This window comes from Schistocerca gregaria, chromosome 5 (assembly GCF_023897955.1).
Source record: "Schistocerca gregaria isolate iqSchGreg1 chromosome 5, iqSchGreg1.2, whole genome shotgun sequence".
Lineage (NCBI taxonomy): Eukaryota > Metazoa > Arthropoda > Insecta > Orthoptera > Acrididae > Schistocerca > Schistocerca gregaria.
Genome location: NC_064924.1, coordinates 24,043,208 through 24,115,296, shown reverse-complemented (window position 1 = coordinate 24,115,296; position 72,089 = coordinate 24,043,208).

Genomic DNA, 72,089 nt, shown 5'->3' with positions numbered 1-72,089 from the left:
TCCCTGGAAGACCAGTAGTAGTTTCCGATGCACATCTGGAGGCGTTCTGTAATCTGTGGACTATCAGAGTGTTGTTGAATCACAGAAATTGCATCGGGATTGAATACAACAGTCACCATGCGCACTTTCCTCCATGGGAGTAATGTCTCAAATAGTATACGATTTGATCGTTCCTTGGAAGACCAGTAGTAGACTCCGTTGCACATTGGGATTCATTCTGTAATCTGTGGACTATCAGAGTGTTGTTGAAACACAGAAATTGCATCGGAATTGAATACAACAGTCACCATGCGCACTTTCCTCCATGGGAGTAATGTCTCAAACAGTCTACGATTTGATCGTTTCCTGGAAGACCAGTAGTAGTTTCCGATTCACATCTGGAGGCATTCTGTAGTCTGTGGACTATCAGAGTGTTGTAGAGACACAGAAATTGCATCGGGATTGAAGACAACAGTCACCATGTGTACTTTCCTCCATGGGAGTAATGTCTCAAACAGTCTACGCTTTGATCATTCCCTGGAAGACCAGTAGTAGTTTCCGATGCACATCTGGAGGCATTCTGTAATCTGTGGACTATCAGAGTGTTGTGAAACACAGAAATTGCTTCTGGATTGAATACAACAGTCACCATGCGCACTTTCCACCATGGGAGTAACGTCTCAAGCAGTCTACGCTTTGGTCGTTTCCTATAAGACCTGTAGTAGCTTCCGATGCACATCTGGATGCATTCTGTAATCTGTGGACTTTCAAAGTGTTGATGAAACACAGAAATTGCATCGGGATTGAATACAAGAGCCACCATGCGCAATTTTCCTCCATGGGAGTAATGTCTCAAACGGTTTACGCTTTGATTGTTCCCTGGAAGACCAGTAGTAGTTTCCGATGAACATCTGGGGGCATTCTGTAATGTGTGGACTATCAGAGTGTTGTTGAAACAGAGAAATTGCATCGCGATTTAATACATCAGTCACCATAAGCAATTTTCCTCGATGGGAGTAATGTCTCAAACAGTCTACGCTTTGATCGTTCCCTGGCAGACCAGTAGTAGTTTCCGATGCACATCGGGTAACATTCTGTAATCTGTGGACTATCAGAGTGTTGTTGAAACACAGAAATTGCATCGGGATTGAATACAACAGTCACCATGCGCAATTTTCCTCCATGGGAGTAATGTCTCAAACAGTCTACGCTTCGATCGTTTCCTGAAAGACCAGTAGTTGTTTCCGATGCACATCTGGAGGCATTCTGTAATCTGTGGACTATCAGAGTGTTGTTGAAACACAGAAATTACATCGGGATTGAATACAACAGTCACCATTCGTACTTTCCTCATTGGGAGTAATGTCTCAAACAGTCTACGTTTTGATCGTTCCCTGGAAGACCAGTAGTAGTTTCCGATGCACATCTGGAAGCATTCTGTAGTCTAGGGACTATCAGAGTGTTGTTGAAACTTAGAAATTGACCGGGATTGAATACAACAGTCACCATTCGCACTTTCCGCCATGGGAGTAAAGTCTCAATCAGTCTACGCCTGGATCGTTTCCTGGAAAACCAGTGGTAGTTTCCTATGCACATCTGGAAGCATTCTGTAATCTGTGGACCTTCAAAGTGTTGATGAAACACAGAAATTGCATCGGGATTGAATACAACAGTCAAGATGCGCACTTTCCTCCACGGGAGTAATGTCTCAAACAGTCTACGTTTTGATCGTTTCCTGGAAGACCAGTAGTAGTTTCCGATGCACATCTGGACGCATTCTGTAATCTGTGGAGCTTCAATGTGTTGATGAAACACAGAAATTGCATCGGGATTGAATACAACAGTCACCATGCGCAATTTTCCTCCATGGGAGTAATGTCTCAAACAGTCTACGATTTGATCGTTCCCTGGCAGTCGAGTAGTAGTTTCGGATGCACATCTGGAGGCATTCTGTAATCTGTGGACCTTCAAAGTGTTGATGAAACACTTAAATTGCATAGCTATTGAATGCAACAGTCACCATGCGCACTTTCCTCCATGGGAGTAATGTCTCAAACAGTCTACGCTTTGATCGTTTCCTGGAGGACCAGTAGTAGCTTCCGATGCACATCTGGAGGCATTCTGTAATCTGTGGACCTTCAAAGTTTTGATGAAACACAGAAATTGCATCGGGATTCAATACAACAGTCACCATGCGCACTTTACTCCATGGGAGTAATGTTTCAAGCAGTCTACGACTGAATCGTTTCCTGGAAGACCAGTGGTAGTTTCCTATGCACATCTGGAAGCATTCTGTAATCTGTGGACCTTCAAAGTGTTGATGAAACACAGAAATTGCATCGGGATTGAATACAACAGTCAAGATGGGCACTTTCCTCCACGGGAGTAATGTCTCAAACAGTCTACGTTTTGATCGTTTTCTGGAAGACCAGTAGAAGTTTCCGATGCACATCTGGACGCATTCTGTAATCTGTGGAGCTTCAATGTGTTGATGAAACACAGAAATTGCATCGGGATTGAATACAACAGTCACCATGCGCAATTTTCCTCCATGGGAGTAATGTCTCAAACAGTCTACGATTTCATCGTTCCCTGGCAGACGAGTAGTAGTTTCCGTTGCACATCTGGAGGCATTCTGTAATCTGTGGACCTTCAAAGTGTTGATGAAACACATAAATTGCATAGCGATTGAATTCAACTGTCACCATGCGCATTTTACTCCATGGGAGTAATGTCTCAAACAGTCTACGATTTGATTGTTCCCTGGACGACCAGTAGTAGTTTCCGTTGCACATCTGGAGGCATTCTGTAATCTGTGGAACTTCAAAGTGTTGATGAAACACAGAAGTTGCCTCGGGATTGAATACAACAGTCACCATGCGCACTTTCCTCCTTGACATTAATATCTCAAACAGTTTAAGCTTTGATCGTTTCCTGGAAGACCAGTAGTGGTTTCCGATGCACATCTGGAGGCATTCTGTAATCTGTGGAGTATCAGAGTGTTGTTGAAACACAGAAATTGCATTTGGATTGAATACAACAGTCACCCTTCGTACTTTCCTCCATGGGAGTAATGTCTGAAACAGTCTACGATTTGATCGTTCCCTGGAAGAGCAGTATTAGTTTCGGTTGCACATCTGGAGGAATTCTGTAATCTGTGGACCTTCAAAGTGTTGATGAAACACAGAAATTGCATCGGGATTGAATACAACAGTCACCATGCGCACTTTCCTCCTTGGGAGTAATGTCTCAAACAGTCTACTCTTTGATCGTTCCCTGGAAGACCAGTAGTAGTTTCCGATGCACATCTGGATGCATTCTGTTATCTGTGGACTATCAGAGTGTTGTAGAAACACAGAAATTGCATCGGGATTGAATACAACAGTCACCATGCGCACTTTCCTCCATGGGAGTAATGTCTCAAACAGTCTACGCTTTGATCGTTCCCTGGAAGACCAGTAGTAATTTCCGATGCACATCTGGAGGCATTCTGTAATCTGTGGACCTTCAAAGTGTTGATGAAACACAGAAATTGCATTGGGATTGAATACAAGAGTCACCATGCGCTCTTTCCTCCATGGGAGTAATGTCTCAAACAGTCTACGCATTGATCGTTCCCTGGAAGATCAGTAGTAGTTTCCGATGCACATCTTTAGGCATTCTGTAAACTGTGGACTATCAGAGTGTTGTTGAAACACAGAAATTGCATTGGGATTGAATACAACAGTCACCATGCGCACTTTCCTCCATGGGAGTAATGTCTCAAACAGTCTACGCATTGATCGTTCCCTGGAAGATCAGTAGTAGTTTCCGATGCACATCTGGAGGCATTCTGTAAACTGTGGACTCTCAGAGTGTTCTTGAAACACAGAAATTGCATCGGGATTGAATACAACAGTTACCATGCGCACTTTCCTCCATGGGAGTAATGTCTCAAACAGTTTACGCTTTGATCGTTACCTGGAAGAGGAGTAGTAGTTTCCGATGAACATCTATGGGCATTCTGTAATGTGTGGACTATCAGAGCGATGTTGAAACCCAGAAAGTGCATCGGGTTTGATTACAACAGACACCATGCGCAATTATCCTCCATGGGAGTAATGTCTCAAACAGTCTACGCTTTGATCTTTCCCTGGAAGTGCAGTGGTAGATTCCGATGCACATCTGGAAGCATTCTGTATCTGTGGACTATCAGAGTGTTGTTGAAACACAGAAATTGCATCGGGATTGAATACAACAGTCACCATGTGTACTCTCTTTCATGGGAGTAATGTCTCTAACGGTCTACGCTTTAAACGTTCCCTGGAATACCAGTAGTAGTTTCCGATGCACATCTGGAGGCATTCTGTAATCTGTGGACTATCAGTGTGTTGTTGAAACACAGAAATTGCATCGGGATTGAATACAACAGTCACCATGCGCACTTTAGTCCGTGGCAGTAATGTCTCAAACAGTCTATGCTTTGATCGTTTCCTGTAAGACCAGTAGTGGTTTCCGATGCACATCTGGAGGCATTCTGTAATCTGTGGACCTTCAAAGTGTTGATGAAACACAGAAATTGAATCGGGATTGAATACAACATTCACCATGGAAACTTTCCTCCATGGGAGTAATGTCTCAAACAGTCTACGCTTTGATCGTTCCCTGGAAGAACAGTAGTAGTTTCCGATGCACATCTGGGGGCATTCTGTAATGTGTGAACTAGCAGAGTGTTGATGAAACACAAAAACTGTATCGGGATTGAGTACAACAGTCACCATGACACTTTCCTCCATGGGAGTAATGTATCAAACAGTTTACGCTTTGATCGTTCCCTGGAAGACCAGTAGTAGTTTCCGATGCACATCTGGAGGCGCTCTGTAATCTGTGGACTATCAGAGTGTTGTTGAATCACAGAAATTTGATCGGGATTGAATACAACAGTCACCATGCGCACTTTCCTCGATGGGAGTAATGTCTCAAATAGTATACGATTTGATCGTTCCCTGGAAGACCAGTAGTAGATTCCGTTGCACATCTGGATGCATTCTGTTATCTGTGGACTATCAGAGTGTTGTAGAAACACACAAATTGCATCGGGTTTGAATACAACAGTCACCATGCGCACTTTCCTCCATGGGAGTAATGTCTCAAACAGTTTACGCTTTGATCGTTTCCTGGAAGAGGAGTAGTAGTTTCCGATGAACATCTATGGGCATTCTGTAATGTGTGGACTATCAGAGCGCTGTTGAAACACAGAAATTGCATCGGGATTCATTACAACAGACACCATGCGCAATTATCCTCCATGGGAGTAATGTCTCAAACAGTCTACGCTTTGATCGTTCCCTGGAAGTCCAGTAGTAGTTTCCGATGCACATCTGGAAGCATTCTGTAAGCTGTGGACTATCAGAGTGTTGTTGAAACACAGAAATTGCATCGGGATTGAATACAACAGTCACCATGTGTACTTTCTTCCATGGGAGTAATGTCTCTAACAGTCTACGCTTTAAACGTTCCCTGGAAGACCAGTAGTAGTTTCCGATGCACATCTAGAGGCATTCTGCAATCTGTGGACTATCAGTGTTTTGTTGAAACGCAGAAATTGCATCTGGATAGAATACAACAGTCACCATGCGCACTTTAGTCCGTGGCAGTAATGTCTCAAACAGTCTATGCTATGATCGTTTCCTGGAAGACCAGTAGTAGTTTCCGATGCATATCTGGAGGCATTCTATTATGTGTGGACCTTCAAAGTGTTGATGAAACACAGAAATTGCATCGGGATTGAATACAACAGTCACCATGCGCACTTTCCTCCTTGGGAGTTATGTCTCAAACAGTCTACTCTTTGATCGTTCCCTGGAAGACCAGTAGTAGTTTCCGATGCACATCTGGAGGCATTCTGTAATCTGTGGACCTTCAAAGTTTTGATGAAACACAGAAATTGCATCGGGATTCAATACAACAGTCACCATGCGCACTTTCCTCCATGGGAGTAATGTCTCAAACAGTCTACGCATTGATCGTTCCCTGGAAGACCAGTAGTAGTTTCCGATGCACATCTGGAGGCATTCTGTAATCTGTGGACTATTAGAGTGTTGTTGAAACACAGAAATGGCATCGGGATTGAAACCAACAGTTACCATGCGCACTTTCCTCCATGAGAGTAATGTCTCAAACAGTTTACGCTTTGATCGTTTCCTGGAAGAGGAGTAGTAGTTTCAGATGAACATCTAATGGCATTCTGTAATGTGTGGAATACAGAGCATTGTTGAAACACAGAAATTGCATCGGGATTGATTACAACAGACACCATGCGCAATTATCCTCCATGGGAGTAATGTCTCAAACAGTCTACGCTTTGATCGTTCCCTGGAAGTCCAGTAGTAGTTTCCGATGCACATCTCGAAGCATTCTGTAATCTGTGGACTATCAGAGTGTTGTTGAAACACAGAAATTGCATCGGGATTTAATACAACAGTCACCATGTGTACTTTCTTCCATGGGAGTAATGTCTCTAACAGTCTACGCTTTAAACGTTCCCTGGAAGACCAGTAGTAGTTTCCGATGCACATCTGGAGGCATTCTGTAATCTGTGGACTATCGGAGTGTTGTTGAAACACGGAAATTGCATCGGGATTGAATACAACAGTCACCATGTGTACTTTCTTTCATGGGAGTAATGTCTCTAACAGTGTACGCTTTGATCGTTCCCTGGAAGGCCAGTAGTAGTTTCCGATGCACATCTGGAGGCGTTCTGTAATCTGTGGACTATCATAGTGTTGTTGAATCACAGAAATTTGATCGGGATTGAATACAACAGTCACCATGCGCACTTTCCTCCATGGGAGTAATGTCTCAAATAGTATACGATTTGATCGTTCCCTAGAAGACCAGTAGTAGATTCCTTCGCACATCGGGAGGCATTCTGTAATCTGTGGACTATCAGTGTGTTGTTGAAACACAGAAATTGCATCGGAATTGAATACAACAGTCACCATGCGCACTTTCCTCCATGGGAGTAATGTCTCAAGCAGTCTACGCCTGGATCGTTTCCTGGAAGGCCAGTAGTAGTTTCCGTTGCCAATCTGGAGGCATTCTGTAATCTGTGGACCTTCAAAGTGTTGATGAAATACAGAAATTGCATCGGGATTGAATACAACAGTCATCATGCGCATTTTATTCCATGGGAGTAATGTCTCAAACAGTTTACGCTTTGATCGTTCCCTGGATGACCAGTACTAGTTTCCGATGCACATCTGGAGGCATTCTGTAATCTGTGGACTATCAGAGTGTTGATGAAACACAGAAATATCATCGGGATTGAATACAACAGTCACCATGGGCACTTTCCTCCATGGGACTAATGTCTCAAACAGTCTACGATTTGATCGTTCCCTGGCAGACCAATAGTAGTTTCCGATGCACATCTGGTATCATTATTTAATCTGTTGACTATCAGAGTGTTGTTCAAACACAGAAATTGCATCGGGATGGAATACAACAGTCACCATGCGCAATTTTCCTCCATGGGAGTAATGTCTCAAACAGTCTACGCTTTGATCGTTCCCTGGCAGTCCAATAGTTGTTTCCGATGCACATCTGGTATCATTATTTAATCTGTTGACTATCATAGTGTTGTTCAAACACAGAAATTGCATCGGGACGGAATACAACAGTCAACATGCGCAATTTTCCTCCATGGGAGTAATGTCTCAAACAGTCTACGATTTGATCGTTCCCTGGAAGACCAGTTGTACTTTCCGATGCACATCTGGAGGAATTCTGTAGTCTGTGGACTATCAGAGTGTTGTTGAAACACAGAAATTGCATCGGCATTGAATACAACGGTCACCATGCGCACTTTCCTCCATGGGAGTAATGTCTCAAGCAGTCTACGCCTGGATCGTTTCCTGGAAGGCCAGTAGTAGTTTCCGATGCCCATCTGGAGGCATTCTGTAATCTGTGGACCTTCAAAGTGTAGATGAAATACAGAAATTGCATCGGGATTGAATACAACAGTCACCATGCGCATTTTATTCCATGGGAGTAATGTCTCAAACAGTTTACGCTTTGATCGTTCCCTGGATGACCAGTAGTAGTTTCCGATGCACATCTTGAGGCATTCTGTAATCTGTGGACTATCAGAGTGTTGATGAAACACAGAAATTTCATCGGGATTGAATACAACAGTCACCATGGGCACTTTCCTCCATGGGAGTAATGTCTCAAACAGTCTACTCTTTGATCGTTCCCTGGCATACCAATAGTAGTTTCCGATGCACATCTGGTATCATTATTTAATCTGTTGACTATCAGAGTGTTGTTCAAACACAGAAATTGCATCCGGATGGAATACAACAGTCACCATGCGCAATTTTCCTCCATGGGAGTAATGTCTCAAACAGTCTACGCTTTGATCGTTCCCTGGCAGTCCAATAGTAGTTTCCGATGCACATCTGGTATCATTATTTAATCTGTTGACTATCAGAGTGTTATTCAAACACAGAAATTTCATCGAGATTGAATACAACAGTCACCATGCGCATTTTATTCCATGGGAGTAATGTCTCAAACAGTCTACGCTTTGATCGTTTCCTGGAATACCAGTAGTAGTTTCCGATGCACATCTGGAGGCATTCTGTAATCTGTGGACTATTAGAGTGTTGTTGAAACACAGAAATTGCATCGGGATTGAAACCAACAGTTACCATGCGCACTTTCCTCCATGGGAGTAATGTCTCAAACAGTTTACGCTTTGATCGTTTCCTGGAAGAGGAGTAGTAGTTTCAGATGAACATCTATTGGCATTCTGTAATGTGTGGACTATCAGAGCGTTGTTGAAACACAGAAATTGCATCGGGATTGATTACAACAGACACCATGCGCAATTACCCTCCATGGGAGTAATGTCTCAAACAGTCTACGTTTTGATCGTTCCCTGGAAGTCCAGTAGTAGTTTCCGATGCACATCTGGAAGCATTCTGTAATCTGTGGGCTATCAGAGTGTTGTTGAAACACAGAAATTGCATCGGGATTGAATACAACAGTCACCATGTGTACTTTCTTCCATGGGAGTAATGTCTCTAACAGTCTACGCTTTTATCGTTCCCTGGACGTCCAGTAGTAGTTTCCGATGCACATCTGGAAGCGTTCTGTAATCTGTGGACTATCGGAGTGTTGTTGAAACACGGAAATTGCATCGGGATTGAATACAACAGTCACCATGTGTACTTTCTTTCATGGGAGTAATGTCTCTAACAGTCTACGCTTTGATCGTTCCCTGGAAGACCAGTAGTAGTTTCTGAAGCACATCTGGAGGCGTTCTGTAATCTGTGGACTATCAGAGTGTTGTAGAATCACAGAAATTTGATCGGGATTGAATACAACAGTCACCATGCGCACTTTCCTCCATGGGAGTAATGTCTCAAATAGTATACGATTTGATCGTTCCCTAGAAGACCAGTAGTAGATTCCGTTGCACATCGGGAGGCATTCTGTAATCTGTGGACTATCAGAGTGTTGTTGAAACATAGAAATTGCATCGGAATTGAATACAACAGTCACCATGCGCACTTTCCTCCATGGGAGTAATGTCTCAAGCAGTTTACGCCTGGATCGTTTCCTGGAAGTCCAGTAGTAGTTTCCGATGCCCATCTGGAGGCATTCTGTAATCTGTGGACCTTCAAAGTGTGATGAAATACAGAAATTGCATCGGGATTGAATACAACAGTCACCATGCGCATTTTATTCCATGGGAGTAATGTCTCAAACAGTTTACGCTTTGATCGTTCCCTGGAAGACCAGTAGTACTTTCCGATGCACATCTGGAGGCATTCTGTAGTCTGTGGACTATCAGAGTGTTGTTGAAACACAGAAATTGCATCGGCATTGAATACAACGGTCACCATGCGCACTTTCCTCCATGGGAGTAATGTCTCAAGCAGTCTACGCCTGGATCGTTTCCTGGAAGGCCAGTAGTAGTTTCCGATGCCCATCTGGAGGCATTCTGTAATCTGTGGACCTTCAAAGTGTTGATGAAATACAGAAATTGCATCGGGATTGAATACAACAGTCACCATGCGCATTTTATTCCTTGGGAGTAATGTCTCAAACAGTTTACGCTTTGATCGTTCCCTGGATGACCAGTAGTAGTTTCCGATGCACATCTGGAGGCATTCTGTAATCTGTGGACTATCAGAGTGTTGATGAAACACAGAAATTTCATCGGGATTGAATACAACAGTCACCATGGGCACTTTCCTCCATGGGAGTAATGTCTCAAACAGTCTACGCTTTGATCGATCCCTGGCAGACCAATAGTAGTTTCCGATGGACATCTGGTATCATTATTTAATCTGTTGACTATCAGAGTGTTGTTCAAACACAGAAATTGCATCCGGTTGGAATTCAACAGTCACCATGCGCAATTTTCCTCCATGGGAGTAATGTCTCAAACAGTCTACGCTTTGATCGTTCCCTGGCAGTCCAATAGTAGTTTCCGATGCACATCTGGTATCATTATTTAATCTGTTGACTATCAGAGTGTTGTTCAAACACAGAAATTTCATCGGGATTGAATACAACAGTCACCATGCGCACATTCCTCCTTGGGAGTAATGTCTCAAACAGTTTACGCTTTGATCGTTCCCTGGAAGACCAGTAGTAGTTTCCGATGCACATCTGGAGGCATTCTGCAATCTGTGGACTATCAGAGTGTTGTTGAAACAGAGAAATTGCATCGGGATTGAATACAACAGTCACCATGCGCACTTTCCTTCATGGGAGTAATGTCTCAAACAGTCTACACTTTGATCGTTTCCTGGAATACCAGTAGTAGTTTCCGATGCACATCTGGAGGCATTCTGTAATCTGTGGACCTTCAAAGAGTTGATGAAACACAGAAATTGCATCGGGTTTGAATACAAGAGTCACCATGCGCATTTTCCTCCATGGGAGCAATGTCTCAAACAGTTTACGCTTTGATCGTTCCCTGGATGACCAGTAGTAGTTTCCGATGCACATCTGGAGGCATTCTGTAATCTGTGGACTGTCAGAGTGTTGATGAAACACAGAAATTTCATCGGGATTGAATACAACAGTCACCATGGGCACTTTCCTCCATGGGAGTAATGTCTCAAACAGTCTACGATTTGATCGTTCCCTGGAAGACCAGTAGTACTTTCCGATGCACATCTGGAGGCATTCTGTAGTCTGTGGACTATCAGAGTGTTGTTGAAACACAGAAATTGCATCGGCATAGAATACAACGGTCACTATGCGCACTTGCCTCCATGGGAGTAATGTCTCAAGCAGTCTACGCTGGATCGTTTCCTTGAAGACCAGTAGTAGTTTAGTATGCACATCTGAAGGCATTCTGTAATCTGTGGACCTTCAAAGTGTTGATGAAACACAGAAATTGCGTCGGGATTGAATACAACGGTCATCATGCGCATTTTCCTCCATGGGAGTAATGTCTCAAATAGTTTACGCTTTGATCGTTGCCTGGAAGACCAATAGTACTTTCCGATGCACATCTGGAGGCATTCTGTAATCTGTGGTCTATCAGAGTGTAGATGAAACACAGAAATTTCATCGGGATTGAATACAACAGTCACCATTCGCACTTTCGTCCTTGGGAGTAATGTTTCAAACAGTTTACGCTTTGATCGTTCCCTGGAAGACCAGTAGTAGTTTCCGATGCACATCTGGAGGCATTCTGCAATCTGTGGACTATCAGAGTGTTGTTGAAACACAGAAATTGCATCGGGATTGAATACAACAGTCACCATGCGCACTTTCCTTCATGGGAGTAATGTCTCAAACAGTCTACATTTTGATCTATTCCTGGAATACCAGTAGTAGTTTCCGATGCACATCTGGAGGCATTCTGTAATCTGTGGACCTTCAAAGAGTTGATGAAACACAGAAATTGCATCGGGTTTGAATACAACAGTCACCATGCGCATTTTCCTCCATGGGAGTAATGTCTCAAACAGTTTACGCTTTGATCGTTCCCTGGATGACCAGTAGTAGTTTCCGATGCACATCTGGAGGCATTCTGTAATCGGTGGACTGTCAGAGTGTTGATGAAACACAGAAATTTCATCGGGATTGAATACAACAGTCACCATGGGCACTTTCCTCCATGGGAGTAATGTCTGAAACAGTCTACGCTTTGATCGTTCCCTGGCAGACCAATAGTAGTTTCCGATGCACATCTGGTATCATTATTTAAGCTGTTGACTATCAGAGTGTTGTTCAAACACAGAAATTGCATCGGGATGGAATACAACAGTCACCATGCGCAATTTTCCTCCATGGGAGTAATGTCTCAAGCAGTCTACGATTTGATCGTTCCCTGGAAGACCAGTAGTACTTTCCGATGCACATCTGGAGGCATTCTGTAGTCTGTGGACTATCAGAGTGTTGTTGAAACACAGAAATTGCATCGGCATAGAATACAACGGTCACCATGCGCACTTGCCTCCATGGGAGTAATGTCTCAAGCAGTCTACGCTGGATCGTTTCCTTGAAGACCAGTAGTAGTTTCCTATGCACATCTGAAGGCATTCTGTAATCTGTGGACCTTCAAAGTGTTGATGAAACACAGAAATTGCATCGGGATTGAATACAACAGTCACCATGCGCACTTTCCTCCATGGGAGTAATGCCTCATACAGTTTACGCTTTGTTTGTTCCCTGGTAGACCAGTAGTAGTTTCCGATGAACATCTGGGGGCATTCTGTAATGTGTGGACTATCAGAGTGTTGCTGAAACACACAAATTGCATCGGGATTTAATACATCAGTCACCATGGGCACTTTCCTCCATGGGAGTAATGTCTCAAACAGTCTACGCTTTGATCGTTCCCTGGCAGACCAATAGTAGTTTCCGATGCACATATAGTATCATTATTTAATCTGTTGACTATCAGAGTGTTGTTCAAACACAGAAATTGCATCGGGATGGAATACAACAGTCACCATGCGCAATTTTCCTCCATGGGAGTAATGTCTCAAACAGTCTACGATTTGATCGTTCCCTGGAAGACCAGTAGTAGTTTCCGATGCACATCTTGAGGCATTCTGTAGTCTGTGGACTATCAGAGTGTTGTAGAAACACAGAAATTGCATCGGGATTGAATACAACAGTCACCATGCGCACTTTCCTCCATAGGAGTAATGTCTCAAGCAGTCTACGCCTGGATCGTTTCCTGGAAGACCAGTTGTAGTTTCCGATGCACATCTGGAGGCATTCTGTAATCTGTGGACCTTCAAAGTGTTGATGAAACACAGAAATTGCATCGGGATTGAATACAACAGTCAGCGTGGGCACTTTTCTCCATGGGAGTAATGTCTCAAACAGTCTACGATTTGATCGTTCCCTGGAAGACCAGTAGTAGTTTCCGTTGCACATCTGGAGGCATTCTGTAATCTGTGGACCTTCAAAGTGTTGATGAAACACAGAAATTGACTCGGGATTGAATACAACAGTCACCATGCGCACTATTCTCCTTGGGATTAATGTCTCAAACAGTTTACGCTTTGATCTTTTCCTGGAGGACCTGTAGTAGTTTCCGATGCACATCTTTAGGCATTCTGTAATCTGTGGACCTTCAAAGTGTTGATGAAACACAGAAATTGCATCGGGATTGAATACAACAGTCACCATGCGCGCTTTCCTCCATGGGAGTAATGTCTCAAGCAGTCTACGCCTAGATCGTTTCCTTGAAGACCAGTAGTAGTTTCCGATGCACATCTGGAGGCATTCTGTAATCTGTGGACCTTCAAAGTGTTGATGAAACACAGAAATTGCATCGGGATTGAATACAACAGTCACCATGCGCACTTTCCTCTATGGGCGTAATGTCTGAATCAGTCTACGATTTGATCGTTCCCTGGAAGACCAGTATTAGTTTCCGTTGCACATCTAGAGGCATTCTGTAATCTGTGGACCTTCAAAGTGTTGATGAAACATAGAAATTACTTTGGGATTGAATACAACAGTCACCATGCGCACTTTCCTCCTTGGGAGTAATGTCTCAAACAGTATACTCTTTGATCTTCCCTGGAAGACCAGTAGTAGTTTTCGATGCACATCTGGATGCATTCTGTTATCTGTGGACTATCAGAGTGTTGTAGACACACAGATATTGCATCGGGATTGAATACAACAGTCACCATGCGCACTTTCCTCCACGGGAGTAATGTCTCAAACAGTTTACGCTTTGATCGTTATCTGGAAGACGAGTAGTAGTTTCCGATGAACATCTATGGGCATTCTGTAATGTGTGGACTATCACAGCGTTGTTGAAACACAGAAATTGCATCGGGATTCATTACAACAGTCACCATGCGCAATTATCCTCCGTGGGTGTAATGTCACAAACAGTCTACGGTTTGATCGTTCCCTGGAAGACCAGTAGTAGTTTCCGATGCACATCTGGAAGCATTCTGTAATCTGTGGACTATCAGAGTGTTGTTGAAACACAGAAATTGCATCGGGATTGAATACAACAGTCACCATGTGTACTTTCTTCCGTGGGAGTAGTGTCTCAAACAGTCTACGCTTTAAACGTTCCCTGGAAGACCAGTAGTAGTTTCCGTTGCACATCGGTAGGCATTCTGTAATCTTTGGACTATCAGAGTGTTGTTGAAACACAGAAATTGCATCGGAATTGAATACAACAGTCACCATGCGCACTTTCATCCATGGGAGTAATGCCTCAAGCAGTCTACGCCTGGATCGTTTCCTGGAAGACCAGTACTAGTTTCCGAAGCACATCTGGAGGCATTCTGTAATTTCTGGACCTTCAAAGTGATGATGAGACACAGAAATTGCATCGTGATTCAATACAACAGTCACCATGCGCATTTTCCTCCATGGGAGTAACGTCTCAAACTGTTTACGCTTTGATCGTTCCCTGGAAGACCAGTTGTAGTTTCCGTTGCACATCGGGAGGCATTCTGTAATCTGTGAACTATCAGAGTGTTGTTGAAACACAGAAATTGCATCGGAATTGAATACAACAGTCACCATGGGCACTTACCTCCATGGGAGTAATGTCTCAAACAGTCTACGCTTTGATTGTTCCCTGGCAGACCACTAGTAGTTTCCGATGCACATCTGGTATCATTATTTAGTCTGTGGATTATCAGAGTGTTGTTGAAACACAGAAATTGCATCGCGATGGAATACAACAGTCACCCTGCGCAATTTTCCTCCATGGGAGTAATATCTCAAACAGTCTACGATTTGATCGTTTCCTGGATGACCAGTAGTAGTTTCCTATGCACATCTGGAGGCATTCTGTAATCTGTGGACCTTCAAAGTGTTGATGAAACACAGAAATTGCATCGGGATTGAATACAACAGTCACCATGCGCATTTTCCTCCATGGGAGTAGTGTCTCAAACAGTTTACGCTTTGATCGTTCCCTGGAAGACTAGTAGTAGTTTCCGATGCACATCTGGAGGCATTCTGTAATCTGTGGACTATCAGAGTGTAGATGAAACACAGAAATTTCATCGGGATTGAATACAACAGTCACCATGCGCACTTTCCTGCTTGGGAGTAATGTCTCAAACAGTCTACGATTTGATCGTCACTAGAAGACCAGTAGTAGTTTCCGTTGCACATCTGGAAGCATTCCGCAATCTGTCGACCTTCAAAGTATTGATGAAAGACAGAAATTGCCTCGGGATTGAATACAACAGTCACCATGCGCACTTTCCTCCTTGGGACTAATGTCTCAAACAGTTTACGCATTGATCGTTCCCTGGAAGACCAGTAGTAGTTTCCGATGCACATCTGGAGGCATTCTGTAATCTGTGGACTATCAGTGCGTTGTAGAAACACAGAAATTGCATCGGGATTGATTACAACAGTCACCATGCGCAATTATCCCCCATGGGAGTAATGTCTCAAACAGTTTACGGTTTGATCGTTTCCTGGAAGACGAGTAGTAGTTTCCGATGAACATCTATGATAAATCTGTAATGTGTGGACTATCAGAGCGTTGTTGAAACACAGAAATTGCATCGGGATTGATTACAACAGTCACCATGCGCAATTATACTCCATGGGAGTAATGTCTCAAACAGTTTACGCGTTGATCGTTCCCTGGAAGACCAGTAGTAGTTTCCGATGCACATCTGGAGGAATTCTGTAATCTGTGGACCTTCAAAGTGTTGATGAAACACAGAAATTGCATCGGGATTGAATACAACAGTCACCATGCGCACTTTCCTCCTTAGGAGTAATGTCTCAAACAGTCTACTCTTTGATCGTTCCCTGGAAGACCAGTAGTAGTTTCCGATGCACATCTGGATGCATTCTGTTATCTGTGGACTATCAGAGTGTTGATGAAACACAGAAATTTCATCGGGATTGAATACAACAGTCACCATGAGCACTTTCCCCCATGGGAGTAATGTCTCAAACAGTCTACGCATTGATCGTTCCCTGGAAGATCAGTAGTAGTTTCCGATGCACATCTGGAGGCATTCTGTAAACTGTGGACTATCAGAGTGTTGTTGAAACACAGAAATTGCATCGGGATTGAATACAACAGTTACCATGCGCACTTTCCTCCATGGGAGTAATGTCTCAAACAGTTTACGCTTTGATCGTTTCCTGGAAGAGGAGTAGTAGTTTCCGATGAACATCTATGGGCATTCAGTAATGTGTGGACTATCAGAGCGTTGTTGAAACACAGAAAGTGCATCGTGTTTGATTACAACAGACACCATGCGCAATTATCCTCCATGGGAGTAATGTCTCAAACAGTCTACGCTTTGATCGTTCCCTGGAAGTCCAGTAGTAGATTCCGATGCACATCTGGAAGCATTCTGTATCTGTGGACTATCAGAGTGTTGTTGAAACACAGAAATTGCATCGGGGTTGAATACAACAGCCACCATGTGTACTCTCTTTCATGGGAGTAATGTCTCTAACAGTCTACGCTTTAAACGTTCCCTGGAATACCAGTAGTAGTGTCCGATGCACATCTGGAGGCATTCTGTAATCTGTGGACTATCAGTGTGTTGTTGAAACACAGAAATTGCATCGGGATTGAATACAACAGTCACCATGCGCACTTTAGTCCGTGGCAGTAATGTCTCAAACAGTCTATGCTTTGATCGTTTCCTGTAAGACCAGTAGTGGTTTCCGATGCACATCTGGAGACATTCTGTAATCTGTGGACCTTCAAAGTGTTGATGAAACACAGAAATTGAATCGGGATTGAATACAACAGTCACCATGCACACTTTCCTCCATGGGAGTAATGTCTCAAACAGTCTACGCTTTGATCGTTCCCTGGAAGAACAGTAGTAGTTTCCGATGCACATCTGGGGGCATTCTGTAATGTGTGAACTAGCAGAGTGTTGATGAAACACAAAAACTGTATCGGGATTGAGTACAACGGTGACCATGACACTTTCCTCCATAAGAGTAAAGTATCAAACAGTTTACGCTTTGATCGTTCCCTGGAAGACCAGTAGTAGTTTCCGATGCACATCTGGAGGCGCTCTGTAATCTGTGGACTATCAGAGTGTTGTTGAATCACAGAAATTTGATCGGGATTGAATACAACAGTCACCATGCGCACTTTCCTCGATGGGAGTAATGTCTCAAATAGTATACGATTTGATCGTTCCCTGGAAGACCAGTAGTAGATTCCGTAGCACATCTGGATGCATTCTGTTATCTGTGGACTATCAGAGTGTTGTAGAAACACACAAATTGCATCGGGATTGAATACAACAGTCACCATGCGCACTTTCCTCCATGGGGGTAATGTCTCAAACAGTCTACGCATTGATCGTTCCCTGGAAGACCAGTAGTAGTTTCCGATGCACATCTGGAGGCATTCTGTAATCTGTGGACTATCAGAGTGTTGTTGAAACACAGAAATTGCATCGGGATTGAATACAACAGTTACCATGCGCACTTTCCTCCATGGGAGTAATGTCTCAAACAGTTTACGCTTTGATCGTTTCCTGGAAGAGGAGTAGTAGTTTCCGATGAACATCTATGGGCATTCTGTAATGTGTGGACTATTAGAGCGTTGTTGAAACACAGAAATTGCATCGGGATTGATTACAACAGACACCATGCGCAATTATCCTCCATGGGAGTAATGTCTCAAACAGTCTACGCTTTGATCGTTCCCTGGAAGTCCAGTAGTAGTTTCCGATGCACATCTGGCAGCATTCTGTAAGCTGTGGGCTATCAGAGTGTTGTTGAAACACAGAAATTGCATCGGGATTGAATACAACAGTCACCATGTGTACTTTCTCCCAGGGGAGTAATGTCTCTAACAGTCTACGCTTTAAACGTTCCCTGGAAGACCAGTAGTAGTTTCCGATGCACATCTAGAGGCACTCTGCAATCTGTGGACTATCAGTGTGTTGTTGAAACGCAGAAATTGCATCGGGATAGAATGCAACAGTCACCATGTGCACTTTAGTCCGTGGCAGTAATGTCTCAAACAGTCTATGCTATGATCGTTTCCTGGAAGACCAGTAGTAGTTTCCGATGCATATCTGGAGGCATTCTGTTATGTGTGGAGTATCAGAGTGTTGATGAAACACAGCAATTTCATCGGGATTGAATACAACAGTCACCATGCGCACTTTCCTCCATGGGCGTAATGTCTGAAACAGTCTACGATTTGATCGTTCCCTGGAAGACCAGTATTAGTTTCCGTTGCACATCTGGAGGAATTCTGTAATCTGTGGACCTTCAAAGTGTTGATGAAACACAGAAATTGCATCGGGATTGAATACAACAGTCACCATGCGCACTTTCCTCCTTGGGAGTTATGTCTCAAACAGTCTACTCTTTGATCGTTCCCTGGACGACCAGTAGTAGTTTCCGATGCACATCTGGAGGCATTCTGTAATCTGTGCACCTTCAAAGTTTTGATGAAACACAGAAATTGCATCGGGATTCAATACAACAGTCACCGATGCACATCTGGAGGCATTCTGTAATCTGTGGACTATCAGTGTGTTGTTGAAACACAGAAATTGCATCGGGAATGAATACAACAGTCACCATGCGCACTTTAGTCCGTGGCAGTAATGTCTCAAACAGTCTATGCTTTTATCGTTTCCTGGAAGTCCAGTAGTAGTTTCCGATGCACATCTGGAAGCATTCTTTAATCTGTGGACTATCGGAGTGTTGTTGAAACACGGAAATTGCATCGGGATTGAATACAACAGTCACCATGTGTACTTTCTTTCATGGGAGTAATGTCTCTAACAGTCTACGCTTTGATCGTTCCCTGGAAGACCAGTAGTAGTTTCCGATGCACATCTGGAGGCGTTCTGCAATCTGTGGACTATCAGAGTGTTGTTGAATCACAGAAATTTGATCGGGATTGAATACAACAGTCACCATGCGCACTTTCCTCCATGGGAGTAATGTCTCAAATAGTATACGATTTGATCGTTCCCTAGAAGACCAGTAGTAGATTCCGTCGCACATCGGGTGGCATTCTGTAATCTGTGGACTATCAGAGTGTTGTTGAAACACAGAAATTGCATCGGAATTGAATACAACAGTCACCATGCGCACTTTCCTCCATGGGAGTAATGTCTCAAGCAGTCTACGCCTGGATCGTTTCCTGGAAGGCCAGTAGTAGTTTCCGTTGCCAATCTGGAGGCCTTCTGTAATCTGTGGACCTACAAAGTGTTGATGAAATACAGAAATTGCATCGGGATTGAATACAACAGTCACCATGCGCATTTTATTCCATGGGAGTAATGTCTCAAACAGTTTACGCTTTGATCGTTCCCTGGATGACCAGTAGTAGTTTCCGATGCACATCTGGAGGCATTCTGTAATCTGTGGACTATCAGAGTGTTGATGAAACACAGAAATTTCATCGGGATTGAATACAACAGTCACCATGGGCACTTTCCTCCATGGGAGTAATGTCTCAAACAGTCTGCGCTTTGATCGTTCCCTGGCAGACCAATAGTAGTTTCCGATGCACATCTGGTATCATTATTTAATCTGTTGACTATCAGAGTGTTGTTCAAACACAGAAATTGCATCCGGATGGAATACAACAGTCACCATGCGCAATTTTCCTCCATGGGAGTAATGTCTCAAACAATCTACGCTTTGATCGTTCCCTGGCAGTCCAATAGTTGTTTCCGATGCACATCTCGTATCATTATTTAATCTGTTGACTATCATAGTGTTGTTCAAACACAGAAATTGCATCGGGACGGAATACAACAGTCAACATGCGCAATTTTCCTCCATGGGAGTAATGTCTCAAACAGTCTACGATTTGATCGTTCCCTGGAAGACCAGTAGTACTTTCCGATGCACATCTGGAGGCATTCTGTAGTCTGTGGAATATCAGAGTGTTGTTGAAACACAGAAATTGCATCGGCATTGAATACAACGGTCACCATGCGCACTTTCCTCCATGGGAGTAATGTCTCAAGCAGTCTACGCCTGGATCGTTTCCTGGAAGGCCAGTAGTAGTTTCCGATGCCCATCTGGAGGCATTCTGTAATCTGTGGACCTTTAAAGTGTAGATGAAATACAGAAATTGCATCAGGATTGAATACAACAGTCACCATGCGCATTTTATTCCATGGGAGTAATGTCTCAAACAGTTTACGCTTTGATCGTTCCCTGGATGACCAGTAGTAGTTTCCGATGCACATCTGGAGGCATTCTGTAATCTGTGGACTATCAGAGTGTTGATGAAACACAGAAATTTCATCGGGATTGAATACAACAGTCACTATGGGCACTTTCCTCCATGGGAGTAATGTCTCAAACAGTCTACGCTTTGATCGTTCCCTGGCAGACCAATAGTAGTTTCCGATGCACATCTGGTATCATTATTTAATCTGTTGACTATCAGAGTGTTGTTCAAACACAGAAATTGCATCCGGATGGAATACAACAGTCACCATGCGCAATTTTCCTCCATGGGAGTAATGTCTCAAACAGTCTACGCTTTGATCGTTCCCTGGCAGTCCAATAGTAGTTTCCGATGCACATCTGGTATCATTATTTAATCTGTTGACTATCAGAGTGTTGTTCAAACACAGAAATTTCATCGGGATTGAATACAACAGTCACCATGCGCACTTTCCTCCTTGGGAGTAATGTCTCAATCAGTTTACGGTGTGATCGTTCCCTGGAAGACCAGTAGTAGTTTCCGATGCACATCTGGAGGCATTCTGCAATCTGTGGACTATCAGAGTGTTGTTGAAACACAGAAATTGCATCGGGATTGAATACAACAGTCACCATGTGCACATTCCTTCATGGGAGTAATGTCTCAAACAGTCTACGCTTTGATCGTTTCCTGGAATACCAGTAGTAGTTTCCGATGCACATCTGGAGGCATTCTGTAATCTGTGGACTATTAGAGTGTTGTTGAAACACAGAAATTGCATCGGGATTGAAACCAACAGTTACCATGCGCACTTTCTTCCATGGGAGTAATGTCTCAAACAGTTTACGCTTTGATCGTTTCCTGGAAGAGGAGTAGTAGTTTCAGATGAACATCTATTGGCATTCTTTAATGTGTGGACTATCAGAGCGTTGTTGAAACACAGAAATTGCATCGGGATTGATTACAACAGACACCATGCGCAATTACCCTCCATGGGAGTAATGTCTCAAACAGTCTACGCTTTGATCGTTCCCTGGAATTCCAGTAGTAGTTTCCGATGCACATCTGGAAGCATTCTGTAATCTGTGGACTATCAGAGTGTTGTTGAAACACAGAAATTGCATCGGGATTGAATACAACAGTCACCATGTGTACTTTCTTCCATGGGAGTAATGTCTCTAACAGTCTACGCTTTAAACTTTCCCTGGAAGACCAGTAGTAGTTTCCGATGCACATCTGGAGGCATTCAGTAATCTGTGGACTATCAGTGTGTTGTTGAAACACAGAAATTGCATCGGGATTGAATACAACAGTCACCATGCGCACTTTAGTCCGTGGCAGTAATGTCTCAAACAGTCTATGCTTTTATCGTTCCCTGGAAGTCCAGTAGTAGTTTCCGATGCACATCTGGAAGCGTTCTGTAATCTGTGGACTATCGGAGTGTTGTTGAAAGACGGAAATTGCATCGGGATTGAATACAACAGTCACCATGTGTACTTTCTTTCATGGGAGTAATGTCTCTAACAGTCTACGCTTTGATCGTTCCCTGGAAGACCAGTAGTAGTTTCCGATTCACATCTGGAGGCGTTCTGTAATCTGTGGACTATCAGAGTGTTGTTGAATCACAGAAATTTGATCGGGATTGAATACAACAGTCACCATGCGCACTTTCCTCCATGGGAGTAATGTCTCAAGCAGTCTACGCCTGGATCGTTTCCTGGAAGGCCAGTAGTAGTTTCCGATGACCATCAGGAGGCATTCTGTAATCTGTGGACCTTCAAAGTGTTGATGAAATACAGAAATTGCATCGGGATTGAATACAACAGTCACCATGCGCATTTTTTTCCATGGGAGTAATGTCTCAAACAGTTTACGCTTTGATCGTTCCCTGGATGACCAGTAGTAGTTTCCGATGCACATCTGGAGGCATTCTGTAATCTGTGGACTATCAGAGTGTTGATGAAACACAGAAATTTCATCGGGATTGAGTACAACAGTCACCATGGGCACTTTCCTCCATGGGAGTAATGTCTCAAACAGTCAACGCTTTGATCGTTCCCTGGCAGACCAATAGTAGTTTCCGATGCACATCTGGCATCATTATTTAATCTGTTGACTATCAGAGTGTTGTTCAAACACAGAAATTGCATCCGTATGGAATACAACAGTCACCATGCGCAATTTTCCTCCATGGGATTAATGTCTCAAACAGTCTACGCTTTGATCGTTCCCTGGCAGTCCAATAGTTGTTTCCGATGCACATCTGGTATCATTATTTAATCTGTTGACTATCATAGTGTTGTTCAAACACAGAAATTGCATCGGGACGGAATACAACAGTCAACATGCGCAATTTTCCTCCATGAGAGTAATGTCTCAAACAGTCTACGATTTGATCGTTCCCTGGAAGACCAGTAGTACTTTCCGATGCACATCTGGAGGCATTCTGTAGTCTGTGGACTATCAGAGTGTTGTTGAAACACAGAAATTGCATCGGCATTAAATACAACGGTCACCATGCGCACTTTCCTCCATGGGAGTAATGTCTCAAGCAGTCTACGCCTGGATCGTTTCCTGGAAGGCCAGTAGTAGTTTCCGATGCCCATCTGGAGGCATTCTGTAGTCTGTGGACCTTTAAAGTGTAGATGAAATACAGAAATTGCATCAGGATTGAATACAACAGTCACCATGCGCATTTTATTCCATGGGAGTAATGTCTCAAACAGTTTACGCTTTGATCTTTCCCTGGATGACCAGTAGTAGTTTCCGATGCACATCTGGAGGCATTCTGTAATCTGTGGACTATCAGAGTGTTGATGAAACACAGAAATTTCATCGGGATTGAATACAACAGTCACCATGGGCACTTTCCTCCATGGGAGTAATGTCTCAAACAGTCTACGCTTTGATCGTTCCCTGGCAGACCAACAGTAGTTTCCGATGCACATCTGGTATCATTATTTAATCTGTTGACTATCAGAGTGTTGTTCAAACACAGAAATTGCATCCGGATGGAATACAACAGTCACCATGCGCAATTTTCCTCCATGGGAGTAATGTCTCAAACAGTCTACGCTTTGATCGTTCCCTGGCAGTCCAATAGTAGTTTCCGATGCACATCTGGTATCATTATTTAATCTGTTGACTATCAGAGTGTTGTTCAAACACAGAAATTTCATCGGGATTGAATACAACAGTCACCATGCGCACTTTATTCCTTGGGAGTAATGTCTCAATCAGTTTACGGTGTGATCGTTCCCTGGAAGACCAGTAGTAGTTTCCGATGCACATCTGGAGGCATTCTGCAATCTGTGGGCTATCAGAGTGTTGTTGAAACACAGAAATTGCATTGGGATTGAATACAACAGTCACCATGCGCACTTTCCTTCATGGAGTAATGTCTCAAACAGTCTACGCTTTGATCGTTTCCTGGAATACCAGTAGTAGTTTCCGATGCACATCTGGAGGCATTCTGTAATCTGTGGACTATTAGAGTGTTGTTGAAACACAGAAATTGCATCGGGATTGAAACCAACAGTTACCATGCGCACTTTCTTCCATGGGAGTAATGTCTCAAACAGTTTACGCTTTGATCGTTTCCTGGAAGAGGAGTAGTAGTTTCAGATGAACATCTATTGGCATTCTGTAATGTGTGGACTATCAGAGCGTTGTTGAAACACAGAAATTGCATCGGGATTGATTACAACAGACACCATGCGCAATTACCCTCCATGGGAGTAATGTCTCAAACAGTCTACGCTTTGATCGTTCCCTGGAAGTCCAGTAGTAGTTTCCGATGCACATCTGAAAGCATTCTGTAATCTGTGGACTATCAGAGTGTTGTTGAAACACAGAAATTGCATCGGGATTGAATACAACAGTCACCATGTGTACTTTCTTCCATGGGAGTAATGTCTCTAACATCTCCGCTTAAAACGTTCCCTGGAAGACCAGTAGTAGTTTCCGATGCACATCTGGAGGCATTCTGTAATCTGTGGACTATCAGTGTGTTGTTGAAACACAGAAATTGCATCGGGATTGAATACAACAGTCACCATGCGCACTTTAGTCCGTGGCAGTAATGTCTCAAACAGTCTATGCTTTTATCGTTCCCTGGAAGTCCAGTAGTAGTTTCCGATGCACATCTGGAAGCGTTCTGTAATCTGTGGACTATCGGAGTGTTGTTGAAACACGGAAATTGCATCGGGATTGAATACAACAGTCACCATGTGTACTTTCTTTCATGGGAGTAATGTCTCTGACAGTCTACGCTTTGATCGTTCCCTGGAAGACCAGTAGTAGTTTCCGATTCACATCTGGAGGCGTTCTGTAATCTGTGGACTATCAGAGTGTTGTTGAATCACAGAAATTTGATCGGGATTGAATACAACAGTCACCATGCGCACTTTCCTCCATGGGAGTAATGTCTCAAATAGTATACGATTTGATCGTTCCCTAGAAGACCAGTAGTAGATTCCGTTGCACATCGGGAGGCATTCTGTAATCTGTGGACTATCAGAGTGTTGTTGAAACACAGAAATTGCATCGGAATTGAATACAACAGTCACCATGCGCATTTTATTCCATGGGAGTAATGTCTCAAACAGTTTACGCTTTGATCGTTCCCTGGAAGACCAGTAGTACTTTCCGATGCACATCTGGAGGCATTCTGTAGTCTGTGGACTATCAGAGTGTTGTTGAAAGACAGAAATTGCATCGGCATTGAATACAACGGTCACCATGCGCACTTTCCTCCATGGGAGTAATGTCTCAAACAGTCTACGCTTTGATCGTTCCCTGGCAGACCAATAGTAGTTTCCGATGGACATCTGGTATCATTATTTAATCTGTTGACTATCAGAGTGTTGTTCAAACACAGAAATTGCATCCGGATGGAATACAACAGTCACCATGCGCAATTTTCCTCCATGGGAGTAATGTCTCAAACAGTCTACGCTTTGATCGTTCCCTGGCAGTCCAATAGTAGTTTCCGATGCACATCTGGTATCATTATTTAACCTGTTGACTATCAGAGTGTTGTTCAAACACAGAAATTTCATCGGGATTGAATACAACAGTCACCATGCGCACTTTCCTCCTTGGGAGTAATGTCTCAAACAGTTTACGCTTTGATCGTTCCCTGGAAGACCAGTAGTAGTTTCCGATGCACATCTGGAGGCATTCTGCAATCTGTGGACTATCAGAGTGTTGTTGAAAAAGAGAAATTGCATCGGGATTGAATACAACAGTCACCATGCGCATTTTTCCTTCATGGGAGTAATGTCTCAAACAGTCTACACTTTGATCGTTTCCTGGAATACCAGTAATAGTTTCCGATGCACATCTGGAGGCATTCTGTAACCTGTGGACCTTGAAAGAGTTGATGAAACACAGAAATTGCATCGGGTTTGAAACCAACAGTCACCATGCGCATTTTCCTCCATGGGAGTAATGTCTCTAACAGTTTACGCTTTGATCGTTCCCTGGATGACCAGTAGTAGTTTCCGATGCACATCTGGAGGCATTCTGTAATCTGTGGACTGTCAGAGTGTTGATGAAACACAGACATTTCATCGGGATTGAATACAACAGTCACCATGGGCACTTTCCTCCATGGGACTAATGTCTCAAACAGTCTAAGCTTTGATCGTTCCCTGGCAGACCAATAGTAGTTTCCGATGCACATCTGTAATCATTATTTAAGCTGTTGACTATCAGAGTGTTGTTCAAACACAGAAATTGCATCGGGATGGAATACAACAGTCACCATGCGCAATTTTCCTCCATGGGAGTAATGTCTCAAACAGTATACGATTTGATCGTTCCCTGGAAGACCAGTAGTACTTTCCGATACACATCTGGAGGCATTCTGTAGTCTGTGGACTATCAGAGTGTTGTTGAAACACAGAAATTGCATCGGCATAGAATACAACGGTCACCATGCGCACTTGCCTCCATGGGAGTAATGTCTCAAGCAGTCTACGCTGGATCGTTTCCTTGAAGACCAGTAGTAGTTTCCTATGCACATCTGAAGGCATTCTGTAATCTGTGGACCTTCAAAGTGTTGACGAAACACAGAAATTGCGTCGGGATTGAATACAACGGTCACCATGCGCATTTTCCTACATGGGAGTAATGTCTCAAATAGTTTACGCTTTGATCGTTGCCTGGAAGACCAGTAGTACTTTCCGATGCACATCTGTAGGCATTCTGTAATCTGTGGTCTATCAGAGTGTAGATGAAACACAGAAATTTCATCGGGATTGAATACAACAGTCACCATGCGCACTTTCGTCCTTGGGAGTAATGTTTCAAACAGTTTACGCTTTGATCGTTCCCTGGAAGACCAGTAGTAGTTTCCGATGCACATCTGGAGGCATTCTGCAATCTGTGAACTATCAGAGTGTTGTTGAAACACAGAAATTGCATCGGGATTGAATACAACAGTCACCATGCGCACTTTCCTTCATGGGAGTAATGTCTCAAACAGTCTACACTTTGATCGTTTCCTGGAATACCAGTAGTAGTTTCCGATGCACATCTGGAGGCATTCTGTAATCTGTGGACCTTCAAAGAGTTGATGAAACACAGAAATTGCATCGGGTTTGAATACAACAGTCACCATGCGCATTTTCCTCCATGGGAGTAATGTCTCAAACAGTTTACGCTTTGATCGTTCCCTGGATGACCAGTAGTAGTTTCCGATGCACATCTGGAGGCATTCTGTAATCTGTGGACTGTCAGAGTGTTGATGAAACACAGAAATTTCATCGGGATTGAATACAACAGTCACCATGGGCACTTTCCTCCACGGGAGTAATGTCTCAAACAGTCTACGCTTTGATCGTTCCCTGGCAGACCAATAGTAGTTTCCGATGCACATCTGCTATCATTATTTAAGCTGTTGACTATCAGAGTGTTGTTCAAACACTGAAATTGCATCGGGATGGAATACAACAGTCACCATGCGCAATTTTCCTCCAAGGGAGTAATGTCTCAAACAGTCTACGCTTTGATCGTTCCCTGGAAGACCAGTAGTACTTTCCGATGCACATCTGGAGGCATTCTGTAGTCTGTGGACTATCAGAGTGTTGTTGAAACACAGAAATTGCATCGGCATAGAATACAACGGTCACCATGCGCACTTGCCTCCATGGGAGTAATGTCTCAAGCAGTCTACGCTGGATCGTTTCCTTGAAGACCAGTAGTAGTTTCCTATGCACATCTGAAGGCATTCTGTAATCTGTGGACCTTCAAAGTGTTGATGAAACACAGAAATTGCGTCGGGATTGAATACAACGGTCACCATGCGCATTTTCCTCCATGGGAGTAATGTCTCAAATAGTTTACGCTTTGATCGCTGCCTGGAAGACCAGTAGTACCTTCCGATGCACATCTGGAAGCATTCTGTAATCTGTGGTCTATCAGAGTGTAGATGAAACACAGAAATTTCATCGGGATTGAATACAACAGTCACCATGCGCACTTTCGTCCTTGGGAGTAATGTTTCAAACAGTTTACGCTTTGATCGTTCCCTGGAAGACCAGTAGTAGTTTCCGATGCACATCTGGAGGCATTCTGCAATCTGTGGACTATCAGAGTGTTGTTGAAACACAGAAATTGTATCGGGATTGAATACAACAGTCACCATGCGCACTTTCCTTCATGGGAGTAATGTCTCAAACAGTCTACACTTTGATCGTTTCCTGGAATACCAGTAGTAGTTTCCGATGCACATCTGGGGGCATTCTGTAATGTGTGGACTATCAGAGTGTTGCTGAAACACACAAATTGCATCGGGATTTAATACATCAGTCACCATGGGCACTTTCCTCCATGGGAGTAATGTCTCAAACAGTCTACGCTTTGATCGTTCCCTGGCAGACCAATAGTAGTTTTCCTCTGGTATCATTATTTAATCTGTTGACTATCAGAGTGTTGTTCAAACACAGAAATTGCATCGGGATGGAATACAACAGTCACCATGCGCAATTTTCCTCCATGGGAGTAATGTCTCAAACAGTCTACGATTTGATCGTTCCCTGGAAGACCAGTAGTAGTTTCCGATGCACATCTGGATGCATTCTGTTATCTGTGGACTATCAGAGTGTTGTAGACACACAGAAATTGCATCGGGATTGAATCCAACAGTCACCATGCGCACTTTCCTCCACAGGAGTAATGTCTCAAACAGTTTACGCTTTGATCGTTATCTGGAAGACGAGTAGTAGTTTCCGATGAACATCTATGGGCATTCTGTAATGTGTGGACTATCACAGCGTTGTTGAAACACAGAAATTGCATCGGGATTCATTACAACAGTCACCATGCGCAATTATCCTACGTGGGTGTAATGTCTCAAACAGTCTACGCTTTAAACGTTCCCTGGAAGACCAGTAGTAGTTTCCGATGCACATCTGGAGGCATCCTGTAATCTGTGGACTATCAGTGTGTTGTTGAAACAAAGAAATTGCATCGGGATTGAATACAAGAGTCACCATGCGCACTTTCCTCCATGGGAGTAATGTCTCAGATAGTATACGATTTGATCGTTCCCTGGAAGACCAGTATTAGTTTCCGTTGCACATCGGGAGGCATTCTGTAATCTTTGGACTATCAGAGTGTTGTTGAAACACAGAAATTGAATCGGAATTGAATACAACAGTCACCATTCGCACTTTCATCCATGGGAGTAATGCTTCAAGCAGTCTACGCCTGGATCGTTTCCTGGAAGACCAGTACTAGTTTCCGAAGCGCATCTGGAGGCATTCTGTAATTTCTGGACCTTCAAAGTGATGATGAGACACAGAAATTGCATCGTGATTCAATACAACAGTCACCATGCGCATTTTCCTCCATGGGAGTAACGTCTCAATCTGTTTACGCTTTGATCGTTCCCTGGAAGACCAGTTGTAGTTTCCGTTGCACATCGGGAGGCATTCTGTAATCTGTGAACTATCAGAGTGTTGTTGAAACACAGAAATTGCATCGGAATTGAATACAACAGTCACCATGGGCACTTACCTCCATGGGAGTAATGTCTCAAACAGTCTACGCTTTGATTGTTCCCTGGCAGACCACTAGTAGTTTCCGATGCACATCTGGTATCATCATTTAGTCTGTGGATTATCAGAGTGTTGTTGAAACACAGAAATTGCATCGCGATGGAATACAACAGTCACCCTGCGCAATTTTCCTCCATGGGAGTAATATCTCAAACAGTCTACGATTTGATCGTTTCCTGGAAGACCAGTAGTAGTTTCCTATGCACATCTGGAGGCATTCTGTAATCTGTGGACCTTCAAAGTGTTGATGAAACACAGAAATTGCATCGGGATTGAATACAACAGTCACCATGCGCATTTTCCTCCATGGGAGTAGTGTCTCAAACAGTTTACGCTTTGATCGTCACTAGAAGACCAGTAGTAGTTTCCGTTGCACATCTGGAAGCATTCTGTAATCTGTCGACCTTCAAAGTATTGATGAAAGACAGAAATTGCCTCGGGATTGAATACAACAGTCACCATGCGCACTTTCCTCCTTGGGACTAATGTCTCAAACAGTTTACGCAATGATCGTTCCCTGGAAGACCAGTAGTAGTTTCCGATGCACATCTGGAGGCATTCTGTAATCTGTGGACTATCAGAGTGTAGATGAAACACAGAAATTTCATCGGGATTGAATACAACAGTCACCATGCCCACTTTCCTGCTTGGGAGTAATGTCTCAAACAGTCTACGATTTGATCGTCACTAGAAGACCAGTAGTAGTTTCCGTTGCACATCTGGAAGCATTCTGTAATCTGTCGACCTTCAAAGTATTGATGAAAGACAGAAATTGCCTCGGGATTGAATACAACAGTCACCATGCGCACTTTCCTCCTTGGGACTAATGTCTCAAACAGTTTACGCAATGATCGTTCCCTGGAAGACCAGTAGTAGTTTCCGATGCACATCTGGAGGCATTCTGTAATCTGTGGACTATCAGTGCGTTGTTGAAACACAGATATTGCATCGGGATTGATTACAACAGTCACCATGCGCAATTATCCCCCATGGGAGTAATGTCTCAAACAGTTTACGGTTTGATCGTTTCCTGGAAGACGAGTAGTTGTTTCCGATGAACATCTATGATAATTCTGTAATGTGTGGACTATCAGAGCGTTGTTGAAACACAGAAATTGCATCGGGATTGATTACAACGGTCACCATGCGCAATTATACTCCATGGGAGTAATGTCTCAAACAGTTTACGCGTTGATCGTTCCCTGGAAGACCAGTAGTAGTTTCCGATGCACATCTGGAGGCATTCTGTAATCTGTGGACTATCAGAGTGTAGATGAAACACAGAAATTTCATCGGGATTGAATACAACAGTCACCATTCGCACTTTCCTGCATGGGAGTAACGTCTCAAACAGTCTACGCTTTGATCGTTTCCTGGAATACCAGTAGTAGTTTCCGATGCACATCTGGATGCATTCTGTAATCTGTGGACCTTCAAAGAGTTGATGAAACAGTGAAATTGCATCGGGATTGATTACAACAGTCACCATGCGCACTTTCCTCCACGCGAGTAATGTCTGAAACAGTTTATGCTTTGATTGTTCATTGCAAGACCAGTAGAAGTTTCCGATGAACATCTGGGGCATTCTGTAATGTGTGGACTATCAGAGTGTTGTTGAAACACAGAAATTGCATCGGGATTTAATACATCAGTCACCATGAGCAATTTTCCTCCATGGGAGTAATGTCTCAAACAGTCTGCGATTTGATCGTTCCCTGGAAGACCAGTAGTAGTTTCCGATGCACATCTGGAGGCATTCTGTCATTTCTGGACCTTCAAAGTGTTGATGAAACACAGAAAATGCATCGGGATTGAATACAACAGTCACCATGCGCATTTTCCTCCATGGGAGTAATGTCTCAAACAGTCTACGCTTTGATCGTTTCCTGGAGGACCAGTAGTAGTTTCCGATGCACATCTGGAGGCATTCTGTAGTCTGTGGACTATCAGAGTGTTGGTGAAACACAGAAATTGCATCGGGATTGAATACAACATTCACCGTGCGCACTTTCCTCCATGGGAGTAATAACTCAAGCAGTCTACGCCTGGATCGTTCCCTGGAAGACCAGTTGTAGTTTACGATGCACATCTGGAGGCATTCTGTAATCTGTGGACTATCAGAGTGTTGATGAAACACTGAAATTTCATCGGGATTGAATACAACAGTCACCATGGGCACTTTCCTCCATGGGAGTAATGTCTCAAACAGTCTACGATTTGATCGTTCCCTGGAAGACCAGTAGTAGTTTCCGTTGCACATCTGGAGGCATTCTTTAATCTGTGGACCTTCAAAGTGTTGACGAAACACAGAAATTGCCTCGGGATTGAATACAACAGTGACCATGCGCACTTTCCTCCTTGGGATTAATGTCTCAATCAGTTTACGCTTTGATCGTTTCCTGGAAGTCCAATAGTAGTTTCCGATGCACACCTGGAGGCATTCTGTAATCTGTGGACTATCAGAGTGTTGTTGAAACACAGAAATTGCATCGGGATTGAATACAACAGTCACCATTCGTACTTTCCTCCATGGGAGTAATGTCTCAAATATTCTACGCTTTGATCGTTCCTGGAGGACCAGTAGTAGTTTCCGATGCACATCTGGAGGCATTCTGTAATCTGCGGACTATCAGAGTGTTGATGAAACACATAAATTTCATCGGGATTGAATAGAACAGTCACCATGCGCACTTTCCTCCATGGGCGTAATGTCTGAAACAGTCTACGATTTGATCGTTCCCTTGAAGACCAGTATTAGTTTCCGTTGCACATCTGGAGGCATTCTGTAATCTGTGGACCTTCAAAGTGTTGATGAAACACAGAAATTGCTTTGGGATTGAATACAACGGTCACCATGCGCACTTTCCTCCACGGGAGTAATGTCTCAAACAGTCTACGTTTTGATCGTTCCCTGGAAGACCAGTAGTAGTTTCCGATGCACATCTGGATGCATTATGTTATCTGTGGACTATCAGAGTGTTGTAGAAACACAGAAATTGCATCGGGATTAAATACAACAGTCACCATGCGCACTTTCCTCCATGGGCGTAATGTCTGAAACAGTCTGAGATTTGATCGTTCCCTGAAAGACCAGTAGTAGTTTCCGATGCACATCAGGAGGCATTCTGTAATCTGTTGACCTTCAAAGTGTTGATGAAACACAGAAATTGCTTTGGGATTGAATACAACAGTCACCATGCGCACTTTCCTCCTTGGGAGTAATGTCTCAAACAGTCTACTGTTTGATCGTTCCCTGGAAGACCAGTAGTAGTTTCCGATGCACATCTGGATGCATTCTGTTATCTGTGGACTATCAGAGTGTTGTAGAAACACAGATATTGCATCGGGATTGAATACAACAGTCACAATGCGCACTTTCCTCCATTGGAGAAATGTCTCAAACGGTCTACGCATTGATCGTTCCCTGAAAGAACAGTAGTAGTTTCCGATGCACATCTGGAGGCATTCTGTAATCGGTGGACTATCAGAGTGTTGTTGAATCACAGAAATTGCATCGGGATTGAATACCACAGTCACCATGCGCACTTTCCTCCATGGGAGTAATGTCTCAAGCAGTTTACGCCTGGACCGTTTCCTGGAGGACCAGTAGTAGTTTCCGATGCACATCTGGAGGCATTCTTTAATCTGTGGACCTTCAAAGTGTTGATGAAACACAGAAATTGCATCGGGATTGAATACAACAGTCACCAGGCGCACTTTCCTCCATGGGAGTAATGTCTCAAACAGTCTACGCTATAAACGTTCCCTGGAAGACCAGTAGTAGTTTCCGATGCACATTTGGAGGCATTCTGTAACCTGTGGACTATCAGAGTGTTGATGAAACACAGAAATTTCATCGGGATTGAATACAACAGTCACCATGGGCACTTTCCTCCATGGGAGTAGTGTCTCAAACAGTCTACGCTTTGATCGTTCCCTGGAAGACGAGTAGTAGTTTCCGATGAACATCTATGGACATTCTGTAATGTGTGGACCATCAGAGCGTTGTTGAAACACAGAAATTGCATCGGGATTGATTACAGCCGTCACCATGCGCAATTATCCCCCATGGGAGTAATGTCTCAAACAGTTTACGCTTTGATCGTTCCCTGGAAGACGAGTAGTAGTTTCCGATGCACATCTGGGGGCATTCTGTAATCTGTGGACTATCAGAGTGTTGTTGAAACACAGAAATTGCATCGGGATTGAATACAACAGTCACCATTCGTACTTTCCTCCATGGGAGTAATGTCTCAAACAGTCTACGCTTTGATCGTTTCCTGGAGGACCAGTAGTAGTTTCCGATGCACATCTGGAGGCATTCTGTAATCTGTGGACTATCAGAGTGTTGATGTAACACAGAAATTTCATCGGGATTGAATACAACAGCCACCATTGGGCACTTTCCTCCATGGGAGTAATGTCTCAAACAGTCTACGCTTTGATCGTTCCCTGGCAGACCACTAGTAGTTTCTGATGCACATCTGGATTCATTCGGTAGTCTGTGGACTATCAGAGTGTTGTTGAAACACAGAAATTGCATGGGGATTAAATACAACAGTCATCATGCGCACTTTCCTCCATGGGAGTAATGTCTGAAGCAGTATACGCCTGGATCGTTTCCTGGAAGACCAGTAGTAGTTTCCGAAGCACATCTGAAGGCATTATGTAATTTCTGGACTTTCAAAGTGTTGATGAAACACAGAAATTGCATCGGGATTGAATACAACAGTCACCTTGCGCATTTTCCTCCATGTGAGTAATGTCTCAAACAGTCTCCTCTTTGATCGTTCCCTGGAAGACCAGTAGTAGTTTCCGATGCATATCTGGAGGCATTCTGTAATCTGTGGACTATCAGAGTGTTGATGAAACACAGTAATTTCATCGGGGTTGAATACAACAGTCACCATGCGCACTTTCCTCCATGGACGTAATGTCTGAAACAGTCTACGATTTGATCGTTCCCCTGAAGACCAGTATTAGTTTCCGTTGCACATCTGGAGGCATTCTGTAATCTGTGGACCTTCAAAGTGTTGATGAAACACAGAAATTGCTTATGGATTGAATACAACAGTCACCATGCGCACTTTCCTCCTTGGGAGTAATGTCTGAAACAGTCTACTCTTTGATCGTTCCCTGGAAGACCAGTAATAGTTTCCGATGCACATCTGGATGCATTCTGTTATCTGTGGACTATCAGAGTGTTGTAGAAACACAGAAATTGCATCGGGATTGAATACAACAGTCACCATGCGCACTTTCCTCCATTGGAGAAATGTATCAAACAGTCTACGCATTGACCGTTCCCTGGAAGAACAGTAGTAGTTTCCGATGCACATCTGGATGCAATCTGTATTCTGTGGACTATCTGAGTGTTGTTGAAACACATAAATTGCATCCGGATTCAATACAACAGTCACCATGTGTACTTTATTCCACGGGAGTAATGTCTCAAACAGTCTACGCTTTGAACGTTCCCTGGAAGACCAGTAGTAGTTTCCGATGCACATCTGGAGGCATTCTGTAATCTGTGGACCTTCAAAGTGTTGATGAAACACAGAAATTGCACCGGGATTGAATACAACAGTCACCATGGGCACTTTCCTCCATGGGAGTAATGTCTCAAACAGTCTACGATTTGATCGTTCCCTGGAAGACCAGTAGTAGTTCCCGTTGCACATCTGGAGGCATTCTGTAATCTGTGGACCTTCAAAGTGTTGACGAAACACAGAAATTGCCTCGGGATTGAATACAACAGTGACCATGCGCACTTTCCTCCTTGGGATTAATGTCTCAATCAGTTTACGCTTTGATCGTTTCCTGGAAGTCCAATAGTAGTTTCCGATGCACATCTGGAGGCATTCTGTAATCTGTGGACTATCAGTTTGTTGTTGAAACACAGAAATTGCATCGGGATTGAATACAACAGTCACCATTCGTACTTTCCTCCATGGGAGTAATGTCTCGAATATTCTACGCTTTGATCGTTCCTGGAGGACCAGTAGTAGTTTCCGATGCACATCTGGAGGCATTCTGTAATCTGCGGACTATCAGAGTGTTGATGAAACACATAAATTTCATTGGGATTGAATAGAACAGTCACCATGCGCACTTTCCTCCATGGGCGTAATGTCTGAAAGAGTCTACGATTTCATCGTTCCCTTGAAGACCAGTATTAGTTTCCGTTGCACATCTGGAGGCATTCTGTAATCTGTGGACCTTCAAAGTGTTGATGAAACCCAGAAATTGCTTTGGGATTGAATACAACGGTCACCATGCGCACTTTCCTCCTTGGGAGTAATGTCTCAAAGAGTCTAGTCTTTGATCGTTCCCTGGTAGACCAGTAGTAGTTTCCGATGCACATCTGGAAGCATTATGTTATCTGTGGACTATCAGAGTGTTGTAGAAACACAGAAATTGCATCGGGATTAAATACAACAGTCATCATGCGCACTTTCCTCCATGGGCGTAATGTCTGAAACAGTCTGAGATTTGATCGTTCCCTGAAAGACCAGTATTAGTTTCCGTTGCACATCAGGAGGCATTCTGTAATCTGTTGACCTTCAAAGTGTTGATGAAACACAGAAATTGCTTTGGGATTGAATACAACAGTCACCATGCGCACTTTCCTCCTTGGCAGTAATGTCTCAAACAGTCTACTGTTTGATCGTTCCCTGGAAGACCAGTAGTAGTTTCCGATGCACATCTGGATGCATTCTGTTATCTGTGGACTATCAGAGTGTTGTAGAAACACAGATATTGCTTCGGGATTGAATACAACAGTCACAATGCGCACTTTCCTCCATTGGAGAAATGTCTCAAACGGTCTACGCATTGATCGTTCCCTGAAAGAACAGTAGTAGTTTCCGATGCACATCTGGAGGCATTCTGTAATCGGTGGACTATCAGAGTGTTGTTGAAACACAGAAATTGCATCGGGATTGAATACCACAGTCACCATGCGCACTTTCCTCCATGGGAGTAATGTCTCAAGCAGTCTACGCCTGGACCGTTTCCTGGAGGACCAGTAGTAGTTTCCGATGCACATCTGGAGGCATTCTTTAATCTGTGGACCTTCAAAGTGTTGATGAAACACAGAAATTGCATCGGGATTGAATACAACAGTCACCAGGCGCACTTTCCTCCATGGGAGTAATGTCTCAAACAGTCTACGCTTTAAACGTTCCCTGGAAGACCAGTAGTAGTTTCCGATGCACATCTGGAGGCATTCTGTAACCTGTGGACTATCAGAGTGTTGATGAAACACAGAAATTTCATCGGGATTGAATACAACAGTCACCATGGGCACTTTCCTCCATGGGAGTAGTGTCTCAAACAGTCTACGCTTTGATCGTTCCCTGGAAGACGGGTAGTAGTTTCCGATGAACATCTATGGACATTCTGTAATGTGTGGACTATCAGAGCGTTGTTGAAACACAGAAATTGCATCGGGATTGATTACAACCGTCACCATGCGCAATTATCCCCCATGGGAGTAATGTCTCAAACAGTTTACGCTTTGATCGTTCCCTGGAAGACGAGTAGTAGTTTCCGATGAACATCTATGGGCATTCTGTAATGTGTGGACTATCAGAGCGTTGTTGAAACACAGAAATTGCATCGGGATTGATTACAACAGTCACCATGCGCAATTATCCTCCATGGGAGTAATGTCTCCAACAGTTTACGATTTCATCGTTCCCTGGAAGACCAGTAGTAGTTTCCGATGCACATCTGGAGGCATTCTGTAATCTGTGGACTATCAGAGTGTAGATGAAACACAGAAATTTCATCGGGATTGAATACAACAGTCACCATGGGCACTTTCCTCCATGGGAGTAATGTCTCAAACAGTCTACGCTTTGATCGTTCCCTGGCAGACCAATAGTAGTTTCCGATGCACATCTGGTATCATTATTTAAGCTGTTGACTATCAGAGTGTTGTTCAAACACAGAAATTGCATCGGGATGGAATACAACAGTCACCATGCGCAATTTTCCTCCATGGGAGTAATGTCTCAAACAGTCTACGATTTGATCGTTCCCTGGAAGACCAGTAGTACTTTCCGATGCACATCTGGAGGCATTCTGTAGTCTGTGGACTATCAGAGTGTTGTTGAAACACAGAAATTGCATCGGCATAGAATACAACGGTCACCATGCGCAATTTCCTCCATGGCAGTAATGTCTCAAACAGTTTACGCGTTGATCGTTCCCTGGAAGACCAGTAGTAGTTTCCGATGCACATCTGGAGGCATTCTGTAATCTGTGGACTATCAGAGTGTAGATGAAACACAGAAATTTCATCGGGATTGAATACAACAGTCACCATTCGCACTTTCCTGCATGGGAGTAATGTCTCAAACAGTCTATGATTTGATCGTTCCCTGGAAGACCAGTAGTAGTTTTCGTTGCACATCTGGAGGCATTCTGTAATCTGTGGACTATCAGAGTGTTGTTGAAACACAGAAATTACATTGGGATTGAATACAACAGTCACCATGCGCACTTTCCTCCTTGGGATTAATGTCTCAATCAGTTTAAGCTTTGATCGTTTCCTGGAAATCCAGTAGTAGTTTCCGATGCACATCTGGGGGCATTCTGTAATCTGTGGACTATCAGAGTGTTGTTGAAACACAGAAATTGCATCGGGATTGAATACAACAGTCACCATTCGTACTTTCCTCCATGGGAGTAATGTCTCAAACAGTCTACGCTTTGATCGTTTCCTGGAGGACCAGTAGTAGTTTCCGATGCACATCTGGAGGCATTCTGTAATCTGTGGACTATCAGAGTGTTGATGTAACACAGAAATTTCATCGGGATTGAATACAACAGCCACCATTGGGCACTTTCCTCCATGGGAGTAATGTCTCAAACAGTCTACGCTTTGATCGTTCCCTGGCAGACCACTAGTAGTTTCTGATGCACATCTGGATTCATTCGGTAGTCTGTGGACTATCAGAGTGTTGTTGAAACACAGAAATTGCATGGGGATTAAATACAACAGTCATCATGCGCACTTTCCTCCATGGGAGTAATGTCTGAAGCAGTATACGCCTGGATCGTTTCCTGGAAGACCACTAGTAGTTTCCGAAGCACATCTGAAGGCATTATGTAATTTCTGGACTTTCAAAGTGTTGATGAAACACAGAAATTGCATCGGGATTGAATACAACAGTCACCTTGCGCATTTTCCTCCATGTGAGTAATGTCTCAAACAGTCTCCTCTTTGATCGTTCCCTGGAAGACCAGTAGTAGTTTCCGATGCATATCTGGAGGCATTCTGTAATCTGTGGACTATCAGAGTGTTGATGAAACACAGTAATTTCATCGGGGTTGAATACAACAGTCACCATGCGCACTTTCCTCCATGGGCGTAATGTCTGAAACAGTCTACGATTTGATCGTTCCCCTGAAGACCAGTATTAGTTTCCGTTGCACATCTGGAGGCATTCTGTAATCTGTGGACCTTCAAAGTGTTGATGAAACACAGAAATTGCTTATGGATTGAATACAACAGTCACCATGCGCACTTTCCTCCTTGGGAGTAATGTCTGAAACAGTCTACTCTTTGATCGTTCCCTGGAAGACCAGTAATAGTTTCCGATGCACATCTGGATGCATTCTGTTATCTGTGGACTATCAGAGTGTTGTAGAAACACAGAAATTGCATCGGGATTGAATACAACAGTCACCATGCGCACTTTCCTCCATTGGAGAAATGTATCAAACAGTCTACGCATTGACCGTTCCCTGGAAGAACAGTAGTAGTTTCCGATGCACATCTGGATGCAATCTGTATTCTGTGGACTATCTGAGTGTTGTTGAAACACATAAATTGCATCCGGATTCAATACAACAGTCACCATGTGTACTTTATTCCATGGGAGTAATGTCTCAAACAGTCTACGCTTTGAACGTTCCCTGGAAGACCAGTAGTAGTTTCCGATGCACATCTGGAGGCATTCTGTAATCTGTGGACCTTCAAAGTGTTGATGAAACACAGAAATTGCACTGGGATTGAATACAACAGTCACCATGGGCACTTTCCTCCATGGGAGTAATGTCTCAAACAGTCTACGATTTGATCGTTCCCTGGAAGACCAGTAGTAGTTTCCGTTGCACATCTGGAGGCATTCTGTAATCTGTGGACCTTCAAAGTGTTGACGAAACACAGAAATTGCACTGGGATTGAATACAACAGTCACCATGCGCACTTTCCTCCTTGGGAGTAATGTCTGAAACAGTCTACTCTTTGATCGTTCCCTGGAAGACCAGTAATAGTTTCCGATGCACATCTGGATGCATTCTGTTATCTGTGGACTATCAGAGTGTTGATAAAACACAGAAATTGCCTCGGGATTGAATACAACAGTGACCATGCGCACTTTCCTCCTTGGGATTAATGTCTCAATCAGTTTACGCTTTGATCGTTTCCTGGAAGTCCAATAGTAGTTTCCGATGCACATCTGGAGGCATTCTGTAATCTGTGGACTATCAGTTTGTTGTTGAAACACAGAAATTGCATCGGGATTGAATACAACAGTCACCATTCGTACTTTCCTCCATGGGAGTAATGTCTCGAATATTCTACGCTTTGATCGTTCCTGGAGGACCAGTAGTAGTTTCCGATGCACATCTGGAGGCATTCTGTAATCTGCGGACTATCAGAGTGTTGATGAAACACATAAATTTCATTGGGATTGAATAGAACAGTCACCATGCGCACTTTCCTCCATGGGCGTAATGTCTGAAACAGTCTACGATTTCATCGTTCCCTTGAAGACCAGTATTAGTTTCCGTTGCACATCTGGAGGCATTCTGTAATCTGTGGACCTTCAAAGTGTTGATGAAACACAGAAATTGCTTTGGGATTGAATACAACGGTCACCATGCGCACTTTCCTCCTTGGGAGTAATGTCTCAAAGAGTCTAGTCTTTGATCGTTCCCTGGTAGACCAGTAGTAGTTTCCGATGCACATCTGGATGCATTATGTTATCTGTGGACTATCAGAGTGTTGTAGAAACACAGAAATTGCATCGGGATTATATACAACAGTCATCAAGCGCACTTTCCTCCATGGGCGTAATGTCTGAAACAGTCTGAGATTTGATCGTTCCCTGAAAGACCAGTATTAGTTTCCGTTGCACATCAGGAGGCATTCTGTAATCTGTTGACCTTCAAAGTGTTGATGAAACACAGAAATTGCTTTGGGATTGGATACAACAGTCACCATGCGCACTTTCCTCCTTGGCAGTAATGTCTCAAACAGTCTACTGTTTGATCGTTCCCTGGAAGACCAGTAGTAGTTTCCGATGCACATCTGGATGCATTCTGTTATCTGTGGACTATCAGAGTGTTGTAGAAACACAGATATTGCTTCGGGATTGAATACAACAGTCACAATGCGCACTTTCCTCCATTGGAGAAATGTCTCAAACGGTCTACGCATTGATCGTTCCCTGAAAGAACAGTAGTAGTTTCCGATGCACATCTGGAGGCATTCTGTAATCGGTGGACTATCAGAGTGTTGTTGAAACACAGAAATTGCATCGGGATTGATTACAACCGTCACCATGCGCAATTATCCCCCATGGGAGTAATGTCTCAAACAGTTTACGCTTTGATCGTTCCCTGGAAGACGAGTAGTAGTTTCCGATGAACATCTATGGGCATTCTGTAATGTGTGGACTATCAGAGCGTTGTTGGAACACAAAAATTGCATCGGGATTGATTATAACAGTCACCATGCGCAATTATCCTCCATAGGAGTAATGTCTCCAACAGTTTACGATTTCATCGTTCCCTGGAAGACCAGTAGTAGTTTACGATGCACATCTGGAGGCATTCTGTAATCTGTGGACCTTCAAAGTGTTGTTGAAACACAGAAATTGCCTCGGGATTGAATACAGCAGTCACCATAAGCACTTCCCTCCTTGGGAGTAATGAATTAAACAGTTTACGCTTTGATCGTTCCCTGGGAGACCAGTAGAAGTTTCCGATGGACATCTGGAGGCATTCTGTAATCTGTGGACTATCAGAGTGTTGTTGAAACACAGATATTGCATCGGGATTGAATACAACAGTCACCATTCCCACTTTCCTTCATGGGAGTAATGTCTCAACAGTCTACGCTTTGATCGTTTCCTGGAATACCAGTAGTAGTTTCCGATGCACATCTGGATGCATTCTGTAATCTGTGGACCTTCAAAGAGTAGATGAAACACAGAAATTGGATCGGGATTGATTACAACAGTCACCATGCGCAATTATCCTCCATGGGAGTAATGTCTCCAACAGTTTACGATTTCATCGTTCCCTGGAAGACCAGTAGTAGTTTCCGATGCACATCTGGAGGCATTCTGTAATCTGTGGACTATCAGAGTGTAGATGAAACACAGAAATTTCATCGGGATTGAATACAACAGTCACCATGGGCACTTTCCTCCATGGGAGTAATGTCTCAAACAGTCTACGATTTGATCGTTCCCTGGAAGACCAGTAGTAGTTTCCGATGCACATCTGGAGGCATTCTGCAATCTGTGGACTATCAAAGTGTTGTTGAAACAGAGAAATTGCATCGGGATTGAATACAACAGTCACCATGCGCACATTCCTTCATGGGAGTAATGTCTCAAACAGTCTACACTTTGATCGTTTCCTGGAATACCAGTAGTAGTTTCCGATGCACATCTGGAGGCATTCTGTAATCTGTGGACCTTCAAAGAGTTGATGAAACACAGAAATTGCATCGGGTTTGAATACAAGAGTCACCATGCGCATTTTCCTCCATGGGAGCAATGTCTCAAACAGTTTACGCTTTGATCGTTCCCTGGATGACCAGTAGTACTTTCCGATGCACATCTGGAGGCATTCTGTAATCTGTGGACTGTCAGAGTGTTGATGAAACACAGAAATTTCATCGGGATTGAATACAACAGTCACCATGGGCACTTTCCTCCATGGGAGTAATGTCTCAAACAGTCTACGCTTTGATCGTTCCCTGGCAGACCAATAGTAGTTTCCGATGCACATCTGGTATCATTATTTAAGCTGTTGACTATCAGAGTGTTGTTCAAACACAGAAATTGCATCGGGATGGAATACAACAGTCACCATGCGCAATTTTCCTCCATGGGAGTAATGTCTCAAACAGTCTACGATTTGATCGTTCCCTGGAAGACCAGTAGTACTTTCCGATGCACATCTGGAGGCATTCTGTAGTCTGTGGACTATCAGAGTGTTGTTGAAACACAGAAATTGCATCGGCATAGAATACAACGGTCACCATGCGCATTTTCCTCCATGGCAGTAATGTCTCAAACAGTTTACGCGTTGATCGTTCCCTGGAAGACCAGTAGTAGTTTCCGATGCACATCTGGAGGCATTCTGTAATCTGTGGACTATCAGAGTGTAGATGAAACACAGAAATTTCATCGGGATTGAATACAACAGTCACCATTCGCACTTTCCTGCATGGGAGTAATGTCTCAAACAGTCTATGATTTGATCGTTCCCTGGAAGACCAGTAGTAGTTTTCGTTGCACATCTGGAGGCATTCTGTAATCTGTGGACTATCAGAGTGTTGTTGAAACACAGAAATTACATTGGGATTGAATACAACAGTCACCATGCGCACTTTCCTCCTTGGGATTAATGTCTCAATCAGTTTAAGCTTTGATCGTTTCCTGGAAATCCAGTAGTAGTTTCCGATGCACATCTGGGGGCATTCTGTAATCTGTGGACTATCAGAGTGTTGTTGAAACACAGAAATTGCATCGGGATTGAATACAACAGTCACCATTCCTACTTTCCTCCATGGGAGTAATGTCTCAAACAGTCTACGCTTTGATCGTTTCCTGGAGGACCAGTAGTAGTTTCCGATGCACATCTGGAGGCATTCTGTAATCTGTGGACTATCAGAGTGTTGATGTAACACAGAAATTTCATCGGGATTGAATACAACAGCCACCATGGGCACTTTCCTCCATGGGAGTAATGTCTCAAACAGTCTTCGCTTTGATCGTTCCCTGGCAGACCACTAGTAGTTTCTGATGCACATCTGGATTCATTCTGTAGTCTGTGGACTATCAGAGTGTTGTTGAAACACAGAAATTGCATGGGGATTAAATACAACAGTCATCATGCGCACTTTCCTCCATGGGAGTAATGTCTGAAGCAGTATACGCCTGGATCGTTTCCTGGAAGACCAGTAGTAGTTTCCGAAGCACATCTGAAGGCATTATGTAATTTCTGGACTTTCAAAGTGTTGATGAAACACAGTAATTTCATCGGGGTTGAATACAACAGTCACCATGCGCACTTTCCTCCATGGGCGTAATGTCTGAAACAGTCTTCGATTTGATCGTTCCCCTGAAGACCAGTATTAGTTTCCGTTGCACATCTGGAGGCATTCTGTAATCTGTGGACCTTCAAAGTGTTGATGAAACACAGAAATTGCTTATGGATTGAATACAACGGTCACCATGCGCACTTTCCTCCTTGGGAGTAATGCCTCAAAGAGTCTAGTCTTTGATCGTTCCCTGGTAGACCAGTAGTAGTTTCCGATGCACATCTGGATGCAATCTGTATTCTGTGGACTATCTGAGTGTTGTTGAAACACATAAATTGCATCCGGATTCAATACAACAGTCACCATGTGTACTTTATTCCATGGGAGTAATGTCTCAAACAGTCTACGATTTGATCGTTCCCTGGAAGACCAGTAGTAGTTTCCGTTGCACATCTGGAGGCATTCTGTAATCTGTGGACCTTCAAAGTGTTGACGAAACACAGAAATTGCCTCGGGATTGAATACAACAGTGACCATGCGCACTTTCCTCCTTGGGATTAATGTCTCAATCAGTTTACGCTTTGATCGTTTCCTGGAAGTCCAATAGTAGTTTCCGATGCACATCTGGAGGCATTCTGTAATCTGTGGACTATCAGAGTGTTGTTGAAACACAGAAATTGCATCGGGATTGAATACAACAGTCACCATTCGTACTTTCCTCCATGGGAGTAATGTCTCGAATATTCTACGCTTTGATCGTTCCTGGAGGACCAGTAGTAGTTTCCGATGCACATCTGGAGGCATTCTGTAATCTGCGGACTATCAGAGTGTTGATGAAACACATAAATTTCATTGGGATTGAATAGAACAGTCACCATGCGCACTTTCCTCCATGGGCGTAATGTCTGAAACAGTCTACGATTTCATCGTTCCCTTGAAGTCCAGTATTAGTTTCCGTTGCACATCTGGAGGCATTCTGTAATCTGTGGACCTTCAAAGTGTTGATGAAACACAGAAATTGCTTTGGGATTGAATACAACGGTCACCATGCGCACTTTCCTCTGTGGGAGTAATGTCTCAAAGAGTCTAGTCTTTGATCGTTCCCTGGTAGACCAGTAGTAGTTTCCGATGCACATCTGGATGCATTATGTTATCTGTGGACTATCAGAGTGTTGTAGAAACACAGAAATTGCATCGGGATTAAATACAACAGTCATCATGCGCACTTTCCTCCATGGGCGTAATGTCTGAAACAGTCTGAGATTTGATCGTTCCCTGAAAGACCAGTATTAGTTTCCGTTGCACATCTGGAGGCATTCTGTAATCTGTGGACCTTCAAAGTGTTGATGAAACACAGAAATTGCTTTGGGATTGAATACAACAGTCACCATGCGCACTTTCCTCCTTGGCAGTAATGTCTCAAACAGTCTACTGTTTGATCGTTCCTTGGAAGACCAGTAGTAGTTTCCGATGCACATCTGGATGCATTCTGTTATCTGTGGACTATCAGAGTGTTGTAGAAACACAGATATTGCTTCGGGATTGAATACAACAGTCACAATGCGCACTTTCCTCCATTGGAGAAATGTCTCAAACGGTCTACGCATTGATCGTTCCCTGAAAGAACAGTAGTAGTTTCCGATGCACATCTGGAGGCATTCTGTAATCGGTGGACTATCAGAGTGTTGTTGAAACACAGAAATTGCATCGGGGTTGAATACCACAGTCACCATGCGCACTTTCCTCCATGGGAGTAATGTCTCAAGCAGTCTACGCCTGGACCGTTTCCTGGAGGACCAGTAGTAGTTTCCGATGCACATCTGGAGGCATTCTTTAATCTGTGGACCTTCAAAGTGTTGATGAAACACAGAAATTGCATCGGGATTGAATACAACAGTCACCAGGCGCACTTTCCTCCATGGGAGTAATGTCTCAAACAGTCTACGCTTTAAACGTTCCCTGGAAGACCAGTAGTAGTTTCCGATGCACATCTGGAGGCATTCTGTAATCTGTGGACCTTCAAAGTGTTGTTGAAACACAGGAATTGCCTCGGGATTGAATACAGCAGTCACCATGCGCACTTTCCTCCTTGGGAGTAATGAATTAAACAGTTTACGCTTTGATCCTTCCCTGGGAGACCAGTAGTAGTTTCCGATGCACATCTGGAGGCATTCTGTAATCTGTGGACTATCAGAGTGTTGTTGAAACACAGATATTGCATCGGGATTGAATACAACAGTCACCATTCGCACTTTCCTTCATGGGAGTAATGTCTCAACAGTCTACGCTTTGATCGTTTCCTGGAATACCAGTAGTAGTTTCCGATGCACATCTGGAGGCATTCTGTAATCTGTGGACCTTCAAAGAGTAGATGAAACACAGAAATTGGATCGGGATTGATTACAACAGTCACCATGCGCACTTTCCTCCATGGGAGTAATGTCTCAAACAGTTTACGCTTTGATTGTTCCCTGGAAGACCAGTAGAGGTTTCCGATGAACATCTGGGGGCATTCTGTAATGTGTGGACTATCAGAGTGTTGTTGAAACACAGAAATTGCATCGGGATTTAATACATCAGTCACCATGCGCAATTTTCCTCCATGGGAGTAATGTCTCAAACAGTATACTCTTTGATCGTTCCCTGGAAGACCAGTAATAGTTTCCGATGCACATCTGGATGCATTCTGTTATCTGTGGACTATCAGAGTGTTGTAGAAACACAGAAATTGCATCGGGATTGAATACAACAGTCACCATGCGCATTTTCCTCCATGGCAGTAATGTCTCAAACAGTTTACGCTTTGATCGTTTCCTGGAAGACCAGTAGTAGTTTCCGATGCACATCTGGAGGCATTCTTTAATCTGTGGACCTTCAAAGTGTTGATGAAACACAGAAATAGCATTGGGATTGAATACAACAGTCACCATGCGCACTTTCCTCCATGGGAGTAATGTCTCAAACAGTCTACACTTTAAACGTTCCCTGGAAGACCAGTAGTAGTTTCCGTTGCACATCTGGAGGCATTCTGTAATCTGTGGACTATCAGAGTGTTGTTGAAACACAGAAATTACATTGGGATTGAATACAACAGTCACCATGCGCACTTTCCTCCATGGGAGTAATGTCTCAAACAGTCTACGCTTTGATCGTTTCCTGGAGGACCAGTAGTAGTTTCCGATGCACATCTGGAGGCATTCTGTAATCTGTGGACTATCAGAGTGTTGATGTAACACAGAAATCTCTTCGGGATTGAATACAACAGCCACCATGGGCACTTTCTTCCATGGGAGTAATGTCTCGAACAGTCTCCTCTTTGATCGTTCCCTGGAAGACCAGTAGTAGTTTCCGATGCATATCTGGAGGCATTCTGTAATCTGTGGACTATCAGAGTGTTGATGAAACACAGTAATTTCATCGGGGTTGAATACAACAGTCACCATGCGCACTTTCCTCCATGGGCGTAATGTCTGAAACAGTCTACGATTTGATCGTTCCCCTGAAGACCAGTATTAGTTTCCGTTGCACATCTGGAGGCATTCTGTAATCTGTGGACCTTCAAAGTATTGATGAAACACAGATATTGTTTTGGGATTGAAGACAACGGTCACCATGCGCACTTTCCTCCTTGGGAGTAATGTCTCAAACAGTCTACTCTTAGATCGTTCCCTGGAAGACCATTAGTAGTTTCCGATGCACATCTGGATGCATTCTGTTATCTGTGGACTATCAGAGTGTTGTAGAAACACAGAAATTGCATCGGGATTGAATACAACAGTCACCATGCGCACTTTCCTCCATTGGAGAAATGTATCAAACAGTCTACGCATTGACCGTTCCCTGGAAGAACAGTAGTAGTTTCCGATGCACATCTGGATGCATTCTGTATTCTGTGGACTATCTGAGTGTTGTTGAAACACATAAATTGCATCCGAATTCAATACAATAGTCACCATGTGTACTTTATTCCATAAGAGTAATGTCTCAAACAGACTACGCTTTGAACGTTCCCTGGAAGACCAGTAGTAGTTTCCGATGCACATCTGGAGGCATTCTGTAATCTGTGGACTATCAGAGTGTTGATGAAACACAGAAATTTCATCGGGATTGAATACAACAGTCACCATGCGCACTATTCTCCATGGGCGTAATGTCTGAAACAGTCTATGATTTGATCGTTCCCTGGAAGACCAGTATTAGTTTCCGTTGCACATCTGGAGGCATTCTGTAATCTGTGGACCTTCAAGGTGTTGATGAAACACAGAAATTGCTTTGGGATTGAATACAACAGTCACCATGGGCACTTTCCTCCATGGGAGTTATGTCTCAAACAGTCTACGCTTTGATCGTTCCCTGGAAGACGAGTAGTAGTTTCCGATGAACATCTATGGACATTCTGTAATGTGTGGACTATCAGAGCGTTGTTGAAACACAGAAATTGCATCGGGATTGATTACAACAGTCACCATGCGCAATTATCCCCCATGGGAGTAATGTCTCAAACAGTTTACGCTTTGATCGTTCCCTGGAAGACGAGTAGTAGTTTCCGATGAACATCTATGGGCATTCTGTAATGTGTGGACTATCAGAGCGTTGTTGAAACACAGAAATTGCATCGGGATTGATTACAACAGTCACCATGCGCAATTATCCTCCATGGGAGTAATGTCTCCAACAGTTTACGATTTCATCGTTCCCTGGAAGACCAGTAGTAGTTTCCGATGCACATCTGGAGGCATTCTGTAATCTGTGGACTATCAGAGTGTAGATGAAACACAGAAATTTCATCGGGATTGAATACAACAGTCACCATGGGCACTTTCCTCCATGGGAGTAATGTCTCAAACAGTCTACGATTTGATCGTTCCCTGGAAGACCAGTAGTAGTTTCCGATGCACATCTGGAGGCATTCTGCAATCTGTGGACTATCAAAGTGTTGTTGAAACAGAGAAATTGCATCGGGATTGAATACAACAGTCACCATGCGCACATTCCTTCATGGGAGTAATGTCTCAAACAGTCTACACTTTGATCGTTTCCTGGAATACCAGTAGTAGTTTCCGATGCACATCTGGAGGCATTCTGTAATCTGTGGACCTTCAAAGAGTTGATGAAACACAGAAATTGCATCGGGTTTGAATACAAGAGTCACCATGCGCATTTTCCTCCATGGGAGCAATGTCTCAAACAGTTTACGCTTTGATCGTTCCCTGGATGACCAGTAGTACTTTCCGATGCACATCTGGAGGCATTCTGTAATCTGTGGACTGTCAGAGTGTTGATGAAACACAGAAATTTCATCGGGATTGAATACAACAGTCACCATGGGCACTTTCCTCCATGGGAGTAATGTCTCAAACAGTCTACGCTTTGATCGTTCCCTGGCAGACCAATAGTAGTTTCCGATGCACATCTGGTATCATTATTTAAGCTGTTGACTATCAGAGTGTTGTTCAAACACAGAAATTGCATCGGGATGGAATACAACAGTCACCATGCGCAATTTTCCTCCATGGGAGTAATGTCTCAAACAGTCTACGATTTGATCGTTCCCTGGAAGACCAGTAGTACTTTCCGATGCACATCTGGAGGCATTCTGTAGTCTGTGGACTATCAGAGTGTTGTTGAAACACAGAAATTGCATCGGCATAGAATACAACGGTCACCATGCGCATTTTCCTCCATGGCAGTAATGTCTCAAACAGTTTACGCGTTGATCGTTCCCTGGAAGACCAGTAGTAGTTTCCGATGCACATCTGGAGGCATTCTGTAATCTGTGGACTATCAGAGTGTAGATGAAACACAGAAATTTCATCGGGATTGAATACAACAGTCACCATTCGCACTTTCCTGCATGGGAGTAATGTCTCAAACAGTCTATGATTTGATCGTTCCCTGGAAGACCAGTAGTAGTTTTCGTTGCACATCTGGAGGCATTCTGTAATCTGTGGACTATCAGAGTGTTGTTGAAACACAGAAATTACATTGGGATTGAATACAACAGTCACCATGCGCACTTTCCTCCTTGGGATTAATGTCTCAATCAGTTTAAGCTTTGATCGTTTCCTGGAAATCCAGTAGTAGTTTCCGATGCACATCTGGGGGCATTCTGTAATCTGTGGACTATCAGAGTGTTGTTGAAACACAGAAATTGCATCGGGATTGAATACAACAGTCACCATTCCTACTTTCCTCCATGGGAGTAATGTCTCAAACAGTCTACGCTTTGATCGTTTCCTGGAGGACCAGTAGTAGTTTCCGATGCACATCTGGAGGCATTCTGTAATCTGTGGACTATCAGAGTGTTGATGTAACACAGAAATTTCATCGGGATTGAATACAACAGCCACCATGGGCACTTTCCTCCATGGGAGTAATGTCTCAAACAGTCTTCGCTTTGATCGTTCCCTGGCAGACCACTAGTAGTTTCTGATGCACATCTGGATTCATTCTGTAGTCTGTGGACTATCAGAGTGTTGTTGAAACACAGAAATTGCATGGGGATTAAATACAACAGTCATCATGCGCACTTTCCTCCATGGGAGTAATGTCTGAAGCAGTATACGCCTGGATCGTTTCCTGGAAGACCAGTAGTAGTTTCCGAAGCACATCTGAAGGCATTATGTAATTTCTGGACTTTCAAAGTGTTGATGAAACACAGTAATTTCATCGGGGTTGAATACAACAGTCACCATGCGCACTTTCCTCCATGGGCGTAATGTCTGAAACAGTCTTCGATTTGATCGTTCCCCTGAAGACCAGTATTAGTTTCCGTTGCACATCTGGAGGCATTCTGTAATCTGTGGACCTTCAAAGTGTTGATGAAACACAGAAATTGCTTATGGATTGAATACAACGGTCACCATGCGCACTTTCCTCCTTGGGAGTAATGCCTCAAAGAGTCTAGTCTTTGATCGTTCCCTGGTAGACCAGTAGTAGTTTCCGATGCACATCTGGATGCAATCTGTATTCTGTGGACTATCTGAGTGTTGTTGAAACACATAAATTGCATCCGGATTCAATACAACAGTCACCATGTGTACTTTATTCCATGGGAGTAATGTCTCAAACAGTCTACGATTTGATCGTTCCCTGGAAGACCAGTAGTAGTTTCCGTTGCACATCTGGAGGCATTCTGTAATCTGTGGACCTTCAAAGTGTTGACGAAACACAGAAATTGCCTCGGGATTGAATACAACAGTGACCATGCGCACTTTCCTCCTTGGGATTAATGTCTCAATCAGTTTACGCTTTGATCGTTTCCTGGAAGTCCAATAGTAGTTTCCGATGCACATCTGGAGGCATTCTGTAATCTGTGGACTATCAGAGTGTTGTTGAAACACAGAAATTGCATCGGGATTGAATACAACAGTCACCATTCGTACTTTCCTCCATGGGAGTAATGTCTCGAATATTCTACGCTTTGATCGTTCCTGGAGGACCAGTAGTAGTTTCCGATGCACATCTGGAGGCATTCTGTAATCTGCGGACTATCAGAGTGTTGATGAAACACATAAATTTCATTGGGATTGAATAGAACAGTCACCATGCGCACTTTCCTCCATGGGCGTAATGTCTGAAACAGTCTACGATTTCATCGTTCCCTTGAAGTCCAGTATTAGTTTCCGTTGCACATCTGGAGGCATTCTGTAATCTGTGGACCTTCAAAGTGTTGATGAAACACAGAAATTGCTTTGGGATTGAATACAACGGTCACCATGCGCACTTTCCTCTGTGGGAGTAATGTCTCAAAGAGTCTAGTCTTTGATCGTTCCCTGGTAGACCAGTAGTAGTTTCCGATGCACATCTGGATGCATTATGTTATCTGTGGACTATCAGAGTGTTGTAGAAACACAGAAATTGCATCGGGATTAAATACAACAGTCATCATGCGCACTTTCCTCCATGGGCGTAATGTCTGAAACAGTCTGAGATTTGATCGTTCCCTGAAAGACCAGTATTAGTTTCCGTTGCACATCTGGAGGCATTCTGTAATCTGTGGACCTTCAAAGTGTTGATGAAACACAGAAATTGCTTTGGGATTGAATACAACAGTCACCATGCGCACTTTCCTCCTTGGCAGTAATGTCTCAAACAGTCTACTGTTTGATCGTTCCTTGGAAGACCAGTAGTAGTTTCCGATGCACATCTGGATGCATTCTGTAATCTGTGGACTGTCAGAGTGTTGATGAAACACAGAAATTTCATCGGGATTGAATACAACAGTCACCATGGGCACTTTCCTCCATGGGAGTAATGTCTCAAACAGTCTACGCTTTGATCGTTCCCTGGCAGACCAATAGTAGTTTCCGATGCACATCTGGTATCATTATTTAAGCTGTTGACTATCAGAGTGTTGTTCAAACACAGAAATTGCATCGGGATGGAATACAACAGTCACCATGCGCAATTTTCCTCCATGGGAGTAATGTCTCAAACAGTCTACGATTTGATCGTTCCCTGGAAGACCAGTAGTACTTTCCGATGCACATCTGGAGGCATTCTGTAGTCTGTGGACTATCAGAGTGTTGTTGAAACACAGAAATTGCATCGGCATAGAATACAACGGTCACCATGCGCATTTTCCTCCATGGCAGTAATGTCTCAAACAGTTTACGCGTTGATCGTTCCCTGGAAGACCAGTAGTAGTTTCCGATGCACATCTGGAGGCATTCTGTAATCTGTGGACTATCAGAGTGTAGATGAAACACAGAAATTTCATCGGGATTGAATACAACAGTCACCATTCGCACTTTCCTGCATGGGAGTAATGTCTCAAACAGTCTATGATTTGATCGTTCCCTGGAAGACCAGTAGTAGTTTTCGTTGCACATCTGGAGGCATTCTGTAATCTGTGGACTATCAGAGTGTTGTTGAAACACAGAAATTACATTGGGATTGAATACAACAGTCACCATGCGCACTTTCCTCCTTGGGATTAATGTCTCAATCAGTTTAAGCTTTGATCGTTTCCTGGAAATCCAGTAGTAGTTTCCGATGCACATCTGGGGGCATTCTGTAATCTGTGGACTATCAGAGTGTTGTTGAAACACAGAAATTGCATCGGGATTGAATACAACAGTCACCATTCCTACTTTCCTCCATGGGAGTAATGTCTCAAACAGTCTACGCTTTGATCGTTTCCTGGAGGACCAGTAGTAGTTTCCGATGCACATCTGGAGGCATTCTGTAATCTGTGGACTATCAGAGTGTTGATGTAACACAGAAATTTCATCGGGATTGAATACAACAGCCACCATGGGCACTTTCCTCCATGGGAGTAATGTCTCAAACAGTCTTCGCTTTGATCGTTCCCTGGCAGACCACTAGTAGTTTCTGATGCACATCTGGATTCATTCTGTAGTCTGTGGACTATCAGAGTGTTGTTGAAACACAGAAATTGCATGGGGATTAAATACAACAGTCATCATGCGCACTTTCCTCCATGGGAGTAATGTCTGAAGCAGTATACGCCTGGATCGTTTCCTGGAAGACCAGTAGTAGTTTCCGAAGCACATCTGAAGGCATTATGTAATTTCTGGACTTTCAAAGTGTTGATGAAACACAGTAATTTCATCGGGGTTGAATACAACAGTCACCATGCGCACTTTCCTCCATGGGCGTAATGTCTGAAACAGTCTTCGATTTGATCGTTCCCCTGAAGACCAGTATTAGTTTCCGTTGCACATCTGGAGGCATTCTGTAATCTGTGGACCTTCAAAGTGTTGATGAAACACAGAAATTGCTTATGGATTGAATACAACGGTCACCATGCGCACTTTCCTCCTTGGGAGTAATGCCTCAAAGAGTCTAGTCTTTGATCGTTCCCTGGTAGACCAGTAGTAGTTTCCGATGCACATCTGGATGCAATCTGTATTCTGTGGACTATCTGAGTGTTGTTGAAACACATAAATTGCATCCGGATTCAATACAACAGTCACCATGTGTACTTTATTCCATGGGAGTAATGTCTCAAACAGTCTACGATTTGATCGTTCCCTGGAAGACCAGTAGTAGTTTCCGTTGCACATCTGGAGGCATTCTGTAATCTGTGGACCTTCAAAGTGTTGACGAAACACAGAAATTGCCTCGGGATTGAATACAACAGTGACCATGCGCACTTTCCTCCTTGGGATTAATGTCTCAATCAGTTTACGCTTTGATCGTTTCCTGGAAGTCCAATAGTAGTTTCCGATGCACATCTGGAGGCATTCTGTAATCTGTGGACTATCAGAGTGTTGTTGAAACACAGAAATTGCATCGGGATTGAATACAACAGTCACCATTCGTACTTTCCTCCATGGGAGTAATGTCTCGAATATTCTACGCTTTGATCGTTCCTGGAGGACCAGTAGTAGTTTCCGATGCACATCTGGAGGCATTCTGTAATCTGCGGACTATCAGAGTGTTGATGAAACACATAAATTTCATTGGGATTGAATAGAACAGTCACCATGCGCACTTTCCTCCATGGGCGTAATGTCTGAAACAGTCTACGATTTCATCGTTCCCTTGAAGTCCAGTATTAGTTTCCGTTGCACATCTGGAGGCATTCTGTAATCTGTGGACCTTCAAAGTGTTGATGAAACACAGAAATTGCTTTGGGATTGAATACAACGGTCACCATGCGCACTTTCCTCTGTGGGAGTAATGTCTCAAAGAGTCTAGTCTTTGATCGTTCCCTGGTAGACCAGTAGTAGTTTCCGATGCACATCTGGATGCATTATGTTATCTGTGGACTATCAGAGTGTTGTAGAAACACAGAAATTGCATCGGGATTAAATACAACAGTCATCATGCGCACTTTCCTCCATGGGCGTAATGTCTGAAACAGTCTGAGATTTGATCGTTCCCTGAAAGACCAGTATTAGTTTCCGTTGCACATCTGGAGGCATTCTGTAATCTGTGGACCTTCAAAGTGTTGATGAAACACAGAAATTGCTTTGGGATTGAATACAACAGTCACCATGCGCACTTTCCTCCTTGGCAGTAATGTCTCAAACAGTCTACTGTTTGATCGTTCCTTGGAAGACCAGTAGTAGTTTCCGATGCACATCTGGATGCATTCTGTTATCTGTGGACTATCAGAGTGTTGTAGAAACACAGATATTGCTTCGGGATTGAATACAACAGTCACAATGCGCACTTTCCTCCATTGGAGAAATGTCTCAAACGGTCTACGCATTGATCGTTCCCTGAAAGAACAGTAGTAGTTTCCGATGCACATCTGGAGGCATTCTGTAATCGGTGGACTATCAGAGTGTTGTTGAAACACAGAAATTGCATCGGGGTTGAATACCACAGTCACCATGCGCACTTTCCTCCATGGGAGTAATGTCTCAAGCAGTCTACGCCTGGACCGTTTCCTGGAGGACCAGTAGTAGTTTCCGATGCACATCTGGAGGCATTCTTTAATCTGTGGACCTTCAAAGTGTTGATGAAACACAGAAATTGCATCGGGATTGAATACAACAGTCACCAGGCGCACTTTCCTCCATGGGAGTAATGTCTCAAACAGTCTACGCTTTAAACGTTCCCTGGAAGACCAGTAGTAGTTTCCGATGCACATCTGGAGGCATTCTGTAATCTGTGGACCTTCAAAGTGTTGTTGAAACACAGGAATTGCCTCGGGATTGAATACAGCAGTCACCATGCGCACTTTCCTCCTTGGGAGTAATGAATTAAACAGTTTACGCTTTGATCCTTCCCTGGGAGACCAGTAGTAGTTTCCGATGCACATCTGGAGGCATTCTGTAATCTGTGGACTATCAGAGTGTTGTTGAAACACAGATATTGCATCGGGATTGAATACAACAGTCACCATTCGCACTTTCCTTCATGGGAGTAATGTCTCAACAGTCTACGCTTTGATCGTTTCCTGGAATACCAGTAGTAGTTTCCGATGCACATCTGGAGGCATTCTGTAATCTGTGGACCTTCAAAGAGTAGATGAAACACAGAAATTGGATCGGGATTGATTACAACAGTCACCATGCGCACTTTCCTCCATGGGAGTAATGTCTCAAACAGTTTACGCTTTGATTGTTCCCTGGAAGACCAGTAGAGGTTTCCGATGAACATCTGGGGGCATTCTGTAATGTGTGGACTATCAGAGTGTTGTTGAAACACAGAAATTGCATCGGGATTTAATACATCAGTCACCATGCGCAATTTTCCTCCATGGGAGTAATGTCTCAAACAGTATACTCTTTGATCGTTCCCTGGAAGACCAGTAATAGTTTCCGATGCACATCTGGATGCATTCTGTTATCTGTGGACTATCAGAGTGTTGTAGAAACACAGAAATTGCATCGGGATTGAATACAACAGTCACCATGCGCATTTTCCTCCATGGCAGTAATGTCTCAAACAGTTTACGCTTTGATCGTTTCCTGGAAGACCAGTAGTAGTTTCCGATGCACATCTGGAGGCATTCTTTAATCTGTGGACCTTCAAAGTGTTGATGAAACACAGAAATAGCATTGGGATTGAATACAACAGTCACCATGCGCACTTTCCTCCATGGGAGTAATGTCTCAAACAGTCTACACTTTAAACGTTCCCTGGAAGACCAGTAGTAGTTTCCGTTGCACATCTGGAGGCATTCTGTAATCTGTGGACTATCAGAGTGTTGTTGAAACACAGAAATTACATTGGGATTGAATACAACAGTCACCATGCGCACTTTCCTCCATGGGAGTAATGTCTCAAACAGTCTACGCTTTGATCGTTTCCTGGAGGACCAGTAGTAGTTTCCGATGCACATCTGGAGGCATTCTGTAATCTGTGGACTATCAGAGTGTTGATGTAACACAGAAATCTCTTCGGGATTGAATACAACAGCCACCATGGGCACTTTCCTCCATGGGAGTAATGTCTCGAACAGTCTCCTCTTTGATCGTTCCCTGGAAGACCAGTAGTAGTTTCCGATGCATATCTGGAGGCATTCTGTAATCTGTGGACTATCAGAGTGTTGATGAAACACAGTAATTTCATCGGGGTTGAATACAACAGTCACCATGCGCACTTTCCTCCATGGGCGTAATGTCTGAAACAGTCTACGATTTGATCGTTCCCCTGAAGACCAGTATTAGTTTCCGTTGCACATCTGGAGGCATTCTGTAATCTGTGGACCTTCAAAGTATTGATGAAACACAGATATTGTTTTGGGATTGAAGACAACGGTCACCATGCGCACTTTCCTCCTTGGGAGTAATGTCTCAAACAGTCTACTCTTAGATCGTTCCCTGGAAGACCATTAGTAGTTTCCGATGCACATCTGGATGCATTCTGTTATCTGTGGACTATCAGAGTGTTGTAGAAACACAGAAATTGCATCGGGATTGAATACAACAGTCACCATGCGCACTTTCCTCCATTGGAGAAATGTATCAAACAGTCTACGCATTGACCGTTCCCTGGAAGAACAGTAGTAGTTTCCGATGCACATCTGGATGCATTCTGTATTCTGTGGACTATCTGAGTGTTGTTGAAACACATAAATTGCATCCGAATTCAATACAATAGTCACCATGTGTACTTTATTCCATAAGAGTAATGTCTCAAACAGACTACGCTTTGAACGTTCCCTGGAAGACCAGTAGTAGTTTCCGATGCACATCTGGAGGCATTCTGTAATCTGTGGACTATCAGAGTGTTGATGAAACACAGAAATTTCATCGGGATTGAATACAACAGTCACCATGCGCACTATTCTCCATGGGCGTAATGTCTGAAACAGTCTATGATTTGATCGTTCCCTGGAAGACCAGTATTAGTTTCCGTTGCACATCTGGAGGCATTCTGTAATCTGTGGACCTTCAAGGTGTTGATGAAACACAGAAATTGCTTTGGGATTGAATACAACAGTCACCATGGGCACTTTCCTCCATGGGAGTTATGTCTCAAACAGTCTACGCTTTGATCGTTCCCTGGAAGACGAGTAGTAGTTTCCGATGAACATCTATGGACATTCTGTAATGTGTGGACTATCAGAGCGTTGTTGAAACACAGAAATTGCATCGGGATTGATTACAACAGTCACCATGCGCAATTATCCCCCATGGGAGTAATGTCTCAAACAGTTTACGCTTTGATCGTTCCCTGGAAGACGAGTAGTAGTTTCCGATGAACATCTATGGGCATTCTGTAATGTGTGGACTATCAGAGCGTTGTTGAAACACAGAAATTGCATCGGGATTGATTACAACAGTCACCATGCGCAATTATCCTCCATGGGAGTAATGTCTCAAACAGTTTACGCTTTGATCGTTCCCTGGAAGACCAGTAGTAGTTTCCGATGCACATCTGGAGGCATTCTGTAATCTGTGGACTATCAGAGTGTAGATGAAACACAGAAATTTCATCGGGATTGAATACAACAGTCACCATGCGCACTTTCCTGCATGGGAGTAATGTCTCAAACAGTCTACGATTTGATCGTTCCCTGGAAGACCAGTAGTAGTTTCCGTTGCAAATCTGGAGGCATTCTGTAATCTGTGGACCTTCAAAGTGTTGTTGAAACACAGAAATTGCCTCGGGATTGAATACAACAGTCACCATGCGCACTTTCCTCCTTGGGAGTAATGTCTTAAACAGTTTACGCTTTGATCGTTCCCTGGGAGACCAGTAGTAGTTTCCGATGCACATCTGGAGGCATTCTGTAATCTGTGGACTATCAGAGTGTTGTTGAAACACAGATATTGCATCGGGATTGAATACAACAGTCACCATTCGCACTTTCCTTCATGGGAGTAATGTCTCAACAGTCTACGCTTTGATCGCTTCCTGGAATACCAGTAGTAGTTTCCGATTCACATCTGGAGGCATTCTGTAATCTGTGGACCTTCAAAGAGTAGATGAAACACAGAAATTGCATCGGGATTGATTACAACAGTCACCATGCGCACTTTCCTCCATGTGAGTAATGTCTCAAACAGTTTACGCTTTGATTGTTCCCTGGAAGACCAGTAGAAGTTTCCGATGAACATCTGGGGGCATTCTGTAATGTGTGGACTATCAGAGAGTTGTTGAAACACAGAAATTGCATCGGGATTGAATACAACAGTCACCATGCGCATTTTCCTCCATGGCAGTAATGTCTCAAACAGTTTACGCTTTGATCCTTTCCTGGAAGACCAGTAGTAGATTCCGATGCACATCTTGAGGCATTCTTTAATCTGTGGACCTTCAAAGTGTTGATGAAACACAGAAATAGCATTGGGATTGAATACAACAGTCACCATGCGCACTTTTCTCCATGGGAGTAATGTCTCAAACAGTCTACGCTTTAAACGTTCCCTGGAAGACCAGTAGTAGTTTCCGTTGCACATCTGGAGGCATTCTGTAATCTGTGGACCTTCAAAGTGTTGACGAAACACAGAAATTGCCTCGGGATTGAATACAACAGTGACCATGCGCACTTTCCTCCTTGGGATTAATGTCTCAATCAGTTTACGCTTTGATCGTTTCCTGGAAGTCCAGTAGTAGTTTCCGATGCACATCTGGGGGCATTCTGTAATCTGTGGACTATCAGAGTGTTGTTGAAACACAGGAATTGCATCGGGATTGAATACAACAGTCACCATTCGTACTTTCCTCCATGGGAGTAATGTCTCAAACAGTCTACGCTTTGATCGTTTCCTGGAGGACCAGTAGTAGTTTCCGATGCATATCTGGACTCATTCTGTAATCTGTGGACTATCAGAGAGTTGATGTAACACAGAAATTTCATCGGGATTGAATACAACAGCCACCATGGGCACTTTCCTCCATGGGAGTAATGTCTCAAACAGTCTACGCTTTGATCGTTCCCTGGCAGACCACTAGTAGTTTCTGATGCACATCTGGAGGCATTCTGTAGTCTGTGGACTATCAGAGTGTTGTTGAAACACAGAAATTGCATCGGGATTGAATACAACGCTCGTCATGGGCACTTTCCTCCATGGGAGTAATGTCTGAAGCAGTCTACGCCTGGATCGTTTCCTGGAAGACCAGTAGTAGTTTCCGAAGCACATCTGGAGGCATTATGTAATTTCTGGACTTTCAAAGCGTTGATGAAACACAGAAATTGCATCGGGATTGATTACAACAGTCACCTTGCGCATTTTCCTCCATGGGAGTAATGTCTCAAACAGTCTACTCTTTGATCGTTCCCTGGAAGACCAGTAGTAGTTTCCGATGCATATCTGGAGGCATTCCGTAATCTGTGGACTATCAGAGTGTTGATGAAACACAGAAATTTCATCGGGATTGAATACAACAGTCACCATGCGCACTTTCCTCCATGGGCGTAATGTCTGAAGCAGTCTACGATTTGATCGTTCCCCTGAAGACCAGTATTAGTTTCCGTTGCACATCTGGAGGCATTCTGTAATCTGTGGACCTTCAAAGTATTGATGAAACACAGATATTGTTTTGGTATTGAAGACAACGGTCACCATGCGCACTTTCCTCCTTTGGAGTAATGTCTCAAACAGTCTACTCTTAGAACGTTCCCTGGAAGACCATTAGTAGTTTCCGATGCACATCTGGATGAATTCTGTTATCTGTGGACTATCAGACTGTTGTAGAAACACAGAAATTGCATCGGGATTGAATACAACAGTCACCATGCGCACTTTCCTCCATGGGCGTAATGTCTGAAACAATCTACGATTTGATCGTTCCCTGAAGGACGAGTATTAGTTTCCGTTGCACATCTCGAGATATTCTGTAATCTGTGGACCTTCAAAGTGTTGATGAAACACAGAAATTGCTTATGGATTGAATACATCAGTCACCATGCGCTTTCCTCCTTGGGTGTAATGTCTGAAACAGTCTACTCTTTGATCGTTCCCTGGAAGACCAGTAGTAGTTTCCGATGCACATCTGGATGCATTCTGTTATCTGTGGACTATCAGAGTGTTGTAGAAACACAGAAATTGCATCGGGATTGAATACAACAGTCACCATGCGCACTTTCCTCCATTGGAGATATGTCTCAAACAGTCTACGCATTGACCGTTCCCTGGAAGAACAGTAGTAGTTTCCGATGCACATCTGGATGCATTCTGTATTCTGTGGACTATCTGAGTGTTGTTGAAACACATAAATTGCATCCGGATTCAATACAACAGTCACCATGTGTACTTTATTCCATGGGAGTAATGTCTCAAACAGTCTACGCTTTGAACGTTCCCTGGAAGACCAGTAGTAGTTTCCGATGCACATCTGGAGGCATTCTGTAATCTGTGGACCTTCAAGGTGTTGATGAAACACAGAAATTGCTTTGGGATTGAATACAACAGTCACCATGCGCACTTTCCTCCTTGGGAGTATTGTCTCAAACAGTCTACTCTTTGATCGTACCCTGGAAGACCAGTAGTAGTTTCCGATGCACATCTGGATGCATTCTGTTATCTGTGGACTATCAGAGTGTTGTTGAAACACAGAAATTGCATCGTGATTGAATAGAACAGTCACCATGCGCACTTACCTTCGTGGGAGTAATGTCTCAAACAGTATACGCTTTGATCGTTTCCTGGAAGACCAGTAGTAGTTTCCGATGCACATCTGGAGGCGTTCTGTAATCTGTGGACTATCAGAGTGTTGTTGAAACACAGATATTGCATCGGGATTGAATACAACAGTCACCATGCACACTTTCCTCCATGGGAGTAATGTCTCAAACAGTCTACGCTTTGATCGTTTCCTGGAAGAACAGTAGTAGTTTCCGATGCACATCTGGGGGCATTCTGTAATGTGTGGACTATCAGAGTGTTGATGAAACACAGAAACTGCATCGGGATTGAGTACTACAGTCAGCATGCACACTTTCCTCCATGGGAGTAATCTCTCAAACAGTTTACGCTTTGATCGTTCCCTGGAAGACCAGTAGTAGTTTCCGATGCACATCTGGAGGCATTCTGTAATCTGTGGACTATCAGAGTGTTGTTGAATCACAGAAATTTTTAATCGGGATTGAATACAACAGTCACCACGCGCACTTTCCTGCATGGGAGTAATGTCTCAAACAGTCTACGATTTGATCGTTCCCTGGAAGACCAGTAGTAGTTTCCGTTGCAAATCTGGAGGCATTCTGTAATCTGTGGACCTTCAAAGTGTTGTTGAAACACAGAAAATGCCTCGGGATTGAATACAACAGTCACCATGCGCACTTTCCTCCTTGGGAGTAATGTCTTAAACAGTTTACGCTTTGATCGTTCCCTGGGAGACCAGTAGTAGTTTCCGATGCACATCTGGAGGCGTTCTGTAATCTGTGGACTATCAGAGTGTTGTTGAAACACAGATATTGCATCGGGATTGAATACAACAGTCACCATTCGCACTTTCCTTCATGGGAGTAATGTCTCAACAGTCTACGCTTTGATCGTTTCCTGGAATACCAGTAGTAGTTTCCGATGCACATCTGAAGGCATTCTGTAATCTGTGGACCTTCAAAGAGTAGATGAAACACAGAAATTGCATCGGGATTGATTACAACAGTCACCATGCGCACTTTCCTCCATGGGAGTAATGTCTCAAACAGTTTACGCTTTGATTGTTCCCTGGAAGACCAGTAGAAGTTTCCGATGAACATCTGGGGGCATTCTGTAATGTGTGGACTATCAGAGTGTTGTTGAAACACAGAAATTGCATCGGGATTTAATACATCAGTCACCATGCGCAATTTTCCTCCATGGGAGTAATGTCTCAAACAGTCTACGATTTGATCGTTCCCTGGAAGACCAGTAGTAGTTTCCGATGCACATCTGGAGGCATTCTGTAGTCTGTGGACTATCAGAGTGTTGTTGAAACACAGAAATTACATCGGGATTGAATACAACAGTCAACATGCGCACTTTCCTCCATGGGTATAATGTCTCAAGCAGTCTACGACTGGATCGTTTCCTGGAAGACCAGTAGTAGTTTCCGAAGCACATCTGGAGGCATTCTGTAATTTCTGGACCTTCAAAGTGTTGATGAAACACAGAAATAGCATTGGGATTGGATACAACAGTCACCATGCGCACTTTCCTCCATGGGAGTAATGTCTCAATCAGTTTACGCTTTGATCGTTTCCTGGAAGTCCAGTAGTAGTTTCCGATGCACATCTGGGGGCATTCTGTAATCTGTGGACTATCAGAGTGTTGTTGAAACACAGAAATTGCATCGGGATTGAATACAACAGTCACCATTCGTACTTTCCTCCATGGGAGTAATGTCTCAAACAGTCTACGCTTTGATCGTTTCCTGGAGGACCAGTACTAGTTTCCGATGCACATCTGGAGGCATTCTGTAGTCTGTGGACTATCAGAGTGTTGTTGAAACACAGAAATTTCATCGGGATTGAATACAACAGTCACCATGCGCACTTTCCTGCATGGGAGTAATGTCTCAAACAGTCTACGATTTGATCGTTCCCTGGAAGACCAGTAGTAGTTTCCGTTGCAAATCTGGAGGCATTCTGTAATCTGTGGACCTTCAAAGTGTTGTTGAAACACAGAAAATGCCTCGGGATTGAATACAACAGTCACCATGCGCACTTTCCTCCTTGGGAGTAACGTCTGAAGCAGTCTACGCCTGGATCGTTTCCTGGAAGACCAGTAGTAGTTTCCGAAGCACATCTGGAGGCATTATGTAATTTCTGGACTTTCAAAGTGTTGATGAAACACAGAAATTGCATCGGGATTGAATACAACAGTCACCTTGCGCATTTTCCTCCATGGAAGTAATGTCTCAAACAGTCTACTCTTTGATCGTTCCCTGGAAGACCAGTAGTAGTTTCCGATGCATATCTGGAGGCATTCTGTAATCTGTGGACTATCAGAGTGTTGATGAAACACAGAAATTTCATCGGGATTGAATACAACAGTCACCATGCGCACTTTCCTCCATGGGCGTAATGTCTGAAACAGTCTACGATTTGATCGTTCCCCTGAAGACCAGTATTAGTTTCCGTTGCACATCTGGAGGCATTCTGTAATCTGTGGACCTTCAAAGTATTGATGAAACACAGATATTGTTTTGGGATTGAAGACAACGGTCACCATGCGCACTTTCCTCCTTTGGAGTAATGTCTCAAACAGTCTACTCTTAGATCGTTCCCTGGAAGACCATTAGTAGTTTCCGATGCACATCTGGATGCATTCTGTTATCTGTGGACTATCAGAGTGTTGTAGAAACACAGAAATTGCATCGGGATTGAATACAACAGTCACCATGCGCATTTTGCTCCATGGGAGTAATGTCTCAAACAGTCTACGTTTGATCGTTTCCTGGAGGACCAGTAGTAGTTTCCGATGCACATCTGGAGGCATTCTGTAATCTGTGGACTATCAGAGTGTTGATGTAACACAGAAATTTCATCGGGATTGAATACAACAGTCACCATGGGCACTTTCCTCCATGGGAGTAATGTCTCAAACAGTCTACGCTTTGATCGTTCCCAGGCAGACCACTAGTAGTTTCTGATGCACATCTGGATTCATTCTGTAGTCTGTGGACTATCAGAGTGTTGTTGAAACACAGAAATTGCATCGGGATTGAATACAACAGTCATCATGCGCACTTTCCTCCATGGGAGTAATGTCTGAAGCAGTCTACGCCTGGATCTTTTCCTGGAGGACCAGTAGTAGTTTCCGATGCACATCTGGAGGCATTCTGTAATCTGTGGACTATCAGAGTGTTGATGTAACACAGAAATTTCATCGGGATTGAATACAACAGCCACCATGGGCACTTTCCTCCATGGGAGTAATGTCTCAAACAGTCTACGCTTTGATCGTTTCCTGGAAGACCAGTAGTAGTTTCCGATGCACATCTGGAGGCATTCTGTAATCTGTGGACTATCAGAGTGTTGATGTACCACAGAAATTTCATCGGGATTGAATACAACAATCACCATGGGCACTTTCCTCCATGGGAGTAATGTCTCAAACAGTCTACGCTTTGATCGTTCCCTGGCAGACCACTAGTAGTTTCTGATGCACATCTGGATTCATTCTGTAGTCTGTGGACTATCAGAGTGATGTTGAAACACAGAAATTGCATCGGGATTGAATACAACAGTCATCATGCGCACTTTCCTCCATGGGAGTAATGTCTGAAGCAGTCTACGCCTGGATCGTTTCCTGGAGGACCAGTAGTAGTTTCCGATGCACATCTGGAGGCATTCTGTAATCTGTGGACTATCAGAGTGTTGATGTAACACAAATTTCATCGGGATTGAATACAACAGCCACCATGGGCACTTTCCTCCATGGGAGTAATGTCTCAAACAGTCTACGCTTTGATCGTTCCCTGGCAGACCACTAGTAGTTTCTGATGCACATCTGGATTCATTCTGTAGTCTGTGGACTATCAGAGTGTTGTTGAAATACAGAAATTGCATCGGGATTGAATACAACAGTCATCATGCGCACTTTCCTCCATGGGAGTAATGTCTGAAGCAGTCTACGCCTGGATCGTTTCCTGGAAGACCAGTAGTAGTTTCCGAAGCACATCTGGAGGCATTATGTAATCTGTGGAACTTCAAGGTGTTGATGAAACACAGAAATTGCTTTGGGATTGAATACAACAGTCACCATGCACACTCTCCTCCATGGGAGTAATCTCTCAAACAGTTTACGCTTTGATCGTTCCCTGGAAGACCAGTAGTAGTTTCCGATGCACATCTGGAGGCATTCTGTAATCTGTGGACTATCCAAGTGTTGTTGAATCACAGAAATTTTTAATCGGGATTGAATACAACAGTCACCATGCGCACTTTCTTCCATGGGAGTAATGTCTCAAATAGTATATGATTTGATCGTTCCCTGGAAGACCAGTAGTAGTTTCCGTTACACATCGGGAGGCATTCTGTAATCTGTGGACCTTCAAAGTGTTGATGAAACACAGAAATTGCCTCGGGATTGAATACAACAGTCACCATGCGCACATTCCTCCATGGGAGTAATGTCTCAAACAGTCTACGCTTTGATCGTTCCATGGAAGACCAGTAGTAGTTTCCGATGCACATCTGGAGGCATTCTGTAATCTGTGGACTATCAGAGTGTTGTTGAAACACAGAAATTGCATCGTGATTGAATACAACAGTCACCATGTGTACTTTGCTCCATGGGAGTAATGTCTCAAACAGTCTACGCTTTCATCGTTCGTGTAGGACCAGTAGAAGTTTCCGATGCACATCTGGAGGCATTCTGTAATCTGTGGACTATCGGAGTGTTGTTGAAACACAGAAATTGCATCGGGATTGTATACAACAGTCACCATGCGCAATTTCCTCCATGGGAGTAATGTCTCAAACAGTCTACGCTATGATCTTTCCCTGGAAGACCAGTAGTTGTTTCCGATGCACATCTGGAGGCATTCTGTAATCTGTGGACTATCAGTGTGTTGTTGAAACACAGAAATTGCATCGGGATTGAATACACATTCACCATGCGCACTTTCCTCCGTGGGAGTAATGTCTCAAACAGTCTACGGTTTGATCGTTTCCTGGAAGACCAGTAGTAGTTTCCGATGCACATCTGGAGGCATTCTGTAATCTGTGGACCTTCAAAGAGTTGATGAAACACAGAAATTGCCTCTGGATTGAATACAACAGTCACCATGCGCACTTTCCTCCATGGGAGTAATCTCTCATACAGTCTACTCTTTGATCCTTCCCTAAAAGCCCAGTAGTAGTTTCCGATGCACATCTGGATGCATTCTGTTATCTGTGGACTATCAGAGTGTTGTAGAAACACAGAAATTGCATCGGGTTTGAATACAACAGTCGCCATGCGCACTTTTCTCCATGGGAGTAATGTCTCTAACAGTTTACGCTTTGATCGTTCCCTGGAAGACCAGTAGTAGTTTCTGATGCACATCTGGGGGCATTCTGTAATCTGTGGACTATCAGAGTGTTGATGAAACACATAAATTGCATATGGATTGAATACAACAGTCAACATGCGCACTTTCCTAAATAGGTGTAATGGTTCAAACAGTCTACGTTTTGATCGTTCCCTGCAAGACCAGTAGTAGTTTCCGATGCATATCTGGAGGCATTCTAAAATATGTGGACCTTCAAAGTGTTGATGAAACACGGAAATTGCCTCGGGATTGAATACAACAGTCACCATGCGCACTTTCCTCCATGGGAGTAATGTCTCATACAGTCTACTATTCGATCGTTCCCTGTAAGACCAGTAGTAGTTTCCAATGCACATCTGGATGCATTCTGTATTCGGTGGACTATCAGAGTGTTGTTGAAACACATAAATTGCATCCGGATTCAATACAACAGTCACCATGTGTACTTTATTCCATGGGAGTAATGTCTCAAACAGTCTACGCTTTGAACGTTCCCTGGAAGACCAGTAGTAGTTTCCGATGCACATCTGGAGGCATTCTGCAATCTGCGGACTATCAGAGTGTTGAAACACAGAAATTCCATCGGGATTGAGTACAATAGTCACCATGCACACTTTCCTCCATGGGACTAATGTCTCAAACAGTTTACGCTTTGATCGTTCCCTGGAAGACCAGTACTAGTTTCCGATGCACATCTGGAGGCATTCTGTAATCTGTGGTCTATCAGAGTGTTGTTGAAACACAGAAATTGCATCGGGATTGAATACAACAGTCACCATGCGCACTTTCCTCCATGGGAGTAATGTCTCAACCAGTCTAGTCTTTGATCGTTTCCTGGAAGACCAGTAGTAGTTTCCGATGCACATCTGGAGGCATTCAGTAATCTGTGGACCTTCAAAGTGTTGATGAAACACAGAAATTGCATCGGGATTGAATACAACAGTCACCATGCGCACTTTCCTCCATGGGAGTAATGTCTCAAACAGTCTACGCTTTGATCGTTCCCTGGAAGACAAGTAGTAGATTCCGATGCACATCTGGGGCCATTCTGTAATGTGTGGACTATCAGAGTGTTGATGAAACACAGAAATTGCATCGGGATTGCATACAACAGACCCCATGCGCACTTTCCTCCATGGGAGTAATGTCTCAAATAGACTACGATTTGATCGTTCCCTTGAAGACCAGTAGTAGTTTCCGTTGCACATCTGGAGGCATACTGTAATCTGTGGACCTTCAAAGTGTTGACGAAACACAGAAATTGCCTCGGGATTGAATACAACAGTCACCATGCGCACTTTCCTTCTTGGGATTAATGTCTCATTCAGTTTACGCTTTGATGGTTTCCTGGAAGTCCAGTAGTAGTTTCCGATGCACATCTGGAGGCATTCTGTAATCAGTGGACTATCAGAGTGTTGTTGAAACACAGAAATTGCATCGGGATTGAATACAACAGTCACCATGCGCACTTTCCTCCATGGGAGTAATGTCTCAAACAGTCTATGCTTTGAACGTTCCCTGGAAGACCAGTAGTAGTTTCCGATGCACATCGGGGGCATTCTGTGATCTGTGGACCTTCGAAGTGTTGATGAAACACAGAAATAGCATCGGGATTGAATACAACAGTCACCATGCGCACTTTCCTCCATGGGAGTAATGTCTCAAACAGTCTACGCTTTGATCGTTCCCTGGAAGACAAGTAGTAGATTCCGATGCACATCTGGGGCCATTCTGTAATGTGTGGACTATCAGAGTGTTGATGAAACACAGAAATTGCATCGGGATTGAATACAACAGACCCCATGCGCACTTTCCTCCATGGGAGTAATGTCTCAAATAGACTACGATTTGATCGTTCCCTTGAAGACCAGTAGTAGTTTCCGTTGCACATCTGGAGGCATACTGTAATCTGTGGACCTTCAAAGTGTTGACGAAACACAGAAATTGCCTCGGGATTGAATACAACAGTCACCATGCGCATTTTCCTTCTTGGGATTAATGTCTCATTCAGTTTACGCTTTGATGGTTTCCTGGAAGTCCAGTAGTAGTTTCCGATGCACATCTGGAGGCATTCTGTAATCAGTGGACTATCAGAGTGTTGTTGAAACACAGAAATTGCATCGGGATTGAATACAACAGTCACCATTCGTACTTTCCTCCATGGGAGTAATGTCTCAAACAGTCTACGCTTTGATCGTTTCCTGGAGGACCAGTAGTAGTTTCCGATGCACATCTGGAGGCATTCTGTAATCTGTGGACCTTCAAAGTGTTGATGAAACACAGTTATTGCATCGGGATTGAATACAACAGTCACCATGCGCACTTTCCTCCATAGGAGTAATGTCTCAAACAGTTTACGCTTTGATCGTTCCCTGGAAGACCAGTAGTAGTTTCCGATGCATATCTGGAGGCATTCTGCAATCTGTGGACTATCAGAGTGTTGATGAAACACAGAAATTTCATCGGGATTGAATACAACAGTCACCATGCGCACTTTCCTCCATGGGCGTAATGTCTGAAACAGTCTACGATTTGATCGTTCCCTTGAAGACCAGTATTAGTTTCCGTTGCACATCTGGAGGCATTCTGTAATCTGCGGAACTTCAAAGTATTGATGAAACACAGAAATTGTTATGGGATTGAATACAACGGTCACCATGCGCACTTTCCTCCTTGGGAGTAATGTCTCAAACAGTCTACTTTTTGATCGTTCCCTGGAAGACCAGTAGTAGTTTCCGATGCACATCTGGATGCATTCTGTTATCTGTGGACTATCAGAGTGTTGTAGAAACACAGAAATTGCATCGTGATTGAATACACCAGTCACCATGCGCACTTTCCTCCATTGGAGAAATGTCTCAAACAGTCTACGCATTGATCGTTCCCTGGAAGACCAGTAGTAGTTTCCGATGCACATCTGGAGGCATTCTGTAATCTGTGGACTATCAGTGTGTTGTTGAAACACAGAAATTGCATCGGGATTGAATAGAACAGTCACCATGCGCACTTACCTCCGTGGGAGTAATGTCTCAAACAGTCTACGCTTTGATCGTTTCCTGGAAGACCAGTAGTAGTTTCCGATGCACATCTGGAGGCATTCTGTAATCTGTGGACTATCAGTGTGTTGTTGAAACACAGAAATTGCATCGGGATTGAATAGAACAGTCACCATGCGCACTTAGCTCCGTGGGAGTAATGTCTCAAACAGTCTACGCTTTGATCGTTCCCTGGAAGACCAGTAGTAGTTTCTGATTCACATCTGGGGGCATTCTGTAATCTGTGGACTATCAGATTGTTCATGAAACACATAAATTGCATATGGATTGAATACAACAGTCAACATGCGCACTTTCCTAAATAGGTGTAATGGTTCAAACAGTCTACGTTTTGATCGTTCCCTGCAAGACCAGTAGTAGTTTCCGATGCACATCTGGATGCATTCTGTAATCTGTGGACTATCAGAGTGTTGTAGAAACACAGAAATTGCATCGGGATTGAATACAACAGTCACCATGTGCACTTTCCTCCATGGGAGTAATGTCTCAAACAGTCTACGCTTTGATCGTTCCCTGGAAGACCAGTAGTAGTTTCCGATGCACATCTGGAGGCATTCTGTAATCTGTGGACTATCAGAGTGTTGTTGAAACACAGAAATTGCATCGGGATTGAATACAACAGTCACCATGTGTACATTGCTCCATGGGAGTAATGTCTCAAACAGTCTTCGCTTTGAACGTTCCTTGGAAGACCAGTTGTAGTTTCCGCTGCACATCTGGAGGCATTCTGTAATCTTTGGACTATCACAGTGTTGTTGAAACACAGAAATTGCATCGGGATTGTATAAAACAGTCACCATGCGCAATTTCCTCCATGGGAGTAATGTCTCAAACACTCTACGCTATGATCTTTCCCTGGAAGACCAGTAGTAGTTTCCGATGCACATCTGGGGCCATTCTGTAATCTGTGGACTATCAGTGTGTTGTTGAAACACAGAAATTGCATCGGGATTGAACACAACAGTCACCTTGCGCACTTTACTACGTGGGAGTAATGTCTCAAACAGTCTACGCTTTGATCGTTCCCTGGAAGACCAGTAGTAGTTTATGATGCACATCTGGGGGCATTCTGTAATCTGTGGACTATCAGAGTGTTGATGAAACACATAAATTGCATATGGATTGAATACAACAGTCAACATGCGCACTTTCCTAAATAGGTGTAATGGTTCAAACAGTCTACGTTTTGATCGTTCCCTGCAAGACCAGTAGTAGTTTCCGATGCACATCTGGAAGCATTCTAAAATATGTGGACCTTCAAAGTGTTGATGAAACACGGAAATTGCTTCGGGATAGAATACAACTGTCACCATGCGCACTTTCCTCCATGGGAGTAATGTCTCATACAGTCTACTCTTTGATCGTTCCCTGTAAGACCAGTAGTAGTTTCCAATGCACATCTGGATGCATTCTGTATTCTGTGGACTATCAGAGTGTTGTTGAAACACATAAATTGCATCCGGATTCAATACAATGTGTACTTTCTTCCATGGGAGTAATGTCTCAAACAGTCTACGCTTTGAACGTTCCCTGGAAGACCAGTAGTAGTTTCCGATGCACATCTGGAGGCATTATGTAATCTGTGGACTATCAGAGTGTTGATGAAACACAGAAATTCCATCGTGATTGAGTACAACAGTCACCATGCACACTTTCCTCCATGGGACTAATGTCTCACACAGTTTACGCTTTGATCGTTCCCTGGAAGACCAGTAGTAGTTTCCGATGCACATCTGGTGGCATTCTGTAATCTGTGGCCTATCAGAGTGTTGTTGAATCACAAAAATTTCATCGGGATTGAATACAACAGTCACCATGCGCACTTTCCTCCATGGGAGTAATGTCTCAAACAGTCTACGATTTGATCGTTCCCTGGAAGACCAGTAGTAGTTTCCGTTGCACATCTGGAGGCATTCTGTAATATGTGGACCTTCAAAGTGTTGATGAAACACAGAAATTGCCTCGGGATTGAATACTACAGTCACCATGCGCACTTTCCTCCATGGGAGTAATGTCTCAAACAGTCTACTCTTTGATAGTTCCCTAAAAGACCAGTAGTAGTTTCCGATGCACATCTGGATGCATTCTGTTATCTGTGGACTATCAGAGTGTTGTAGAAACAAAGAAATTGCATCGGGATTGAATATAACAGTCACCATGTGCACTTTCCTCCATGGGAGTAATGTCTCAAACAGTTTACGCTTTGATCGTTC